Below are 58,359 nucleotides of genomic sequence, written 5' to 3' on the forward strand. Positions count from 1 at the left end.
TAGTAGACAGGAGCCTATGCCTTTATTTCAGTTTACTACTGAAAAAGCTGTTTCGCCCTCCGTTCCCAGCAGTGTAGGAAGCTTCCCAAAGCTTTGTCATTCTGATTATAGGCAGTTTCAGACCTTTTTAAAGGACACACAAGCCTCACTGGGGTCTCTCTTCCTGCCCATCACACGACTCCCCTGTTCCCTATCCAGTCATTTTTTCCTTAGCAAGACCTGTAAAGACATATTTTCCTCTGCTGCCATCCATTCCCCTTGTACCAGTTTGTACTCATCTCCCAAATAATTCTCTCTGAAGATTAGCAAGGATTAACCTTTTCCTCCTTTTTTTTGCCTTTGCTTATCTCTGGGCCTCAAAACTGCAGAGCCAGCCCTCTGCTGTAGGATGAGGCAATCCCTGCAGGCCAGCAGCAATGGACAGCTACTGCTTCTCCACTACCTGGGTCAAGTGGCACCTGCTGGAGAGAGCAAGGCATCGGGCACATCACCCCACACCAGACCTCTGTCCCCTGTTCATAACAGCAGGTGTAATGACCACCAGCAGCAGAGTTCATCCTGTGGTAGGGCTGCATCTTCCACACGTGCCAACCCAAGAGCAGTCCCACAAGGCACTTACCTAGGCTTGCTGTCTGCGTGGGGGTAGCTAATCATGCCACAGCTCTCTGTCACCCAGTCCTCTCCTCAGAGGAATTAGGAAGGCTGCCTGAGCAAGTAGAGTCCTTAATCTTCCTGCCTTTAACTTCCATAGGTAGTCCTCAAGAGCTGCTGAGCTCGCTGTGGGTGGGAGCCTGCCAGTGCTGGTGGCTATGGGGAAGGCACTTACAGTAAGAAGTGGATGCAGCAGCTCCAGCAGAAATGGCATTAAATTCCTGTCTCAGGGGGACCTCAGTGCCCAGCTTGGGCTATAATCTGAAACCATCTTCAGCATGACCAGCACACTGCTGTTGAGCTCAGCACTGCAGCCCCTCTCAGGGAGCAGCACATCGTGGTTTGTGCTGTCAGGTTGGAGCGTGGTATCACGACAGGGTCCCTGGTCTGTAGCAACAGTGGGTACCTCTAAACAGGGATCTAGAGAGCAGCAGATTGAGCACCACAGGAGTATTGGGCCATAGTCATTTGAAGGAACTGTGCAGCATTTTGCACTTTCAAAGCATTTCAGATGTTAACTGGCCAAGCCCCATGACACCTCTTTGCATTTTGGTAGTCTAGCTTTCTAAATAAAGAAATGACACAGAAAGAGGGGACTTTTTAAAGTGGCTCTGGCAGAACCTAGGATTTGAGTGTAATCCTGTTTTTCCCCAGACTGTGCTGCCTTCACAAAAAAATGAAGAGGAAAACACAGCCTGGTGCCCCTCACCTGCTTGCCATACACCATCCTATGCAGAACAATGTGTTATGCTTTATGGGTAACATGGAAGAGTTTAGTTAATTAATGAAGATAAAAAAGAGCTTTCTGTAAAGAGCTAGTTGGTAGCAGACATTCAAGTCTTCTGAACTTCTCCAGCTCTAGCACTGTCCCACAGTCAGAGCTGGCCTGCCTGGTGCTGCCAGGGGTGGTGCATCTCTCCCGGGGTGTTTGGAAGCCAGCTGCTGATCTGCATGCACTGGCCCCTTTGCTGTGTGCCCAACTGCGCTAAGGAGTTTTCAGCGTGGGAGTGAGAACAATTCTGCCTGCCCTGCAGAAAGCAGGGACAAGTGAGGGCTCTGTCTTTACTCCCTTTTTGCCTCATCACCCTGCCACAGCATAAGCTTGGAGCACCGGGCAGAAGTGGAACAAGAAGTCAGACAGAGCTTACTGCGAGTGCTGTTTCCGTCATGTATGCTCTCATGTGGCTGCACCCTCACACCAACACCAAAACGCAGCAGCAGCAGCTCGCAGGGGTGCTGTACATGGCACTTTGCTTTGGATTTGTGTCTTCAGATTGTTCCAAAATGAGTCAAGGTGAGAACAGCCCACGGGACCTTACACTTCACATTTTAGCTGTGTCTGTTACGTACACTGTGCGTCCCGACTCCTGCTGCCAAACGCCCGCCTCGTCTGCCAGAGCAGAGAGAGGTGCTGAGTATGTCTGTTTTACAAGAGATGAGGTTGGCTACATCTCTCCAAAAAACCAAGTCGTAACCCCATCAGAAGTTTGTGGTCAGATGCAAATATGGCTGGCTGTGTAGTTTTATGTGCAGAAGGTTATACTGCGTGAGCAGAGAACTCTGTTTTTCCAGCCTCAAAGCCTGACCGTGCTGGTGTGTCCCAAAAGGCTCGCTGTCAGAAGGAGTGGACTCTAGAGATCATCAGCTTAAACTGCTCTTCAGCAGACCAATACATTCTGCTCTGTGTGTGCACACACACATGTGTAGATGTGTAAGGGCCTGAACATATATAAACAATTTCACTTGAAGAAAAAAGTGTGAGCTCTCCCATCGACCCCTCTTCGTCGTGCTGGGTTTTGCTGTGCAAGAACAGAAAGGAACAGAGAGTGGATTTCTTGTGCCGTGCAGACAGTTATCAGCTTGTGCCCTGCAGCACGAGGATTGATCACTCACACCATTTATAAGGTAGCTGGTGGAACAGGTGCTAGAAACAGGACTTCAGGTGAGGAATAAGCAGCACAAGTAGATAATCTGTTAAGCCACCAGCGTGCCAGCCTGCAGCGTTAGAAAGGTGAGCATGAATTTTGTGCCCTGTTTAATGCATATGAAGCTGTCAGATTATAAACACATCTATAAATTATTGTATTTTACTCTGCTGGAGGTGGTGCTTGGAAGCTGGCAGAAGACAGGCTAGAGAATACACTGAATCTTGCAGAGATGGATTCTGTTGGTTTACAGGGCTTTGTCTAACCTGCTTTCAGCTATTGAGTTCAAGAAGGTTTTGTTGTGTATTTTTACATGATGCAGACAGGGAGACCAAGGCTGGGAAAGCTTGCCAGATTTCAGCCAGCAGAGCAATGGCAGGCACAGAAGCAGAGCCAGGTCTGACTCCCAGGTCAAAATTCACCCTCTGAAGTCCATGGCAACGCTGACCACTGAGAGGGCAGATCAGGGGAAAGGCATCAGCATCATCCCCCGTGTCTGATCCACACGTACTGAAAGCAGCAAAACCTTCCTACTGATTTCAATGCTCGGTCCAGCAGGCAAAACTCTGTCCTCATTTTGTAACCCAGCACTCATTTTCCTCACACTGTTCTGCTTGGTAAATATCTTTGTTAGTTAAAGACAGATGCTGTTAGCTTACACAGAGAATAAAACTGGTGAGATAAAGAGAGCCCATCTTCCTCCAGCATGGGCACAACAATAAAAGAGAAGATGAAGAGGGGAAAATAAGAAACAGCATCCAAAAAAAGAAAAATTGTATAAGTGGGATTAGTTTTTCTTTCATGGGGAATATAGATGAGCGTTTTCAAGACCTACTGATAGCTCTGTATGCTGTGTGCTAAAATCCCTTTAGCTGCAAAGCCAACCCTCTCGTGCCCTTGTTTTCACTAAACCAACTGCTTCTTTTTCAGAAAGGGCAAAGAAGGTGGGATACAGGTTTAGTAAATGCTGCACTGCTCATGGAAGTGTTATTTTTTGAACGGCAGCTCCTGAAGCACTTTGAGCAAGACTGGTCTGCACCCTCAGAAAAGCCTCCTGGGACTGACCTCACAAAGCAAATGGGCACACAGAGGGGGCAGGCAACTAAAGAGGGTTTTTTAGAGCAACTAACTTCCCAGGGAAGCAGCAGGGAGAGTGGGCAGTAAATGGGAGAAGAGGAGATCCATCTAGGGAAAAGCAGCTAACTTTTTTTATGGCACTTTACATCTTCCAAACAAACTCAAGTATTTAATTAGGGGATCACCCCCTGAGTGGAGACATGTGGCACGTCCACCCACTCATTTTAGTGATGGCCAGCCTGAATTAGAAGGGCTGCTTGCTGATTCTTAGTAGCTAGGAGCCAAGTGGTCCTAGGTCATACCACTCTGGGTTTTTCCTCAGAAGCTTTGGAGGTGCTGCCAAAACCCAGCAGAGACCTGATTTGCAGTGTGCAGGATTTGGTCTGTTTCAGAGTTGTCAGTACAGCACGTGCGGCTTGTCCCAGGCTGGGTAACTAAACTTGGGTGTTCTGGGTCTAGCACCGACCAATCTAAACCTCTCTTTAGACATTGTGCTCCTGTATTAGTTGAACAGAAGACAAAAAATGCACATGGGAAATACTGATCTGTGTTTGTACAAAGAGTGATTTATTTCTTACGTTGTCATCTCTAAGACAGACTGCACCTCCTGTGACATTATCATACAGCTCTGTCCGTGTTGGCTTGATTTTCCCAGTGCTCTTTTGTTTCATGCCTCATCTTGGGAAGTGCACATCAGAAGTCCAGTTAGATTTCCACATGACAGGGCTCCTTTGGGCCATTTATTACTTGCGTGGCGTGGTGAAGGGGGAGGCAAAAGAAACGACGCATGAGCATTTCAGGCACTCCTCAGATGGTCTTTTAAATCCTTTCATACATTGTGGTCTGTCTGCATCACGGCTGACTTCTTTCTCTTTTAGCTGCAGTTGATGTGCCTGCTGCCCAGCAGCAGCCCAGGGTCTCGAGTGTGTTTACTACAGGAATTCACCAAAAGATAAAGCTCCCTCTGGCATTTTAGATGACAATTTGCATGTCTCTAAGCAGATCTACATCACACCCCCATCCCTTCAAAAAGAAAGGTCCTACAGGAAATTCTGACCCCATTAATCAGACCCTAATTCAATAAAGGGAAGAGAATTTAAATCCTTCATAAATAAATAAATGCTACTTCTTGTTTCTGTGTGGCACATAATACAGTGCTACAGGGGCAGCTGAAAGCCAGTGGAAATTCTTGCTGCTGCCATGCAGCCATCCTTTCCTGAGGTCAGCTCTGACCCTTTCTCAGGCTCGATCTCAAATCCTTTCCTGACTGAGAGTCAGTTCTGCATGCAGCTGTGGCTCTGGGGCTTTCCAAAGCCACCGTCTGGGAATCTGGCATAGCAGCAGAGTGCAATTTGCTGCGTGTGACCTCTCGCTAAAACAGAAAAAAAGGGTTGCCTATCTGTTAAAGAAGTGAAAATAGAACCAAAACAGAGCAGTACGACTCTCCCAGGTTTCTTTTAGTGCTTGGTAGGAGGAGAGTAATTGGATCTCAGAGGATGGTGTGCCAGGAAGGAAATTTCTTCCCATTTGCAGCATACAATCAGCCAGGTGCAATACGAGGAAGGGAGGTTCGTCTTCCTCTGAAGTGGAAGGTATTAGCCCCTGCCAGAGGCTGTGTACCAGAGATCAGATCAGATATGGCAAATTTTATGTTCCTATGCACATTGTGAAGCTTTCACTTCTACGCAACACATTATAGCAAGTCAAACAATGAGTCATCTCACAAGGGGGAAAAGGAAAGAAAGCGTTTATCTCCCAGTGGATTTGTGATAATCTCTCCACCTGAGCATAAACTGCTCTTCACCATGCTGCCTCCTCCCTAGGTGAAGCTGGTTTAAATTTGTCTGTAAAACAGTTACTGAATTGTCACACCTCCCAGGCCTTTCTGCCTGGCCCCAATGAAGGTAGCAGGCAAAAGGTCTTTGACTTGCATGGTAACTTGATGGGCCCCTGCGAGTAAACACAATAGCCCAGGCTGTATGTGCTGTACAAGCAGGCTGGCAGAAAGAGAGTGCCTTGGAAAATCTGTGCCCAAACCTGCTATTTTACTATAAAATGGCATGCCACCTTTGTGTGGGCAGAGTTGCATTGGTGATATTTTATCCTGATGCAGGAAACCCAAGCTGAAGCAGTGCTAAAGGTGCCACAGCCTCAGCATGTACCTTCCTTTCCTTTCCTTTCCTTTGCAGTGTCCAAGCAGCGTGTGGCAGCATCATGGCACCTGCAGGAGGGCTGGGTCCCTCTCAGTGCCTTGCTCAACCCTGCCTCCACCCATAACCACTTGCACTGCTACAGGGGCTGTGTTAAGCAGCCCTTCTTCACAGACCCCAGCCACCCAAAGGGAAGCAGGGCTATAGCTCACTTGCATCTGACTACTTTTCATCATTCTTGATGGGTGGCTTTGCAAGAGAGCACCCCTTCTTCTGTGGAAGGATACCCACCGAGCATGGATGGGGCCCAGGGCTTTGCCTCCTGCCTGCTCTGCACCTCAGAAGGAGCAGCTGGAGGAAAGTCCCACTTCACAGTGGAAACCTGGAATGAAGTAATGCCCTAGACGCTTTTTTCAGCATACTGAAGCAGTTCTTGTTTCTCCACATGTCACAGATAAACCAAGGTGCCTAAACTAATGAAGTTATTTCACAGTCCAGTGCTTAAAGTAATTCTGCATCAATGTGACATTCCACTCCTGCTCCTTCCCCTGAGACCTTGCACATTATGGCGTGGGGAGAAAGGGGGTTCACTGCTGGTTGCATATATTCCCATGCCTTGTCTCAATTTGGTAACACAATCATGGTCTCTTCCTGGCACAGGTTTGCAGCCCATTTACTGGAGCAGGGATGATGTGGCGCAGTGGCTCAGGTGGGCGGAGAAGGAGTTTTCCTTGAGGCCAATTGAGAGCAACACTTTTGAGATGAACGGCAAGGCTCTGCTGCTCCTGACCAAAGAGGACTTTCGATACAGGTCTCCTCATTCAGGTGAGGATTATTTGCAGAAGCTGTGTTTGAAAAGAGAGAGGTGGCTGCAACAAAATGTGGAGGGGGTCAGAGAAGGAAACGGTCGTATCTGTTGGGGTAGAGTGGGCAACGGGAGGAGGACAGAGACACTTGTATGAGACAAGGACAAGGAGGGAATGAAATCCTGATACGCCTGAGTTACAGGCAAATTTGAATGCAAACCCAAACTCAAACCTCCAACCTGGTTCTAGTTAAAACTCCCTGCAGAACTCCCTGAAAGCAAGCTTCTCTGGCAGCACTTTGTGACTTCCAGCTCCTCCCTGTAAAGGCTTATCTTTTCACAGAGCCAGCTACAGCAGCAAGTTAATAAAGTGCTCCAAGCCTCTTTAAAAAGCCCATATTAGCATTTTGCCTCACAGTTGGCTTGGCTGACATGCAGCTAAAAGTGACTGCAAAACTCCTCCCTGGGGGACCTTTCCTCTGTTTAATAGCCCCTGTGGGCTTTGCTTTGCTTTACCATATTCTCTCACATGCTGGAGTCCAGCCCAAGACCCAGCACAGCCAGGTGTGTGAATCAGTCTGCCTCTTGCTCAAATTATGTCTTCATTTATTCACAGAGGAGATTTAGAATGGTGTCTGTTGCCTGCCTGTATTTATATCCCCTGCGGTCTGTCTGCTCCAGTTTTACAGTCAGAGTAAGCCTCTGCCCTCCCTTGTCAGGGATGTTCAGCTGAGCTTTTCTTTCGTGACCATACAAGGTATTCCTGTTAAATATAAAGGCTCCTAATTCAATCAGCATAGGTGATCAAAGAGTTTGGACCAAGCAGTGACAAAATTCCTGGGAGGAGGCTTCCAGGGCAAGGCTAACTAGGTGCAGCCAGTGCTGCTTGGATCCAGCTGATAAACACCATGGCACTAATTCTGCATCAAGCTGCTTGGTGACTCCCTTCAACATCCCCCCACAACCATCCTCCTGCAGAATCTCTCACAAGCTGTGGCTTATGTTTTGTGTATATAAAGTTTTTTAAGCATGTGCTTCAAATCCAGAACTAATTTTGTATGGAAGGAGAAGCCAACCATCAGAGTCTGCAGACAGTGTAACGTGGTAGTGAAAACTGATGCCTAAAAACATATTTTTTAATTGTGGTACACCATTTTGAATTGTTTCATTAAAATATTAGCCCTGCTTAAGGCAAAAGGAGTATTGAAACTGGGGAAGTGTGAAAGGACTGTAAGGGACACCTTTAGGTATCTTGTCTGCAGCTCCCCTTATCATCCCAGTGCCTTGCTGCCTACAAGTTATGCCCCTGCTCTTCCCCTTGTGTACTGTGGGAGCCCTTGAAATGAGTAGGATTAAAATGTTTGTAGGCTGGCAATAGAGAGTTTCCAGAGGAGAGCCTCTGGCTTGCAAATCCTCACTTTATGCAGAAAGTTAAGCTCTTATTTACCTAAATTTCGAATTAAATAACCAAACTACAGACATCCTCCCTTGCTTTTTCTCTCCTCCTTCTCTCCAGGTATTCACTACTGAAAATAAACCTTTTAGAGGGTATCTTAGTCAGCCCCTAAAAATGTATATGACTGTAGGTAAAGGGACATTACCTCAACATTTCCCAGAAATTTTTTACATGAAATTTAAGAACTATGAAACAATGTTTGCCAGGGAGGCATTAAGTTTTTCAAGACTGTAGCTACCTAAAAGCTCTATCCTTTCCTCTCACATTAAACCAGGAGAACTGCATCCACCCCCCACAGTGGTCCTGGCAATGAAGTGGGCTCACAGCCCCACAGCTATTCTCTTTAGGGCTGGCCAGGGAAGGGAGGCAGCAGAGGAGGGAGAGTGTGAAAAACACTTTTCACCTTCTTAAGCTGCAGTGCTGCATTTGAGTGGTGCAGAAGCATAACTGTGTTGTTAGGTAAAAAAAAAGACAGACAGCTTTATGGACTTTTTCACTAGTCTGTCAGGCAAAATCAAAAGAGATACAAATTTGTTCCCTTATTGCTTGGCGTGGTACGGCGCTAGTTATGATTGTGCCACTGTTGCACTCAAAGATGCAAATTATGTGGTAAAATCACTTTTTAGCCTTTCATGTACTAAACATGGAAAAGGTAACTAGGTTCTCCAGGCTTTGTTTTTAATTAGATTTTCAGGTGTTGCAATCACTTTTTAAAAATGCCCTAAAGTCACTGCTGAGACAGTAAAAGCAGCCAAGATGCTAAAAATAAAGGAAGCTGAACTCTGGAAGGCAGGATGCCTTTAACTGTTTCATGCTAAGACACTAAACTTGCTCACAAATGGGGCACTGGCAGTTTATAGAGACAAGAGACAAATGGTGCAGAGTTTACCATCCCTTAGAAACAACTACTGAAAAAACCACATGCACGTGAGAAAACTCTCTGAAAAAAATCCAAGGTTTCCTAAATGAAGCTTCATCAAGTTCCTTTGCAGGTAGTATATTATTGCCACAACCTGTTCCTTGTATGAGCAGCAACAAACAGAAGAGAGCAAGCAGGATTAATTCAAGGGGCTTCCTACCATGTGTTGTACATTTTCACTTTGATACGTACAACCAGTTACATCAGACAAAATTATAAGTACTTATGTGTTTTGTGTAGATTTGTTGGAGGAAGGACATCAGTGCAAGATGCAATACATAAAAAGACACAAAATAAGCAGTCAGTCCATTGATCTCCTAGATATTGCAATGATATGTTCCACTGAGGAAGGGTAAAACAATTCTGGTGCCAGGGAGTGGGGGGAAGCGAGGAGCAGCCTGCCTGCAGCCCAAAAAGCAACAAGCATCTGGATCAGTTCATGCAAGAACATGTCAGCTTGGTGCAGTGCTACTCATTGCAGACATTTCTTCCTTAGTCTGCATCATATCTGTAGTCTAATATTGCCTGTTGGAGGGAGCTCCACAAAGATTCTAGTAGCTAGAAATAACTAGCTTTGGGATCCAATTTGGGCTTTCCAGGAGTCCAGCCCCTGACACCAGAAGTGATGTACAGGAGTTCCTAAGGCACCGACAGCACCCAGGTGTCTCTAGAGCTGTCACCACAACTAGGTTGTTCAGGGTAGTTAAATCTCTCAGTTCTTCTCAAGTCTTCAACTCCATCCCAGAGTCACTTCTCAAAATGAGAGTTCTTCCTCCTGTGGATTTCCTAGATTTTAGGTTCTTAGTAGCACGCTGCCTCTGGCCTTGAGGCACCTGTGTTGCAAGGAGAGCCTTTACAGCATCTTCTGTCTTCTCCCCACATACAGCCTAAAGGGTGCAGTAATTAAAGAAGAGCACCATGGTTGCTTCCAGCAATTACTGTATCAATCGTGGGCTCTGCATTTAAGAATTCTGTGTCCTAAGGTGACTGTCTAAAAAGCTGGGGCTATGAAAAGGTGGGACACTCAACTAATTACTGCTTGTAAAGGTTTGGAGCTCTTGGATGAGCCGTCATGTAGCCTGAAAAAAAGCTCCATAATGGGGTAATAAAAGCCATTTCTTGTCATTCTCCCATTTTTCCACAGTCACACACAGAGGCGTGATGTGCAGTTTTTCTTTTTCTGTTTTTTTCCCTTTCAGGGAAGATTCTTGCAACACAGTGAAATGTAGGATTTTTCTGCAAGCATTTTGGGGTCTGAAAATAGCACCCAGGAGCCACGAATTCATGCATCAGATGGCTAAACGAGTCTTCTCAGCAGTATGTAGGTTTTCATTTCCTTTTTCCTGCTGTTTGTCTTTCAGGTGATGTTTTGTATGAACTCCTTCAGCATATCCTGAAGCAAAGGAAAGCTCGTATGCTCTTCACACCTTTCTTCCACCCTGGGAACTCTATCCATGCTCAGCCAGAGGTCATATTGCACCAGAACCATGATGAAGGTAACTCTGTCTCATTATTAGGGGAGCTGCCATTATAGAGGAGAGGAGGGTAAGGCTGTGAGGAATTATGTCATTCTCTTGCTCCCCAGTTACTTAAATGAAGTTACTCTCCTCACTTTGTCTCCATAGCTTTGGAACAATCACCTGGTCTAGGGAGGCAACTGTCAGTTCTCCATTTATCTTCTGTTATTTTGTCCTGTTTCCAAAGCCTGCTTAAAAGCTATCCCAGATGCAGATTTTTAAAATGCTAGAAAGTTTTACTGACTCCATTAAGTTTTCCTCACTCCCAGTTGAGTAGACAAAGGTGCTTCATGGATTTTTAGTATCCTGGAGATGCAACTAGGTGCAATTGTTAGAGCAAGGGAGAAGGCAACCTCTGAGAGGAACATCTAACACAGTCACTTCAACTGGCAATCTGTCATCCCATCATGCCAGAGTTCCCAGCACTGAGCCCATCATGTTGCTCAGGTTTTGTGCTGCTTGAGCAACTCAAGTTGAGAGAAGGTTTCTTCTGCAGGTTTTGTCTTGTTTTTACTATCAGAATTACTAGCTTAGGTTATTAGTTAGCCTTTTAGTAGGACACTGTGCCCATCATGTTGCTCAGGTTTTGAGCTGCTTGAGCAATTCAAGTTGAGAGAAGTTTTTTTTCTGCAGGTTTTCTCTTGTTTTTACTATCAGAATTACTAGGTTAGGTTATTAGTTAGCCTTTTAGTAGGCTTGCTTGTCAGAGGTGGTGAGGAAAGAATAGATATGTTTGTAGACTTACAGATTTGGACTTCTACTCATTATTGGTACAGATCAAAATGTAAGTCTGCTTCCTTCAGTGGAAAATTGAGGGTATATGTTCTTTAAAAATATATACACTAGAGTATTTCTTGGTTTTCTCCAATAACAGAAAAATACAAAGCCTGAGATTTTTAGATCCTTTCCATGAAAGCATCAGGAAGAATTCACTTTTTCAATTTTTAAAAAAAAAATCTAGGAGAAATTAGTATTATTAATTTTTTAAGTAAGCAGAAAAAATGAACAGAAGTGAGTTAGGGTATCTCCCTAGTCTCTACTAACTGAAGAAAAGGTGCATAGATTATTTCAAGGTTCAATGTGGAATTGCAAGAGGAGATTCAGGGGTACTGTCAGCCCTGTACAAGTTGCCCATGACCAGCTTGAACAAGCCAGAATCAAATGGCACCACCAGCAACTGAGACCAAGCCAAGAGCAGGACAGCAGTGGGTGGGATAAGGACACTGCAAACTATTTCCACACAGCTGAGTAAATATTTCAGATTAGAAGAGGGTGCCTGCAGGTCAGGATGAGGTTGAACTGGCAGAGTTGTGCAAGAGACAGTTGCCTAGTGTGTTAAAATAGGCATTTTCCAGAGACCATTATTAAAATCTCAGTTTTTTTTCCTGAAGCTTGGCATTCACCTACCAGTGTTCCCTTTCAAAATTTCAAACAGAAACACTAGCTGCCCTCTCAGACACCCCTGCACTAAAGGTGTGGAGCAACTTTCACTCTTGAGAGGATTTCACAGTCCTGTTCAGTCAGTCTTTCATGTGTGTCACTTAAAACATAAGTCCTTTGCCATCTTAGCCCAACTTCTGTCAGAACACAGGATGATTAAGAAATAGCTTTGTTTTTTTCCTCACAATACTCTGCCTGCTGATAGTATTGCTGGGTTTCCTTGGAGAACTCTGCTATTGCTTAAAACTTTACTTTATAATGACAAAAATTAGTTCTTGTTTTGCTGTGAGAGGAGCTTCAAAATGAGCAAAAGAATCTGCAGCTTGCCTGCTATAAGACTCAGAGCAATCACAAAATCTCTGTGCTAAGAATCTATAGGCAGGTGAATTTATTTTTTTTGATGTATTTTGACGTTCCTTCCTCCTGTTTCACAGAGTCACTTGGGAGAGACTAGCACAACTGAGTTTACCATTTTCCCTCAGCAGAATGCAACTTAGTAAAAAAGGAGAATGAATGTGAGAAGCAGAACTCAACCCTGCCTAACTCACAAGCTGTAACAAGAGGGGTCCAGTGGTATTTTGGTGCAGTTTTGAGTGTTAAACCTTGTAGGTGATGGATCTTTTTTAGAAGCCTTCCTTACTCCAGTGATGTTCTCTCAGTTTTCTTCTACTGGCTGATTTGCCCATTTCCTAACAGATGACACACTTAGGATTCTGCTTCTAAATGCTGGTAGTTAATCCAGAATTGGATGAGACCAACGTTTACATCTAGTGGCTTTTTCCTAGCTAGTCAAAGTGGGTTTGACTGAAATGGCTTGACAGAGGTTTAGGGTATCTCCATGATGCATTGGCACTGGATTGGAATGTGCCCTGTGGGCATCAGCCTCTGTCCTTGTAGAGGGATGAGCAATGGAGAGTGAATTACCTACAGCTCCAGTGGTCCTTCTGACTCAGCTCTGAGTCATTTGATGGGATGCCATACAGGAAGCTTACACTGCCATTCTCTGCACTTCTTTTATGGCTAAGCAGAGTGCCAATCTTTGGGATTGTCACACCAGCAATTGCTCACTCCCAGAGTGAGTGCAGCCCCACCCATCCCTGTATGCTTCAGTTGGGTCAGCAGTTTTCCTGGGAGAGTTTCTCTGTCACAGCTTTGCCTTCAAGACGAGAGTGTTGGTCACTCAGAATGAAGAGCCAAACTGATGAGTGAATCTATTCCTGCAGGAAATGATGTACCACATGTGCTCAACTTACAGCCATCAGATGTGCCAGGGAGTGAATGTGATGAGGATATTAGTCTGTTGAGGGTCATTCGTGGCAGTGGAGCTGCTTAGAGCTGGGTTTGAGTGGTTTGATGGTAAACTGAAACTTTGGCCATGAGGGAATTCTTCAGTTAACTATTAAAGAGAAAGATCTTGGAGGAGAGTGAACACTAGTGTGTATTCATTCATGGCTTTCCCTCTTGCTGTTTTTTAAAGGGTACCTTGGTCCCTGACCTGTCCTGGTTCAGGATCTCCACGGTTTGGGAGCAGGCAGACAGGTCTTCTGGTTGGAGCTTGTCAGAGCAAACCAACTTTTGCAGAGAGCCTGGGAAGGCACAGCAAGGCATTCCTTTCTGCCTTCAAGATAGCTGCTCCCCACAGCCAAGGCACTTCTAAATAAGTAGGACAAACAATACAATATCCTGGTCTGTATTTGCAGACCAAGAATGAGCACAGTGCCTTTAAATGTACAGTGTTGGGGTGGATGGTCTGTGGAAGATAGGACACTGCCTAAAGTTGGGGGGCTGGTTTTCTTTCTCTTGTGGCAAGGAAAAGAGACTTTAAGAAAAGACAGCCACAGAGGTAGGTACAGTTTTAAATTAATTCCTCTTTGATCTTCACATCATTTGGGCTGTCTCACATTACCTGGCCACATTGTATTTAAAGCTGTTTGGGTTTAAAGAAGAATATATATAGCTCTGGAGTTTTATGTCCTCCAGCTGTTTCATTGTGAGCACCTTAAATGGCTCTACGAATGCATTTTTCTTGTCTGGGGCCACGAGTATGTGAAGTAAGTGTTCTGCAGCCATGTAGTTTCTGCCTGAATTTTCAGGTTTTCCTGTATACTTCAGTGTCCACGTATAGATGAACAGCCCACTGAGCAGGCAAAAGGGTTGGTGCTATGTCCCTGCCTGGCACTACATTTTGTCAGGACTTGAGCTGCTCCTGTTCAGGCCTTTCCCTAGGTAAATGCTCATCCCTTTCCTGATGCCTGCCCGGGTTCCAGGGCAGAAGAAGCCCATGGCTCTTCCCCTCAACACTGCCTTGACAAGAGAGCAAGAGAATTGTTCGAGAGGATCAGAGCAAATGGAGTGAGCAAATAGGCAGCCACAAATAGGCAGCTACTTGTTTCAGTTGTTGACCTGTACCCAGCAGTTTCCTTCTCTTATCATCCAAGGATTTCAACAAAAGAGCACTTGAAATTTGATCTTTGTTTTTCAGATAAAAACCTGTTAGTCACTGCACTCTGGTGGCATTTTCCTTTTTGTCAGTAATTTCCCAAGTCAAAATTGATGGCCTGAAAGCTGAGAGTTTGCAGTGTTTATGCCAAGCATTTTGGTTTGTGAAGGGATTGTTAGTACATGAAGACACTGACCTAGATCCGTGATTTATCTCCCCTCTACTGTTAAGGATCACAGCTAAGGAAGTATGCTCATGCAAAAGCAATGGTAGAAGTCATGCTGAAGAAATGCAAGTGCTTACGTGGGACAACCCATCAGTAGATAGAACAGACTAAGTGAAACAAGGTGAAAATATCCTTATAAAGATGTTACATGCTCTTAAAATCAAGGCAGGGTAAAATTTAGGTAGTGTTTCACAAAGAGCTTCCTACCAGTGGAGTTTTTCAGATAACCCAGTCCATATTTCAGACTAAGATATCCTCTAAACTTAATCCAAGCTTCTACCCTCTTACTACTTACCAATATCTTACTACCCAATATCTTCTTGGAGACCTATTCCCTTTCTATCTCTGCCCTCTACTTTATAATGCTCATCATGGTACAATATAGGAACCACATGTAGAGACATGAATGGCAGGAGGTAAGTTTCAAAGCATGTGCACAGAAACACCATTAGGACAGCTGAATCAAATCTTGCTTTCTTCATGTGTGTTCCAGTCAGCTTCTCAAAGTGAGATTTCTCTTAACACGTTTCCCAGGGAACAACCATTACCTGGTGGCAGAGGGGGATTGTTTTCACAGTACTGGTTTCATTCCATGCAGTCATAACTATCTGCATTAATGTGGCATTTTTCTGGGCACCTGTAGGTCACACAAATAAAAGCATTTCCAAGCTGTCAGCAGCACCCAGTAAACCCAGTTAGCAGTTTGACAGTTAGATCCTACACCTTGATGACAATATAGACACCCTGCATGTTTGGGTTTTTTTCTCCACAGATAGCTTCGTCCAGAGACCTTCAAGACCATCCACAGAAACAGTCCACCACAACCCCCCAACCATTGAACTGTTGCATCGTTCTAGATCACCCATCACCAACAACCACCGTCCATCCCCAGACCCCGACCAGCGGCCGCTGAAGTCCCCCATGGACAACACTATCCGCCGCCTGTCCCCCGCTGACAGGGTGCCGGGGGTGAGGCATCAGCAGGAGAACAACCACCAGGAGCCCTATCCTCTCTCAGTGTCCCCCATAGAAAACAACCACTGCCCGCCTCCTTCTGAAGTGCTCCAGAAGCCCTCCAGCCCTCGCCAGGAGAACACCAGGGTCATCCAGCTGATGCCCAGCCCTATCATGCATCCTTTGATACTGAACCCCAGGCACTCCGATTTCAAACCACCCAGGTTGTCTGAGGATGGGCTGCACAGGGAGGTAAAGCCAATCAACCTGTCCCACCGAGAAGAGTTAGCTTACATGAACCACATCATGGTGTCTGTATCTCCTCCCGAGGACCATGCAATGCCAATTGGAAGAATAGCAGGTAAGTGACATTATCTAGGCTGCACCAAAGCTGATGCTCTTCATTCATGACTAACCTTGCTGTGTATTAAGAGCTCCTGGTTTCTTTTTGCTACTCTGTGACCTCGGGAGTTTACTGGCACCCTGTGAGTTTCACTACGTCTGTGGTTTAGACAGTTAAATATGATTAAACTAGTTTCATGGCAGGTAAGCAAAGGTGCAGAGTGACTTGCTCATGACCACAGAATGCGTAATTGGTACTGAAACATTTGTCCTAACACTCACTGCCTCTCTACCCCTAGCAATCCACTTGTTTCCCAAGGTACCTGTCTCCAAAGCCCTGTCCTGCAAAGAGGTCATTTTCCACTAGTTGCATTCATATTAGTGTCCAGTCCTATGGAAGGGAAAAAACCTTCTGTCAGTGGCCTTTGAGAGAATGCAGTGCCTGCTGTTCAGCTTGCTGCTGTGGAGATGGCAAGATTAGTGAAGTATCACCTCAGAGTCCTGCTTCACAGGCTTTCCTGTGCTTCTCACCCGAGGATTGTCCCTTCTTACTGAAACAAGGGTGCCTTTGTTCCACACAGACCACAAGCATCCTCCCACTTTTGTTATCGTAAATAACTGACATCACAGCAGCTGAATCAGGAAGCTGAGGTTACAGAAAATGGTTTTTGTTCTTGAAAGGAACTGTAAATAGGTAGGGAGAGGTGGAAGGGGAATCCAGACACTGCAGAAACACACTGAATGCCCCAGTAACTGATTTCTTTTGAGAGATGTAAATAGGCACCACACCTTCCAGGCATTTATGTCAGCAGCCAGTTGAGGTTTCAGGTGTTACACAGAGGCTGTATCTGCATGCTTAACTGCTTTCACTTTCAGTCTCCTGCCTTTGCTTAGACCCACCAGCAAGGGTGGCATGTCTTAAAAGAACTGATGGAGTGTTTCATGCTAGAAAGACCTAAAGTGTACTCAGGCCTTCAGTTCAGATGAAGGCAGTGCTCTGTGGCCAGCAGTCGGGTGATTACATAGCTGGCAGTTGCTGGCATCTTAGATTTCTCTGGATAAATCTGCCAGTCTACTTCTGTCAGTGCCCTAGGTCCTTTAATTGTAAATGCCAACAAACCTCAGTTGCTGTACAGGCACAAGCTACTGCTGTTCTGCTTGGGCTGTAGTGGTTCCAGAACTGTAGCTGCACCTTGTAAAGAGCTCACAGCCAGTTTAAAGGTGGCAAAACCCAGATTACTACCAAAAATGTAGACAGCCCATATTTCATACCTGAAGTCAGCTTCATTAATTCTATTGAATTCAATGGCAGCAGACTTAGGCCCACTAGAAAGGATATGCCTTTCTACCTGCTTCTCACCCATCTCACAGCCTTCAAATTACAGCTCTTGCCACTAAGTGATTCCCTTTAAAGAGCATTTCTTTTTTATGTCAGCATGCATCTGTTTCCCACGTGGATGTCCTTACCTTCCCTGACACTGCTATAGTTAGTATGGAGGCTTTTGACCAACCATGGCTTGCCACTTCAATTTGAGAGAGACCATGAAGGTGGTTTTAACTCTTAACTGCACATACACATCCAAACAGATGCACTGGCAGAAAGAGCTTTCCTAAATCACTGGCTTTATTTCAGTTTTATGAGTGAAGAAGACTGATGGGTTGGGTAATTAAAAGATTTACCAATAGTCCATGGCCAGAGCTAAGTAATTCCCCACTTACACTGGTGAGAAGGGAACTCTGACTTTCCTCTGGCTTAACCATTTGCATGCAGGTAGCTTTCAGGGGAGACAGGGATGAGGAGCAGCTACCAGGGAAGTCCCATGGGCTGCTGACTAAAACACTGGGCTGAGCTCCAAAACATGTTCTATTCCCAGCTCAGGTATTTTACATTGTAAAAGGAATTCTTCCCAGACTTAAGATACCTCACAGCCTCATAAACCTGTTTACTTGTAGATAGAGTCTGTTTTTTAAATGCAGCACACAATTACTTGGTGCTGAGCAAGGAGACAATGTTTTCACTTGCTGCTGTCCACAAACACTCTGTGTTCAGGAGGTGGATCAATAGAGCTCTGGACTTCCTGTCAGACAAAATAATGACCTCTACTCACTGCCTGACTAATCTATCCTACCTTTTTTATGTAATATCATTCCTCAAAATACTAATTTTACTGGTAAAGCAATTCCCTTTTACAGCAAAGAATTTCAAATTGAAGGTCTTACTCTTTTCCTCTAAGGCCGTTTTACACTTTTCTAGCAAAGCAAGAGGCATAAAGTATCTTTATGTTACTCATTAAAGTTCCATATATTATTCATCAGTGGCAAGAGTTGATTAAAAAAATTATGTTTAGCTATCTTCTTGTCTGTAAGTTTGTCAGAATTAGAGGTCATTGAGATGATCCAAAGGCAGACTTGCATCCACTGTAAATCCACGAGACAAGACTTGAGGTGACTAACTGAGGCATCAATAGTCATCTAGCTACAACAGCACTCAAAAATACTAAAAATGCCTGAGAAGGGGAGTTTGGCAGAGCAGTGTAACAGACAGCCTTCCCCACTGGAGCTGCTAATTCAAAACAGCAACAGCCTCTCTCTGTAGTCAGCTCCTAACTTGGACTCTTGCAAACAGGCAGTCGTGAGCTCTGAGTTTTTAATAGCCCAGCTTGGTTCCCCTCAGATGCTCTCAAAGGATTTCACCCTGTGTGGAAAAAAATATACTCTTTTTTCCTATTTCTTTTTTTTTAAACATTTGCAGTTTCAATCAAGAGAGGCACCTCAAAATAGTTCTTCTGCAGAATGGAAATTCCACTCCCTACACACCTCTGACTGGGAGGGTTTTGTTATCAGACGTGTTAGGACTTTGATATCTCATAAAAGGTACTCCCCAAGGTACAAGGAAAGGCAGGGTTTGAACGTTGGTAGGCGTTGGTAGGTGGTTGGTTGGTCTGGTGGAACCACAGCCACCAGAAACCCTCCCTGCAGCCATCCTGAAGTTCTGTCCCCGTGGCTTTCCTTGGGAGCTCTGCTGCTGAGTTCAACCAGGGCAGGTTTTCACCATAAAACTTTATTTAGGTGTCAAAAATACCTTTTTTTTTCTCAGATACCCATATCCACCTCAGCTTGGTAGCATGCAGGAAGATAGGAACTGACATACTAGATCTCAGCAGAAACCTGTCTGTGTTTTAGAGGAAGACAGAGGAATTCCTGCAAGAGGGTGACTGCAAGGGTGTGGAAAGCAGAGTGCTGTGGAGCAGTGGTAGGTGCAGCTGCACTGCCCCCAAGGGCTCCCTGTTCTCCTGGAGCTGGGACCCAGTAAACCCCACTGAGTCTGTCAGGTTCACTTTGTGTGTGTCTGAGGCAGACCTATTTCTCTTGCACAAGCAGCTCAGAAGGAGGAGTGTTGTTATTCCTCTGCAGAGCCCCACCCTGCCTGTTGCTTCCCATTCTGCTCTGCACTTGGCGAGGGGTAAATCTAAAGGCAGGTGAGTCTGGTGCCTTTTGTTGTCTATTGGTATGCTGTTCTTATCAGCTGGGTTACCTTAGCAACTGGGCTGTATCTGACTTTATGAGCTGCCAGATATGATTCTTCCCCTTCAGGAGGCTGAGGGAAAGCCAGGTAATGTTTGAACTGCTGAGAGGTGCGTTGTCTGCCACTGTGTTGGTTTGGCCCATAAAACTATCAACTGCTGTAGAAATGAAGACAGGCAAGATTCTTACCCTGCCAAAGTCATGAAAGAGATCTACCTCCAGCTCTGCTCCTGCCATGGCTCAGCCATGCACTCAGAGAGTGCAGGGGTGTAGCATGAACCCAGCAGAACTGTAGCAGACAAGGGTAAGCAACTCCTCAGTAAAAACAGCCTGATGGCCGAAACTGAAAATGCTGTCCCCTGTTAAGAGCACATCAGCTATGAATGACTCATATTCTACCAAAATCTACAGAGCAGTGCTCATGATGGGTGTAGGCCGTGTGCTAGCCCTGAGCATGGGGAGCCCTTCCACTCCAGAGCTCTGTAAGAATAGTAGTTTGGTTGTTTTATATGGGGAGAGAGGTTGGAGGGGGAACAGCACCAGGGATTCTCCTCCCCCATTGTCTGAAAAGTGTAATCACTTCTTATAAACTAGCATGGGAGGGGGAATGGCAGGAGGGGTTAGTTGAGTGAATCTTTCAAAATCATAGTGCTTCTAAAGAAATGCTCCTTTGCAGAGGACAAGTGCTGACAAACCCAGCTGCAGAGATTTAGCTTTTGTCACGTGCTTTCATAGAGGTAGCCTGTTTTTTCAAGACAGCACATATCATTGCTGTTACCATAGGACCCTACCTGTATATATGCCTCAAACTGCCCAGACTACCCTTAACACCATTGTGGGACATGATCCCAGCAGGGTCTGACAGCAGAGCACTGACTGGTGGGCTCTGGGGAAGCACAGACTTTGGGGCAACTGTGACAAGACAGTGTCAGCAGCTGAACAGCCTGGCAAACTACAGAAAACCAAAGTAGTGGTTCACTTTAGCATGCTAAGTTGTAAGCAGTGAGGGTTCAGTGCCTGCTTTCTGGGCAGCTGACCCTCCTTCCCATAGGGCAGCAGCTCATACAGACAGATTGGAGCCTTCAAAGAACTTGAGAACCTCAGTGTAGGCATGGCCTGTCACTCCCATTTGGATGTGGCAGTGATAATGTCACTGGCCTTGTTTAATCACTTGCAGTCATGTACAATTTACATTTGCAGTATACACCACATTTATTTCAAGCCCTTTGTGGAAAGCCAGACTACTGTAAAGAGAATCAAGCTCACAGAGTTCATATTCTTAGGAGTTCTCCCTATAACCTTGAGAGTCATCTTAAGGTGGCATGAGCAATCTCAGCATGAACATGTGCCTTCCCTGCCAGTGTCACCAGCAACACTCAAGACTCCATTGGAGTCAGCAGGATGTTAAACATGTTTTTAAGAAACCAGCCTTTTATTTAAAATATACCCCTTCTTCTCCCTCTCTATGCCCCACTTTCTTCAGGCTAAAGTTCTGTCAATAATTCAGATCTTTTTCTACAAAGCAAACTTGCATCACTTCAAAGTGGTTTAGTTAAACCAGGAAAAGACACTGGAGAGTTGACACTATACTTCACTCTCTTCAGAGACAGGCCCATTTAAGTCTGGTTTTAATCCTAATCAGTTAGAAGTGGCATACAAAAGTTTACATCCATTTATGTGACTACAAACACACACCTTTAAACTGGTGAGAATTCAGATATGAAGGTCTCAGCAATATACCGTTTTCCATCTTTGTGGAGGGAAGGGAAGGAGGAGAGTTAGAGTTTGCCTATGTCTGCCTGTGGATTCAACCCCAAGAAGGGGAGGTCACCTTTCAGTTTTCTGCACGGGGCCTATCAGAAGTGGCAAGTTTACAGCCTATGAAGTCAGCCCTTCAGGAGGGGCTTCCTGGGAATGCACCAGGAGCCACGTCCTCCAGCCATACTCACACCTCCAAAAGAGCTTTGGGTTTCACCTTGGATACCTCAGAAGACTAAACCTGAGGGTGAATCATAGAATCCTAGAATCCTTTAGGTTGGAAGGGACCTCCAAGATCATCAAGTCCAACCATTGAGCCATTAGGGCTCTAAAGTCCTCTGCTAAAACAGATCAGAATCTGTCAGGGATGGAAGGGACCACAAGGATCCCCCAGTTCCAACCCCTCTGCCATGAGCAGGGACACCTCCCACTAGATCAGGCTGCCCAGAGCCTCATCCAGCCTGGCCTTAAAGACCCCCAGGGATGGGGCCTCAACCACCTCCCTGGGCAACCCCTTCCAGGGTCTCACCACTCTCATGGGGAAGGGAGCTTGTGGCAGAAGATACTGGAGGTTCTCACCTTGTGAGGTCAAAAATTATTACTCTTGTTTGGTATTACTTTACTGTAGGAGTTTACTGCTTTTGCTCACTTCTCTAAAGTAGAATTCAGAAGATAAAGCTTTGTCCTTAATTCTTAAATTCTTCTGATTAAAGTGCTGGGCCAGTTTTCTGATGTCAGAGTGGTTGTTAGGTGTTGATAGGGTGTGCCTATGAACAGAGGTTGAATTTCTTACCCTTTCCATAGTTGTTGCCCTTCGTGAGCAGTAAAGGTGAGGAAAAGCCACAGGAGGATCAGAGGCAGGTTCCTTTAGCAAGATAAATGGGAGAGTGCTCTGTGCCACTGGCAGAGCAGGGGAAGAACAACACTTTACTAGTACTAATACTGGAAATACCTGTCTGCTTGGGGGAGATGAGGGGATAGAACAGGAGAAGAGGGCAGGGAGGGAAAAAAAAACATATTTTTTAAGACTTTAGCTTTAAGACTTTAGCTCACAAATTCATCTGTCAAGCTGTTCACATATTCTTTGTGATTTGGGTGCTCTTTTCTACAACCACGTGAGGGATAGGAACCGTTTGGATCCTCCCTTCCCCTTACTAGGTTTTTCTCACCAAAGGCAGAGCTTGGCCTCATCTTGCTGTGTTTCTTTTACAACCTCACAGCACAACTGTTTGTGGGATGGTGGGCTCAGGTTTCTGATCTTCTGCCTGATCTCCCACTCGGCATTTGGATACAAGAAAGAAGCAACACACAACTTACAACTGTTGCCTTGTGTGATCTGGCAACCTCTTTCCCCAGCCCCAGCTTGAATTTACTGAGCTGAACAAACAGTTGTCTGTCAAGAGGTTTCTCCACATAGAAACGTTGGCTTTGCTGTACCAGCCTACCACCCTGCTTCCAACAGCAGGCAGCATTCAGGGAAAGAAAACTCTTTTCCCACAATAACCTGGACATGGGTTACCACATAGGGATGAGCAGGACTGCTCCATCTCAGGATCAGTGCTCCCCCAGTCCACAGAGCCATTTAACCCCTTCACCGTGAGACTTGGTTACTTTATTCTTGTAGTTTTGTCAGCTAAAATAAGTATATCTTGATATAGGTAGATATTAAGGTCTTACAACAGAGCCAGCACAAGATAAGCAGCAGGAAGAAAGGAGGATAAAATAGAAAGGAGAGCAGGACCTTCTTCTCACAGCAGCCTATGGCCAGCTGAATTTTACCAGTTCATCATTTTAATGCTGTGAACATCACCATGTGAGCTGTCATAACCACACTTCAAGTGTGCTTATGGAAACCAGAGTCACACAATGACTTTGTAAAATAAAGGGGCCCAGGCTTGGGAGAACTCTTCAGCTGGTAGAAATCACAGAACCATTTAAGTCAAATGAGATCATACTGGAGAAATTTTAGGCTACCCTACTCAGCAAGGGGTAAGGCCTCAGCTGATGTCAGAGGGAGCATGACAGCAGTATTTTGGCATGATTTCTTCCCTCTGAAGCCATGTTAGTTCCCAAGTCAGTCATCAGCCAGACCAAATGCATTTTATATAATGAACTTCAGTGCAACATGTGGGTGGGTCTCACAAAACATTTCTGTGGTTACGAGAGGATTTTGGTAGTTGATCCATGAAGAGGGCCAGCTCTGCTTCTCTGCCATGGGCCTCCCTTGAACAACAGGGGTCTCAGATGCTGTGTGTGCTTTAGGAAATGTTGCAGTGCAGGGGAATGCTGCATTCTGAACAAAAGAGCTCTTAGCACACGCGTGCCTGGACTGTTACCAGCAGTATTTACTCAGGGAGCACTCTAATAGGGCCTCTCACTACTGCAACATCAAGACGACCAGTCTTGTGTCTGCCTTGGCCAAATGATGCTAGAAAAGCCATTCATGATGTCTGGACATGTGTCAAAATACTAAGACCCTAAAGTCCACAATGTTTAATTTAGAGATAATCCTGAGATGCTGTTTCAGTTCCAAGGGATAGAAGTACAGGCACCACATAGCCATGAGGAAGTATTTATATGCCAGTTTCCCTTTAGGTGTATGTTCTGAAGGCTGTGTCTATAGACTTAGAAGGACATTTGAAATGCAGAATCTGTAACACATGCTTTCCACTCACACAGTGTGTATTTGGTTGTCACAAGGGATTCCTCATGCTAATATTACCAGCTCCCCTTTTTTTTGTAATCTTACCAAAGAAGTTCTGTAAAGGTAAAGCCAGAGCTTTTCAGCTAGAGAAGACAAAATTGAGTTTTAATTGAGTTTTACCATGCCAAGGAGGAGTAGCTGAATCTTGGGTGCTTCTGCCACCTAAAAGGAGGGGTTAAAACTAGAGAGGAGGCAAGTTTGCTGCCATCAGAGGGATTTAAAGCCAGCAATTGCTGTTTATGGGAGAAATTTCTTCCTTCCCCTCCAGCCCCAACCGCTCTGTTTCCACTCCCCCGCCCTCTCCAGGGCTGTGCAGCCTCATTTGTCCAGTGCCCTGTGTCAGCCCTGGCAGCCAGGCAGCAGCCAGGAGACCTGGTGGTGAGGCTTTACTCCAGCTCTGCCAGCCTTGGGACTGTGTGAGACAGGGCTGTTATTAGCAGGAGTCCAAAGCTGCTGCCTCTTGCACATGTAAGGCAGTGCTTACAGAGCACAATTTGAGAGCAAACTGAGTACCCTGCACCTTATCACTACCTTGTGCATAACTGTGGAAATCCCTCTAGAAGCATTAACTGCAGGAAGAAAGTTGTAGCCATGCCTCTCCATTTGAAAGTACAGTTTGCCCTAATTCCCAGCTAATTACATAGTTCAGTCTGGCCCAGTGGTACAGCTAAGAAAATGGTAGGACATGGAAGTCCCAGCTTTCAGGAGCCCTTCTTCATTGTTGGACCTGTTCACCACCTTCCCACTTCCAGCAGGCTGTCTGATGGCATGTGGCCTTAAAACCTGTCAGTCACAGCTAAATCCCTCTCCCTTCAGACTGTACAAAGTTCAACCCCCTGAGTGCACTCTAAAAAAAAGGCCCCTCTGTGTGTTAGGGAGAAACGATGTTTCCTTGTGCTGCACAGACATAGTTACTTTCTAAGTAAGTTTATTTTAGCCAAAAGACAGGAAATTGCCCAGTTTAAGTGCCAGCTCAACTGCCCTCTGGAATCTCCCACACTTGTAAACTTGCTTGGCCCCAGCAGCATCCATGTGCCTTCTGGTCCTTGCTTACCAGCCTGTGGAGAGTCCCCCCATGTGACTGCTCCTTTGGAGGCTTTGTCCTCCAAGTCAAGGATGTGATTTAGTCTTCATAGAATCATTCACACCATCCAGGCTTGCCTTAAACAAATGATTTACACTTAGAAAACAACCATCCATGATTGTGGATTTGTGTCCTCTCCGTTTCTCCATCCTTCCTGAAAATACATGTAATAGTTTGGACCGTCCTGGAGGATGCAGATTTCTCTCTTATCTCTGTTGTCTTCACCAGCCTTTGTGGAGGTGCCTCTCTTCCCAGTGGAGGAGCTCCTTTTAATAGTACTTTATATCATTGGCTCTTCTTGGGTTTTCACCAATTCCATAGGTCCACTCCAAATGGGCTCTACTGTACTCCAAATTCATTTCACTCACTAAGAATTACCAGGTAGTCTTTGAGCTAGAGTGTCTATTGTCCTATTAAAGATGATCTCTGGTGGCCTAATAATGGTAGATGACTGAGTTGCTGCTCCTCTGTCAGTCAGGGTGACCCCTCCAGGACCTCCTATTTTTTTACCATGCAATGTGGAGAAAGACACCAAGGATGTAAATCATTTGTGGTTAAAAAACAAACCAAACAAGAAAAACCCTGAGTGCCTGTGCTCAAATTCCTGATGTCTCCCATGTGAAGCTTGAAAGAAGGCACACTGATTTAGGTGCTCTGCAAACAGAGCTCATACATTTGGTGGAATTGTGCTGGTCCATGGTAACTACCAGTGTGCACACTCGTAGCTCTCAGCAGAGGTGAGAAGAAATGCAGTGAGCCTAAATCTTTTCTGCTGGTGTTTAATGTTTTTTATTCCCTATTTGCAGTTGCTTGAGACACAGTTTGCCACTGCTGCATTCATTCATTCCAGCTCATTAAATTATTCCTACTCAGTCATAGATCCACATTTGCTGGTGTTCAAAAACTATTGTTTTTGAAGATGAGTTTTTTAGTGATCATAGAAGCCAAGGAGAATTTTCAAGGATTTTCAGTGTTCTTGTCGAAGCAGAGGTCTAAGATACATGGGTGGTTGGGGTTTTTTTTTGCAAATTTCATCAGCCTACTAAATACCTTTGCAAGTCTGAACAGCTCAGTCAGCTCAAAACATGGGATGGGGCCCTTGATCACTTAGACCTTTTCTTGTGAAGATCTCAAGATGCAGATCCGAGTTCTTATTTGAGGAGTATTTATATTCAAGCTTAGCCTGAATCCATTCTAAAAATTAAGTGAACAACAAAAACAAACCTGCACTTGAATCCTACCACTTCTCAGAGCCTGAAGCTCTGTTCCTAGCCCAGTAATTCTCCATCCAGACATCTTGGGCTGAACTTTTTGTTGCTCTCTTATTTTTGTGGAGGAGGGGGAACACAACACGTGTCTGTGTGTGAGGTGATGATAGCCAATGGAAAATAACCAAAGCCATTAGGTTCAACTAGAGTCCACTTGCTGGCTGCACTAGGGTGAACGTGCAGTCCTGGCAGAGTGCATTGCACAGTGTATGTGTAATCCCAGTCAGCTCTCAGGGAGCCAGCACCTCCTTGAAACTCTTCCAGGGGCCACCGTGGAGAGGATGTTAGGGGTCTGCCAGCCCCACCAGTAAGAGCTGTATTGGAAATTTTCTAGAGCATGGTTACAGCAGTAGGCTGCTAATTAAAACCAACGTTGCATATTGCAAATAGTGAGATGAAAGTAAAGTTTAGAGTCAGTCACATCTCTGCAGAACTGTAAATATTAACTATAAGCTACTATAATTGGAGAGTGTCTGTCCTGGGCTGCACAGTCAAGAATATGACAGAGGCTGACATTGGCTTGCCTTGGGGGAAGTGCCATGCCTCCAGCTGACCCCAGGAGGGACACCCCTTCCAGGACCAGCAAGAGTGGCACAAGGAAAACCAACTGATGGACATTGTGCTGACAGATCCCTGCAGTGCTCTCCAGATAAGGCCATCCCCTGAGCAGCCACCTCAGCAAACTCCCAGCACAGTCCAGAACGGCTGGTTCAGCAACAGACCCACCATGGCCGTGGTGAAGGAGTCACTGCTGACCTGGAGGAGTCCTTCACCTTTACAGTGATTTAATATAGGATTGGACAGAAAGAAAGGATGGAGATCTTTGGGAAAAGCTGGTCTAAACCAGTGAATCCAGCATGAACCATTGGCCTAGGCTCTAGAGGTTTTGTTGTTGAAGTTATCACAGATTGCACAAGATGGTTAAAAAAAAAGGTAGTTTTTGGAACACGGTGTTGTTACCAACTCTGATCAGCTGGCAAAATAGGCCCATGAACTCAGAGCTACAGGAATCAAAGGAAAAGGAAAATGGGAAAAAAAACTATTAAAATTGTTATTTTGTTCATTTTTTTAATTAAGATTCTTGCAATTAAAAAACCTTTTCTAGACAGCTTTTCATTAAAAGAGTTCTGGAGAGGACTGCACATGTGTCAAGAACTTACATGGGCCCTTACTACCCTATCATCTGAGCACCTCCCACACTATTGAAAGGCACAAACCAGTAGAGCAATAGAATCTCCCTTTCCTGGTTCCTTATAAATGAAATCTGGAAAAGAAAGTTCTATCTAATACGTGCCTGTCTAAGAGACTGAGTGTGTGTGTGAGAGGGAAAAACTGTTGATGGAAAGGTGGTGGAAGAACTGGGTTTTGTGAAGCTGTGAGAGGCAAGCTGACAGAAACAGTGAGGTAGGTGCTGGGCTGTGTATGTGAACTGGACTGGGGCACAAGGCAAGGAGAGCTCATCTGCAGCTCTGTGCCAGGATGGTCAAATGGGAATGGAGGTTTTTTCTGTGAAAAATGTTAGTGAAAATAAGGTTTTACCAAATAAAAAAGTCTGACTTCCTCTTTCCTTTCACATTCCCCCTCATGGCTGAGGTGACCATTGCAGTAGGTTTCAGCTTAAACAGAAATCTACAATTTTTGCCAGATGTCATCTCTTCAAAACACTCTTCTTTGTTCTCCCTAAGACTAAAGACACTGGCAAACTAAGCTCTGGTTTTAGAGGCAGTACAGGTTTCAGAGATATTCCTTACACTTCAAAAGTGGGAAATACCACCAATAGTCTTACTATGTTTAACCACATTAGGTGTGCTCATTAAAAGTGTTATTCATTTCCCTTTTCAAAAAGCATTTTATATTCTCATCCTGAACATGTCATGGTCCGAACTGTAGCAGGTACAAACCCCAGACAGACAGACAGGAATAGAAAGACAGGCTGAGAAGAATCCATTGTAGCAGCTAGAAGCTGGATGGGTTTGGTGGCCTGGCCTTTAGCCACTCTAACAAGCCACCTCTCAGAGATTTTTGCTTAGAAAGGTTTTGCTTTCTAAGTCCAATGCAACTTTACAGCCATCTTTGGGATCTGGGCAGCTGAGCTGTAAAACCCCTGTTGTTTCTGAGAGCAGCAGCACCCCCAGCTCTGCAGTTCCCTTCCCATACTTGATGGTTGCCAGTTATTATGCCGTGCTGCACACACACACACATTGCAAGCAGGAAGCAGGAGCAGCTCAGCTCTTGGCTTCCTCAGTCTCAAGAGACTGCCATGAAACTGAAAAACACTAAACTAAAACCTAAGTATCTGTTAGACCTTTAATTAGCGACCTAAGGAGTGTTTGCCAAGAGGAAATTTGAATTCAATTATCCAAATAGAAAGTATTTAACCTCTCAGTAGCACTCAAGTAATTATAATACTTGGGGGTTTTATTCAGGAACCTTAAAAAGCAAATTCCAAAAATGGCAGAAGGTGTTGATTTTATATCGCACGGAGTATACAAAGGAAAGCTGTGATATTGCCCATGCTTTAGCCCCTCATGCTGCACAGGCTGGGGCAGCCTCCAGCAGGGAGAGCAGGTTGCAGGATTCTTGATTTCCCCACTGAGCCAGCCAGCAGCAGCAGCAGCAGGGCCAGCAGTGGTGGGTTTATGTGCATCAGTACAACAATAAGCACACAGCTGAGATCAGCAGGTCACCTCACGCAGCCTTTAATGTGATGAAGATGCTCAGGCAGTGTCAGAAGGACGAGGGCACCAGAGAGGAGCCTGTGTATTCCAGTGGATTTTGCAAACCTTTGTTGATACCAGCCAAGCCATTTGCATTTCAGATTCATAGAATCATAGAATCATAGAATCATAGGGGTTGGAAGGGACCTCGAAAGATCATCTAGTCCAACCCCCCTGCCAGAGCAGGCCCACCTAGAGTACATCACACAGGAAGGCGTCCAGGCGGGTTTTGAATGACTCCAGTGCAGGAGACTCCACAACCTCTCTGGGCAGCCTGTTCCAGTGCTCTGGCACCCTCACAGGGAAAAAATTTTTCCTGATATTCATCTTGAACCTCCTATGCTCCAATTTGCACCCATTACCCCTTGTCCTATCACAGGTCATCACTGAAAAAAGCTTAATTCCATCTTCCTGACCCTCACCCTTTACATATTTGTAAACATTGATGGGGTCACCCCTCAGTCTCCTTTTCTCCAGGCTAAAGAGACCCAGCTCCCTCAGCCTTTCCTCATAAGGGAGATGCTCCACTCCCCTAATCATCTTTGTAGCCCTACGCTGGACTCTCTCCAGCAGCTCCCTGTCCTTCCTGAACTGAGGGGCCCAGAACTGGACACAATACTCCAGATGTGGTCTCACCAATGCAGAATAGAGGGGGAGGAGAACCTCTCTTGACCGACTGAGATTGCAGCAGCTGTTTCAGCCCTGCTCCCAACTGTCCTTCCACCACGCATCCACCCCAAAGTTTCCAGAGCTAATCCCAAGGCAAAAAAAGTCAGTGTTTTCTGTTCCTCTCTTCACAGACTGTAGGTTGCTTTGGGATTATGTTTATCAGCTGCTTTCTGACAGCCGGTACGAAAATTTCATCCGATGGGAAGATAAGGAATCCAAAATATTTCGGATAGTGGATCCCAACGGGCTGGCCCGGCTGTGGGGAAACCACAAGGTAAGGAAGCAATGCACCTCTCCTGCTGGAACAGCACAGGGTTCACTTACAAACAGGGGGAAAGGAAGAAAGCATATGTGTATAAACTGCTGCTGGAAAGTTGTAATCTTTCATTCTGCACAGGTTAGAAATACAAAGCATCCAGCCCCAAGCACTAAAACCTACCCTTCTTATAGGGAACCTGTTGGTTTGGTTGAAAGGCAGTTAGTTATAAATGCATTTAATTATAAAATTACAAGGAGTGCAAGAATTAACAGTCCTTCTCTCTGAAGGCATCTCATTTCTTCCAAAACCTGAAGCTAAGGATATTCTGGTTAGATGTGGTCTCCAAAGAGCTGTGTACATCCAGCAGGAGCTTTCTGTCTGTGTTCCTGTCTGCAGCAGCATTCAGTCTCACGTGCTGGCCTGTGACAGACACCAAATGCTGCAGGATTGTGTGTTTCCTGCTAAGAGGGTAGTTCTGCTTTGGTCTCTGCAGAGCAGTTAGTTGATTTGTGCAGCTTGGGGCTGAGTATGTATAGATATATCTGTATATTTGTATAGATATATCTGTATATTTGTATGAATATATGAGTAGTCAGCATGGGTTTACAAAAGGGAAGTCCTGCTTGACCGCCGTGATCTCCATCTATCAATAAATGATTAGCTCGGTGGATGCAAGGGAGAAGAGTGGATATAGCTTAGCCTGACTTCAGAAAGGCTTTTCAGACTGCCTCCCATATCCTCATAGTCAAACTAAAAGTACAACCTAGACAAGAACATAGTGAGGTGGATTGAAAACTGGCTGAACTGCTGGGCTGGAAAGATTGTGATCGACAGCACAGGATCCAGTCACTAGTGATGCTGCCCCAGAGACTGATTCTGGGACCAGTACTGTTGAGCTTGTTCATTAGTGGCCTGGATGATGGGACAGAGCTCAGCAAACTCTCAGACAGTATGAAACTCTGAGAAGTGCCTGATGCACCACAGAACTGTGCTGCCATCCAGAGGGACCTGGACGTGGTGGAGAAATGGGCTATCAGGAATTTAACGTGAAGGGGCCATGTAAGGTCCCCCACCTGGGGCAGAATGGTCTGGGGAGGTGTGGGGCTTCACATTGCCCCTTACTGCATTTCATGAGACCCCAGGAGTGAGACTGCTTTACTAGGAAGATGGCCAGACTCTGGAGCAGGTTGCCCAGAGGAGACTGTGGAGTCTCCATTCTTGGAGATGTTCAAAACTCAACTGGGCACAGTCATTTTTAGTGTTGAACTGCCACGGGCACTCTTCATGTGCCCTGCTCTAGCAGAGCCCTTGTGGTCAGGACAAGCAGAGGAGCTCTGCTCTTGGGGAACATTTTAGACAAACAGACCAGTCTCATTTCATAGATAACACTACAGCCTTCTGCCTGATCTTGGACCGACAGGGTGGTGCCCAGCCAAGCTCTTCACATGGGAGGCTCACAGAGCAAGAGCATGCTTCTGTTAGTGCAGCATGTTTTGCCCATGGCAAGGCAGCTGCTCTGTACTCGTGCAGATGTGGCTTTGCCAGTAGGCTTGTCTCTCTGCTGGGAGTTTCTTTGCCAGCATAGTAACCAGGGGTCCTTGCACCCGAAAAATGCTCTTGTAGATGTAACCTAAGGGACTGGCCCTGGTATCCCCAGTCACTACTGTGGGGGCTGCCCACGTACAGCTCTGCCAGTGCCCATCACTGCTGCCTTGTGACACTCAGCTTCAAGCAGGTTGTGGTCTCTGGGGTCACCAGCTCCCCGAGTGCAGGGGGGGCTCTGTCACAGAGGCAGATCCACAACCTCCTAGGCTTCTTCATTCACACCTGTAAAGCCAGAGGAGGAGCAGCTCTCTGTCCCCAGTGCTCTGTGAGCACTAAGGAGTCACTGGAGGGGGATCCCAGGGGAGCAGAGCTCTCAGCAGGGACTGCTGACAGACTCGCTCCATTAGCCACTCTTCTTTTGCTTTGACAAAAAGTGGTTTCCTTAAGAACAGGCCTGTCACATCCCACTTGGCATGAGCATCTCCCTCCATCTAATGTCTCTTCTTGTGGTTGATGAGGCCTTTTGTTATCTGCGATCCAAGAAACTGTAGAAAAACCTCACTCTGAATTCCTGTTGCACTTTCTTGCTTAAATTGCCCTGAATGAAAAGAGACCCAGAATAATTTGATGGTGAGGGCTGGAGGGGCTGGAGGGGCCTGCAAAGAGCAGAAGAATGGAACATGTGATTTCTTGAACTGACTTGGTTAGTTTAGTTAGCCATGATAGTTCTGCAACTCCTTTTGAGGCTTGGGGAGGCTTTAATGAATCATCTCACTACATTTTTCCTTTTCCTTTTTTAAAAAACAGAACAGAACAAATATGACTTATGAGAAGATGTCCAGAGCCCTACGCCACTACTACAAACTAAATATTATCCGGAAGGAGCCAGGACAAAGGCTTTTGTTCAGGTGAGTTTTTCCTTTCTTTGCCATTCCTTTCTACAGACAGTGTTTCTGAAGGTGGAGGATGGAAGTGTGTGTAGAATACGTTGTTGCCATGTCTGTAACACAGGTGACAATGAACACACAACTGTAAAAGGTGTCTAGACCAGCTTTCAAGGCAACTGCACCAATTTACAAAAATATGGAGCTGTTCCAGTGATCAGTGGAGTCAACAGAAGTCTTTTCACTCCCTTCAAGCAGCCTGCACCACTGTTTAAGACCTTAGCTAAATGATTCATGGAAACCCACTCAAACTGGCTCTTCACACACAGCTGCTGGTGACTGCTAAGCAGGGTTCAGGCCTTTCCTGAAGTGCCTCAGCATCACAGAGGTGCTGCTGACCATGTCTGCAGCCGTGCTGCCTTCCAGGAGGAGAGGGACCTGCAAGAGCTGTTCATAAACCTAAAGCATCAGGTTGGATCACACAACCAAAATATAGGAAATAGTGTCTGGAACAGCAGGGAGGTACTTGCATGAACTGGAGTGGAGCTGGCAGAGAGCAAAGCTCCAGTTCTCATCAGGCAAGACCAGCAGATCCTAGTGCATCTGTCTGACCCTCAGAGCACTGACTTCAGACCAAAGACTGCCTTGATGTCAGGGGTCTGGATCTAGTAATGTGCTTAGAAATGATACCAGTGGGAAGGTAGTCTTGGAGTTTGTTTTCTTAAATAGCCACCAGAACTGCATTAGCACTTAAACTATATACAGCTGAAAAGGTTTCTATGGAATGTCTTGTTGATGTCAGCTCTTAGAAGGAGACTTAGATGGGAGGAGAGTGGAGGGAAGAAGGAATCACAAAGTCAGCTGCATGGCTAAATTTTTTTGTGGAAAGTTAAAACAAGGTTGCTCCATCAGCAGCAGTACCAAGGGAACCTGGATTGCTGTGGCCTTGTGTGAAGACTGCACTGCCCTGGAGGGATTCTGTGATGCTGAACAGTGAATGTGCTTTTCTTGGAGCCTTTGTAGGGGAACAAACATAACGAGTCCATCTCTTCTGAACCAGGCTGCCTATTTCCTCAAAACTAGAAATTTAAGACCTTTGGAGACTTCCATTCTTCTGTTGGACTTGCCCAAAATTGACCAACAGATTCAAAGGTCACCAGGAAGCATAAAACATGAGCATATAAACCTCATTTCCTTTGGAAACTGGGAGGAAAAAAAAACCCAAACCCAACAACAAAGCATTTTTTGCACAGTTCCCCATAAAAACTTATTGATGTTGTTTTCTTAGACCTTTTTATGTCTGAAGAGAAAAAGAACAGCTGCAAAAAATCAAGCCACTAATGTGCCTTTCTTGGCTATTTCTTACAAGCACAGAAATAATAAGAAATGTGTCTTTCTAAGTAATGTTCAGGCAGTTGTCATCTGCAGATACCTGTACAGAGCTTTAAGTGAAATGGAGTCAGAGAGGGATTTCTGATAGGTTGCCTGAGTGTCTTCTGCAGCAAAAGAGGTCACAGATACAGTTTCTTCATTAGCTTGTCGTTCTGTAGTAGTAACTAATTTTAAAATTTAATCAAATGCTATTACAAATACCCCTGCTTCCTTGACATGACTTGCAACACAGGCCAGAGAGGATGCACAAAGCACTGAGGTGCAGTTCACACCGGCCCACTGCCCACAGGCTTTAGGAAGCAGAGCAGACAGGAGGTGGGGAGGGCCGTGGGACCCCTCGCTGTCCCCATTTCACCCTGGTGCAAGATCAACAAGAGCAGCACAGGGTTTAGGCCAGGGCACAGTCTGGCCTGCAGGCTTTGGTGTGTTTTCTGCCTGGCCAGGGGCTGATTCACCACTTGTGCACGCTGGTTTCTCAGCACCGTAACACCGTTGATATCATTGACATCAGCAGCGTTCTTCCAGCATACAAATGGGAGTGACACAGCAGTGACTCACAGCCTGCCTTCTTTTTTTTTTTTTCTTCCCCTAAATGCATATGTGCACATGATTTCCAAAATTAGAAGGGATGGCTAAAGGTTAGTTCCAGGCTGTGCTATGCATTTGCTGAGAGACGTTGGATTTTTCGGATGGAAATCCCTCAGCTGTACAAGCACGGAGGCAGAAGAGGAGGCAGCTCTTGCCCAGGAGCTCCAGCAGTGATTTTTCTGGGTCAGCAATAGGAACGAGGCTCCTGCCAGTTGGTTTTGTTTTTGTTGGGGCAAGGATACTGAGCCTATCAACCCGAAATAAAATTAGCTTCTCTGATGAACACATTTTGTCCTGCTGCACGTTAGCCAGCACGGCGTTAATGAAAGACTGCGAAATTTTGTAACACTTCCAGCATAAACATCTTTCATCCTAATTTCTCCAGAAGTACTTACGAGTTAGGAAAGTGGTTTGTGTTTAAACTAGGATTTCATCCTTCCTGTCCCACTCTCTCCTCCTACGCCATTAAATTCAGAAAGAAAAAGCAGAGCTTTTCCATGCTACCTCTCTGCAGTAGTACACGAAAGCACCCTGGCAAAGATCAAGGATCTGCAGGCTGGTGGATGTCCTTTCCCATTTCCTGCTGCTGCCGTGCCCCCCCAGAGGCACTTTCTGTTTCTAGCCCCCTTCAGACTCACTGCATGGAGACAGGAGTGCTGGGAGCCCGTGGCACTCACTGACAGAGGATGCTGCTTCATCACAGCCACGCAGGGAGAGGCTGTCACTGCTCACAGCTTCCCAGCCCAAAAGCCTTTTCTTTCAGGGCCTTTTCCACTTCCCACAACTTGTTCTGACTCGGTCCTTGGCTTTTTCCACCGTTCATTGGTGGTTCCTGTTCCTCTTCACTCACCTACACGCATGCCTGCACAAATCAGTGGCCCTCAGCTCCTCCACGCCTTGCAAGTGCCTTTGCTTGGAAATGTGGTGGCCACAGAGGTCTGTAATGTCACCAGACACCAGAAATGAAGGGGTGTGTGGCACACTGTCATCTCTTGTGGCAACAGCAAACCATGTGAGGGGGAGGAAGTAAATACCATTCTTTGGAAAAGACCATGGGGTTTGGTTTAAATTTGGACTTTCAAGGAGCGGGGGTAAATGCCTGTGATTTTTTTTGGTTTCCTTTCAAGGTAGCCTGGGGAGAAGCTGGGAAATACTAAGGCACTGGGAGGATGCAGCAAAGATGATTTAGTGAACTGTAGAGCTCAGAGGCCTCGAGGCCTTGCTGAAGGTCCAGGCTGAGAGCAGTGGGCAATGGGCCTGTTTCTCTGTTTTGCAGGTTCATGAAGACCCCAGATGAGATAATGAGTGGCCGAACGGACCGCCTTGAGCACCTTGAATCCCAGGAACTGGATGAACAAATATACCAAGAAGACGAGTGCTGAGGGGAACTGGTGCACCACCTCTGTGGGGCCGTGGAGGAAGATCTGCCCGGATGGCTGGCACAGTTTGGGAGGGGAGGCAACAACACAGAAGCAGTACTTGGGGTCGCCGCTTCGCTCGAAGACCACGCAGGACCTGAAGCACCTTAACAAAACAAACTAACAGGCTGAAGTGGTGCTGGCAGAAAAGTGAAGGGGAGAAAGCCTGGACTTATGCACTACTTCACTGTTCCTACAAAGTCTCCCTTGAGTTCTTTCTTTCTTTTTGGTTTGTTTCAGTTTGGGGGGGGGGGAGGGGGTGTTGTTTTTTTTCCCTAATAAACATGCAGTTTGACTTTCCTTATCTCACATAGGACAAGACAGCAGATTATGCTTTTTTTTTTTTTGAAGGCTTTCCTATGGAAACAGAGAGCTCTTATTTTCTGTGCAAGTCTCATGACGTAACACTGCATAAAACAATAGCATCACAGGAGGGATTTGCTCAAGGGTTCCAGTTTGCTCGGATCCATTTACATGTGCTGCCACTGGGAAACGTGTTGGAGCCACCAACAGAATTTACCACACATACCTGTCCAAGGAAGAGGAGTCACCCTTCACGTGTAGGCTCGGGATATCCTCCCAGCAGAGCTGGGGCTCACGAGTGGCCATCCACTGCTGGAATATGGACCAAAACCAATCACCTAAGTGCTCCAGGGAAGAGAGAAATAAACGTGACAAACCTCTGCGAGAGACTGATGTTGACCTTTTCCCTCCCTCTAGCAAAGAAGGGAGAGAATGGAGCAGGGAGGGAGGGAGAGCAGGGACAGACACGTATATATATATATGTATGTGTATATAGAGAAGCATTTCATATATATATGTATATATATGTAACCCCCACAGTGTATCCACAATGCAGAATCTCAGCTCAGAGCTTTCTATAAAAAAGCCAAGGTTGAAGCATCTGTACTTAGAAAAGGGAGGGGTGTTTCTTATACCTGCTAGCAGTTCTGGGGTGAAGGGTGAAGGACTGTTCCTTACATCACAGGGAGAAAGCAAAGGGACCCATCACATGCTTTGTATTACTGAGGAACCTCTCCAGGATCATTTTGTGCTGCCGGAGAGGCAGATGATTCACCAATCTGAAAACTGATGGTAGAGAACTAGAGACCAAATAGCTATACTTACATGTTGTAATTGATTTTGGCTTTGTTTTGGGATTTGGTTTTTTTTTTAATGCCTCCCACTACACTCCCCCACCCCACAGCTCTGCCATCAAGGGAGCGTGTCTCAGCTCGCCCGTTTTTAAACAAAGACAAGAAAAAAAACAAACCTTACAGCCTTGTTGCTTTCTTGGGTTTTGATTTTGTTCTATTTGCAGGGTGCCTCATTTTTTACACCCCTGATTTGGTTTGTGACACCGAGGGTGCTTTGCATGAGGCAAAGAGCTGTGCCCAGCTCGGTCACTGGCAGCTCAGCAGCCCTGGGTGTCCAACACAAGAGAAACGACTGGTCTGTGTCATTTCACACTGCTTGGGCCTCCATGACAAGAGCGTGTGGTGTCCAGGTGTCCAGTGATCCATGGGAGGAAGATCTAGCAGCAGAAGTGATGCTTGTTAAGGGAGATGTACAGAGAAACTCTGCAGGAATCACGTGGTGTCTGGAAGGAAGCACATCAACACCAGTTCATTTAAAGCAGAGAGCCTCTCTTATGGGAACATGCATACTAGAAATGGGAAAAATCAATGGGCTAATCTAATCCCTTTTCAACCAAAAAACAAGGTACATTCCCATGATAGAGCTTTTATCAGCTATTAAACCAACACAACATTTACTCTTGCCACATATTTAACAAGAGGGTTCACCTCTCCAGGAAAAAAAGGCACTCAGCAATGAACAGTGTCCCTGTGTTTAAACAGAGATAGTCCAATCTCACAAAAAGACTGAATATTGAGTCACAGGCTGCAGAAGGAGCTGCTTTGGTGAGGCTGTAGATAGATAGGCATCATAAAAGAGGAGAGATTTTTCAGAGCCAGAATCTGATGAGGAACAAGGGGGCGTACAGCTCTCCCCAAGCTTCTCCCAGCCACGTTTTGTGTTCAGTCCTAGTCAGTGTGTAACACGCCCCAGCACACCACACACTCCACTCCCTCTGCAGAAGGAGCCGCTTTGGTGAGGGTGTAGATAGGCATCATAAAAGAGGAGAGATTTTTCAGAGCCAGAATCTGATGAGGAACAAGGGGGCGTACAGCTCTCCCCAAGCTTCTCCCAGCCACGTTTTGTGTTCAGTCCTAGTCAGTGTGTAACAAGTCCCAGCACACCACACACTCCACTCCCTCTGCCTCAAATGAAAGATGCAGGCGTGGGGGTCAGGTGAGCAGACAACATATCACCTCTCTGCTGTGACTCCCAAGTCCTTGGAGCTCAGGAGGTGTGAGACACTGAGGGACTTCGGTGTCACAGATCTGAAACCAAAGGTCCCTTGAAACCAGGGGTCAAGGAGTTATTGTGCTCTGTCACCCTTCTCAAGGGCACCCAAGCTGTGGCCGTGTCTCAGGAGCTGGGGTGAAGAGGGTGTGGTGGAGAGGTCAATATGAATGACAGATGAAGTGTGATCAGAAGTATCAGTGTAAAGAAAGGCTCCTGCCAATGTCTTGTGTTTCTTAGGGCACGTGGTGGTAGAAAGAAACCAAATCTGTGCAGAGGATAATTCCTACCCTTCACTGCTCTGGCTCTGGAACTGCTTAGTTGCATTATTTTCTTTTGCCTGCTGTAGCTACTGTTACTGGATGGTGAGGAAAAAAGGCACTAGGGACCTTCTGTATAAAGTGCTCTGATGAGCCACAGGTTTTTGTCATGGCCAAGGCACCCACTGCAAAATACAGAGAAGGAGAGAATGCAGCAGTAAAAGCCCCTGTGCTCACTCTATGCTAGCAAAGTTCACCCTCAGCACTGGGCAAAAAACACAGTGAATCCTGAAATCACCTGAATTGTCATAGGGAAATCTTCTAGGAGAAATTTTGTGCAGGAAATTTCACCTTTACCAAAAATGCAGTCACTTCCACCTGCAGAGTCCAAGTCCGAGGGAAAAAGTATATTTGGTGGCCGATAGAAACCCTTCCAGTTCACACATAAAGATGTCTTTAAGACAACTTCTTCATCACAAGCAGAGAAAAGAAGCTGTCCAAGGCTGATGCCAGTTGGAATGAAATAGCCTTTGTCCTTGGAGCAGGGTGATGCCCAGAGGCCCCTGCTGGCTGCTGCTGTCCCCTGCCTCCTGCCAGCTCTGCGTGGTGCAGGGTGGGTGGCACAGGTGACTGCAGCTGCCAGAGCTGCAGGGGCCTGGGACCTGTTGTGGGAGCTGCAGGATCTGAACTGCTCTTGGGCTCTTGGAAGCAAGTTCACCCAAACCAGGCTAGAGCAGCTGCAGTAGAGAGATTCCCATCTACCTCACATCCAAATGGAAGAGACGTGGAGTCAACAGGATGAATGCAGGGAGCTGGAGGAACGTGTGGCTGCACATCTGGGCTAGCAAAGGTAACAATGACTTTCCACCAACCCTGACACCCGCCTTCCCTCCCCAGGCTCTGGTTTCCCTGTGTAGAACTTTCTGCCTTTGCCACCAAAGCAAGTGGGAAGAGACAGAAAGAGTCTCATCCTCAGAGACAGGGAAGAGCCATTTGGAGGTGGGCCTGGGTGGCTCTGAGCAGAGGGGTTGGACGAGACCTCCAGAGGCCCCTGCCAACCTCCACACCCATTGTGCAGGTCAGTGGGACCTTCACTGCCATCACCTTACTACCAGTCTGAACAAGCCACAGGCCAGTCAGGGAGGACACGCTGCAGTTCCACAGCAGAGCAGCTTCTTCATTGAAGTTTTGAACTTTCTGACTGCCTCTCCATCCAGACAACACTACTGGGGCCCCTTCTGTGAACACTAAGTGGCTGCCGCCCTCCCCGGCTTTCGGACTGCACACATGCATTCTCCAGAGCTCTCTGTCAGACTGCAACCCTGTGCAAATCCAGAATGCATCAGTTTGAGGTCTTTTTTTTTTTTTTTTTTTAAATAAAATCCTAGTCTGTTTTTATTGATGATGGCTTTTTGGTTTTTTAAGGTGTGGGGCTAAGGGACTGAATCAAATGAATGTAACAAAACAAAAACAAACAAAAAGCCTATTCTCAGGGCCAGTGAGTTGCAAATAATTTTTAAAATGCCTGTAATTACATCATCTCAATAAAAAAAAATTTAATATAAAAGTGGGAATGCCAAATTTTGTTGGTGCAATCATTGCTACAAGGTCCTTTCTTTTTAAACACTATGGTACCCAAGTATCTGCACTGCACTGCAGCTGTCAGTTGGTAAAAGAGTCCTGCAGGCTTCCCATGCCCAAACACACCAACAGTGCCTGATCTCCCCTGGGAGCTGCTGCTCAGAAGAGCTGAGGCTGTCCCTTGGAGTATTCCCTTTGCTGCCTGCCCTGAGAGGTGAGCAGAGCACTCCAGCAGTGCCTGGGCAGCTGCACCTTGTTGTCCTTCTCCTGGAGAGGACAGAGAAGCCAAAACCAAAAATGAGGTGGTGCAATGGCTGGAGCCTCTTTTTTATTCAGGTCCAGGAGTTTGGGAGCAGGAAGTTCTCCTGTAGCAGTCATCTTTGCAAAGCAGTCCAGAAAGCCTGCTGCTGATACACTGCCCTTCCAGCAGTGGGGGGCTGATTTTCCTGCCTCCATCCCTGCCCGGGCAAGGCGTGGGGACGCTGGTGCCACCAGGGGCTGGGCGCTGAGGGGACAGCAGGGTGAGGTGGCACAACCTGCTCACCCCATCCGTCACTCCCTCCCACGGCCCTGACCAGGGCAGCGTGAGGCCCCTGCAGGGCTTCTTCACGTGCTGCTCCAGCCAGGTGCCACCAAACACCAATGCAGATGGGTGAGTGGCACACAGGCCACGTCCAGTGCTCTCTGGTGGGAACAGTTTGTGGCAGGTTAGAGCGCTTGGATCCCAGCTGTGGCTCAGGATGTCCCCATGATAATCTGGCTGATCTGTGGGGTATCCACTCAGCTGGTCCTTGCTCAGTGTTTGCTCTTGGGTTTCTTTCACTGTTGTTTTTAAACCACAAGGCAAAGGAGGAAGCACTAAACAAACCCTTCTCTGAACCAAGACACAAGCAAGAAGGAAACAAAGCGTGTTGCTCCATAATTCAGTCCCTTCAGGCCATTTCCCTTCATACTAGAAAAGTAAATAGCTGTATCCCACACCCTCTCACAGCTTTCTGTGCACTCTGAACAACAGCAAACATTGCAGGTTGGAGGTGTACAGAGGAAGTTCTTGGTGGTTTTGACTATTGCTCCAGTGAGTCTCAGCACGAGCCTTGAGCTCAGCGAGACATCAGAGCCCATCCTTTGGAGGCTGAAGGACAGAAGCAGCCCAGCAGTGCACGCGTGACCAACACAACAGCCACTCTCATTTGCAGAGTTAATGAAGCTGCAGAGGAAAGCTCCCAGCCCCAAACCACCACAGGGCTGGTGGATCATACACTTGCAGACCAGGCATGACAGTGCACGCTTCCTCTGTGGCACTCCCCTGTGTGACCAGGAGAGGTTTTGCAAGGGTGCCAGAGGGCTCAGGTGACTGTCCATGCACCCCCAGACTCAGAGGCTGCTGGTGAGGTCCTGACAGCAGTGTCTTTCTTGATGTAGCAACATTTTAAAGCAATGCTCAGCAGAAGGGTGCTGACTTCTCCCAGAGGAGAGGCCACCTGTGAGACATGAGGAAACATGCACATGGTTTTTCCCATCCAAGACTTACAGTGATTCAGCTGGCTTCAGTTCAAACCCCATGCAGCTTCTGAGTGATGTAGAAAGAGCCACTTATGAGAGGTGTGAGGGCATGAGGAGAGAGAGAGGATGTCCTACCACGGGATGAAGCCAAAACCCAAGTGTGCTTCAGTGATCACCTGAGAGAAAGGACTGGTGTGCTGGTGTAAATATTCTAGTAGCACAGGACCAGGTGGATCTACTACCTGTCAACTCTCTCTGTACTAGATTTGCATGCACCCAGGGACTGACACTGGATTCAGACAGCATCAGCCCTTCTCACCTCATGCAAAGCCCAACAGAACTGCAAATTATGCCAAATTCTGCCCACCTGACAGGAGAAAGATGCTCTGAGTCATGAGATGCTTCAGAAAAACAGCTGGACACACACTGCCATCCTGGAGGAGAAGGAGGAGGCTGGAGAGGGAGGGAGGAAGGGCAGGGAAGGGACGCAGCCCAGTTCAAGCTCTCCCTTCACTGGCCAGTCTCCTGAGAGCCCAAAAGAGACTCCAGCAATGCTGCAGGATGAGCTTCCCAGCACTTACTGCCAAAAGAGGCAAGGACGTGAGGTGCCAAGAAGTCAATGCCAGGGCAGCTGCAGCTCCAGCACAGCATGTGAGCCAGGACTGTACCCACTGGTGAATAAAGGAAGTAATCACATCAGTTTCTTCATTCCAGGTGTTCCCACCTGTTTTCCCTAACCAGCTCAAAAATTCTATGTCATTTTGCAGCCACGGCAGGAAAAGAGGGGCAAGAGCCTGTCTTCCCACCTTCATCCCTCCAGTCCACTCCTTCCTGCCCTTGCTGCCTTAAGAAAAGGGGAGCAGGGTGTGGGTGCTCAGCACGGGGAGATGTTGGTGTGCCATGTACCTGCCTTGCTCCTGAGCACCCAAAACCTGCCCCCTGCTCAGCCCGAGCTGGGTCCAGTGGTGTCAGTCAGCAGTGAATGAAGTGTCACCCTCTTCCCTCCACCTCTGGCAGTGATGCTGTAGCAGCCCCCAGGGGCTCAAAAGGACAGCACTAGCAGTGCTTCATGGCTGTCTTCCAGGGCTGACCATCACAAGCTGGGCAGCCCCTTGGCTTATGGACTGGCTCTGCGCTCACCGCCTGCCCCTGGAGGGCTTGGCCACTGCTGGGTAAGAGGTGGGTGTGTGTATGGTCCACGCTGAAGGACAACGATTTCTCCTTGTGATTCTTGTTAGACAGAAGCAGGCTCAACATACAAATGGGGGGAAAAGTCTGGCAATTGCTCTGGAGAACTGGAGCACCCACATTACTCCAGGGCTGTCCGTTGGGCTGCAAAAGCGAGTGTGTGCATCTGGCCTCAGCAGAGCATCAGCCTGTGCCAGCCCAGGAACCAGGCTGGGACACCAACCCAACACCAGGCACATACTGGAGCAGCACCCACGTTACTCCAGTGGGTCTGCAAAAAGCGAGTGTGTGCAGACCAGCAGAGCATCAGCCTGTGCCAGCCCAGGAACCAGGCTGGGACACCAACCCAACACCAGGCACATCCTCCCTCTGTGACCACACCGAGCTGGCTCCCACAAACTAGGACAAACATTTAAGGGGACAAAAAAAAAGGCAAGCACAGCCCCCTCCTGGAAGACAATAGAGGTCGTTATGAGCGATAGGATCGGTTGTAAAACCTGCAGGGACACATCAATCTTCCTGCCCCCTGCAAACAGCTCTGCATAAAGTTTCTCAGCATCTCAAAGTGCCCCAGAACAGCCACAACAGGAAGAGTGATAACTGTTCAGGAGCTAGAATTGATCTCCTGCCACCTGATAAACACTGCTAGCCTGGGGTTGTTGACTTGAAGCCAATCTCTGCTAAATGGACAAAGTTTTCAAGTCAACCCTTCCTGGTGTTTGACAAGGTAAAAGGAAGGAACTGGAGTGAAGACAGGTGGAACAAAGCTGGTATTGTTTCCTGTGGCTCTGTAAAGGTGTGAGCACAGGACCCATCAGGAGAAAGTGAGGAAAAGAGGCAGAGATGGCATGAGAGCCAGGCAAGTAAAGAGTCACTTGGGATGATCACAAAGATGAAAGCTGGGAGTGTTCACCACATGCCTTCACTTTCCTTCTCAAAGGCAGGGCCAAGGTCAGTAACTTTCACTTGGCTTAATGCAGGCTTGCAGGATATGAACCAGTCTCAATTCAAAGACCTGCAGAATGAGGACTCCACCTCCTCTAGACCAAACATGAATCATCCCTTGCATTAAAACCTGGCCCTTCCCTTCTCTGTAACTGTATCTTGATTCCACTTCCAACCAGTAGCTCTCAGGACACTTTTCTTCACTAAATCCTGTAAACTGCAGTGTCCCCACCCATACACGAAGTTCTTTGCTGACTGCTCTCAGTGCAGCTAGCTCACACTCTTCTTCCTTTTCCCAGCTAAACAAGCAGAATGCAAAAGGGAGGAACCGAAGCTCTGCTGCACAGCAGCCTCCTGGAGGGGCTGCTCCTGTAGGATGCAGCTATGCCTGTTTCCTGGGGCCACTCCTGCAGGAAAGGCTCCAGAGAGCACATCAGCCTCCTGGGAAAAGGCTGCTGTGAAACAGAAAGGGGAAAGGGAGAAACCCCCAGCGAGGTGCCATTTCCATCCCATGAGAGCACCCAACGGCCAGGCTTCTTCCAACCCTCCAGCTAGGGTGGGAGGCCTTCTCCTTGCCTGGAAACAACCCTGGGGAGATTGCCTGCAAATACAGCAGCAAATACAGCAGCAAACGAGACTCCTTGTGACCTTACTTACTTCCAAAATGTTCATAGTGTTGGTGAATGCTCTTGGGAACACACTGTCTCACAAATGAAGGTTTCGTGCTCTTCATATGCCTCCCCAGCTCACATCCCAGTTCACTCCTAAAAATGCAGTGGAATCAGCAAGTAAGAATAATTAGGAGACAGACAACCAAGTTCCACATGGCCAGGACCTCACCCAGCATTCAATCCACACAGCCCAGCCCACTGCTGAAATTTCCTCAGCATTACACAGAACAGGAGGAAAAGGGGCCAGACAGATGTGCCACGGCAGCACTAACCATCTCCTGCATGAAGCAACACCTTTGATCTGCTGAAGCCAGTGAAAATTAGGGCTGTATAAAATCTGTGCCACACAGAGGTGTGAGTGGTGTCCACCAAAAATATCCTACCCAAGAAAAATTGAGGGTTTACTACAAAAACAAAACTTATCCCCCACCACAACTTCCTCAACCACACCAACTCCCATGCTGGAGTGACAAACACAACAATTTGGATTGATGGCACTTTGCAGAGACCTGGATTCAGTGCTGACATCCATCAGCTCCCAACACAGATGGACTGACAGCACAAAATCCACCTCAGACTCAGTCACCAAGGGCTTAGGCACCCAGGGCTGTCAAGACGTGTTTTCCAATGAGAGGAGTTTCATTATAAATGTTTTCACACCAAAAGATACATCTAGTAAACAAAAAAAAAAAAAAGAAATACTTCATAACATTAAGCCAAGTCCATCTCAAGCCATAAGAACACACAGTCCAATTCCCAAAAGGACTGATTACCCCCCAGTTTTCACTGCAGTGTTTGGAAACTGTTCTGCTGCTTTAGGCGCCCACATCCGTTGGTTCCTGATTTGTGGGCATTACCAAGGGTACCTTGCCTCCCTCAGATCTACAGCTTGGCAGAGTTTTCCTTGCCTAATGCCCAGGAAAATTCTGCATGCTCATCCTTTCTGCACGCTGCAAGCCTCTCCCCTGCCCTGCACCCTGTCTGTGCAGCAGCAGCAGGAGGGAGGGAGAGACTCCCAGTCCCTGCTGGAAAGCAAACACGAGCGCACGGCTATGGGTGTGAGAGCCCGACTGCAAAAGGGTAAATATTTATCTGAGAGAATTTTAGCAAGAAGGAAATATTTTTCATTTGCTTGTAAGTCTTTTGGGAAATTATTCATTTTTCCAATGCAAACGTTTTCTTTAAATTCAAAACAACTGTTTTCCCCCCAGCTTTTGTTTACAAAAGAAGGAAGAGTTTCAGCTCTGCCCTTTTTCATCCGCCCTCCACAAAATGTCAACCAAGGCTCATGTCTGGGGTTGAGAAGTCATTTTTTGGAAAGAAAAAAAAAAAAGAAAAAAAGGGGAAAAAAGTGTCCTAAGGTTTTGTTGAGCAGCTGTAGCTGCTGCAGCAGAGAGGAGCCCAGAGCCACCCTGCTCCCTCCACCTGCTGGGGCTGGGCGCAAGGTTATTGGTAATGAGCTCGTTAGAGCCAAAGGCTGACTGCCAGAAAGCAAAGGGGAAAAACAATTGATTCACCTCTTCAAGAGTCGTTTAAGCAGCCCTAGTCAGAAAATGAGCATCCTCTGGCTCTAGTTCACTCCTACTTTTTCCACCTTAATACTTTCTATGGAAGACAGAGGCCTCTTGTGGGTCCCAGCCACACGGGCTCTGCATGCTATGAGTGAGCAGTTTCCAGTCCACAAAATAACTGTCCTGTCATATTTTACTCTTTTATCTCCCACCCCACAGCAGTGTTGCCAGCCTCCCTAGGAAGCCACAAAACAAATTCATGGGCCTTGTGCTATGACTGAGGGCTGGTAGCCTGGTCTGTTGCTAAGCTCAGCCTTCCCAAGGAATTCGTTCCTCAGAGGTGACATCTGCCCCCATCCTCCACTAGGACTCAAACCAAGAGGTGTTACCTCCAGCTGTTCAGATTATCTCAGCTGCTGTGGTAATAACACGACCAAGCAGGCAAACTGGTTGTCATTTAAATCTTCTGAATGCTGAAGCAAAACAAACTTGACTATAAATCACGTGCCACGGACACAGGAACTGTCCCTGAGCTCGTAGGCCACTATTTGCATCTGCAAAAACTAACAGTGTTGTAATGTGCAACCAAATGGAGAACATACCACGATAACTCCATCTGAATACAGGCATGGGTGTGCCTGTGTGGGAAAGAAGAGGTGTCAGCCCACCAGCAAGCTGGGGCTGTGACAACCCAGCAGGAGACAACACGCTGCTTCCAGGAGCAGCTGCAGAGACCAGGGGCGCACGCAGCTGTGGCCGAGGCCAACAAGGGGGAGAAAAAGGACCAAAATGTGGTGGAGAACCAGCTTCCCAGCTGTAACCATCCCTGTGACCCGTCCTCTGAGGCAGCCAACACAACCTGGCTTACCCTAATTGACAGCAAGGAGCCTCTCTTCCACATCCTCAGCCACAAATGTTAGCCTGGTAAACCCAGGTCCTCCCCCAGGTTCCCACCACCCTCGCAGTGCCAGAACCAGCCCTTTGGCAACCACCATGCACACGGATGACAATGGGTGAAAATAACCTGGGCAGAAAGAAGGAGCTGGTTTCTAACTGCTTCAGCTCCATGATCTGTCTCAGCACCCAACAGTGCAAAGAGCAATGCAAGAGGGACAGTGGGGACACGCGTCCCAGAGCGGGGAGAGGAGAGGACTGTGGTCAGCAACTGGGGAACTGCAGCCCAGCTACAGCCCCACTTGATCCAGCTCTCTGTAGCCATCTGCTTCTCAGAGAGCTCCATGCTGCCATCTTCCTTCTTTTCTGTCATCTCACCACCTGTCCCTGCCCAACGCAGCTCCACAGCAATTCACCTCCAACAGGCTGGAAAACCTAATTCCTGGGGCATGCCATGGCCTTTGTATGCTGCAGAACAGCAAAGCCAGAGGCCATCCTGCTCTCTGAGCAGGTGCAGGCAGCGGGTTGATGGGCTTCAGATGAACTCCCATGTCACAGCCTCTCCAAGGCTTTCAGCTGCAGCCCTCACCACTTATTTTCTCCATTTCAGTCCTGCCCTCCTCCTGTTAGTCTTTGCAACCACTTGAGAGTGGCCAACAATCTTAGCCCAGACAACACTTGCCCTCCACTGGTGGTCTCCTGTGGCAAGACCACCCCATGTGTAGGCTTTAGAGAGAAGCCTCATCCTTTTCAAGATAAAAATCTGCCAGAAAGGGAGTTCACTTCAGTACAAGTTACATCTGATTATCCAAAACACATCACAGTCTCCCGGCTGCTTCCTTGGCACGGCGTCGTGCACTTCCAGCACCCTCCAAAACCAGCCCTTTCGTCTTGGATAAGGACTTGGCCACAGAAGTAACCACCTCCACAGAAGATTGCTGTAATTCCCAGGCTCTGAAATCCCCGGGATGTTCACTTGCCAGCTCCCACCACTATTTTGATCTTCGCAGCCTCAGCGCAGATGAGCCGGGGGAAGACGACGGCTGTCGCAAGCGAAGGGTGTAGCTCTGCTCACAGAGGCAGCAGGTACTTTCCTAAGGTCCCCGACTGCTGCTGAGCCATTCCCCCTCCTCTTGAGCCCTTCTGCTCCTTTGCTGTCTGGTGAAGTCCAAGAAAAACACCGAGGGGATTTTGGGAGGCGTTCAGTTTTGTTGCTTCGCATCATGTGAGGAGCTCCCGTTGCCACAACTTCATGTGGCAGCTGCCTCCAGAAATCCCCTAAGTGTGACCACTTGCTCGTGCAGGCAGCAGGCAGGCAGCAGAGAGGCCCCTGGCCTGGGCACTTCTCCTGGTGTGCACCCCAACACCTCCTGGACCGGGCTTATTCAAGCACACAAGGAATCGCCTCTCCAAGCCAACAATGCGACCAAAGAGTCCTGGCTGCTGGTTCCTCTGCTCTGTTTCTTCCCCTAAATGTACCACATTCCTTCATTTAATTTAACCCTCCAGGCTGCTCAGGGTTTTTTGCACCTTTGCACAGATATTACCCTAGGTGTGAAGACCTTTACTTGCTTTTCTAGCTGACAACCTCGGCCTTCTCCTGTGAGCCCTACAGAGAAGCGCAAGCCTTGCCAAAGACAAATTGTTTTCATTCTCTTCCCTCCCCCCTACAAGGAGGTGAGAAGGATATTGCAAGAGGTGGTGTACTCCCCACCCACATTTTTTTCTCACTGCCAAACACATTGCATCAGGAACAATTAGAAATTTTTACTTTGTGTGGGCCCTTAGCCTATATATAAAATGCAGAAACATTCTTCATAAAAACCAAACAAACCCAAACCACCTCCTGCATGATCTTTGGACTAACTTTCAGGGAACCGCTTCAGCTGATAAGGTGAGAAACCCTACCAGTGGTATAGCTACACCTACAGATGCAGAGCTGACCTCCCAACCTTAGGAAGGGAGACAAGGGTGCTCAGGGGCTGTTTATTCCATCAAGGAGACAAAGGTACAAAGGAGAAAGAGCTTTTTGAAAGCTGCAGCTGCACGCACGCACCGCAGAGAAAGACTGTGGAAAATAACAGCCTAGGTCTGCAACAACTTCTGCCCCTACCAACTCTGAGCACCTTCCCGGGAAGCCGGGCCCTAGAACTCAGTGTGACAAACTGGCACAGCAAGAATGAGACCAGACTGACATCAGTCATGCAGCAGCCCCGAGAGAGGACCCGCAGCACCCATCGCCACCGCTGCGGGCAGGGGCACAGACTGTGGGGCTGTCAGTGTGAGAGCCCAGCCAAGATCAGTGCCTGGTGCTCACCAGCCAGACTGAAAGCAGTCGGTGACAGCTCGTGCCCAGACACTCAGGCAGGTGCAGGCAGTGCCCTGTGGAAGCAACGAGCTGGGCCAGAAGACATGGTCCCTCTGTGGCCTGAGCTGGGGGTGCACAGGGCAGAGAAAGGAAAGGGCGTGCGCCGTCCTCCGTAGGCAGCTACAGCAAATAGTTCAAACAGGAGCTTCACTTTGCTTGGTGGAGCCACTCTTCAGGGCTGGTTGTGCTCAGGCCTGTCCTGCACGCCTGTATAAGGCATGTGCTAGCTCCCACTGCCACCCTGTCCCCACGCCACAGGACCCCACGTGGCGCCATAGGCTGGGTGTGGACTGCCAGGGACTGCAAGGGGAGAGGGGTGCATTGGCTAGGTCCAGCTGGAGGTGAGCCCAGAGAGGCAACATTTAGCTCCAGCTCTGTGCCTGAGACCCCCAGGAGATTTGCTTCTGGTGTCCTGACCCTTTGGTTTTGTTTGGGATCAAATATATGTGAGATCTTTGACCCAGAGCTTTGGTGGGGTGAGGTATTGCTGAGCGGGGCAGAAGCCCTTGCTTGCTGCTCATGCACCTTCACCTCCAGCCCCTGGCTGAGGGTTGAACCCAGCAGCCTTCACCTCCACGCTGCTGTGCCTGCACCAGACCACCCCCACTTCACCAAAGGGCCTCTGGGGTCTCAGCTTCTTCAGCTCCAACGTGCCCCTCGCCCAGCACTGCCGGCAGCAGCGGTGGCAGCCCCAGTGAGCAGCAGACACCCGTCCCTCTATCACAGCAGGTTATCACTTTCTCTCCTCTGAGATTTGTATAAACGCTCCCCCACCTTGCTGCCAGCAACCCTAACCACATCACAAACAAGGAGGAATCTACAGAAGTATTCAAAACATCTGGATGTTGTGCCACCATGGCAATTAAATCCACACTCACTTTCTCACACAGCGCCTGGAGGGAAACCGACTGCGCGGCGGGGCAGAGGAGGACATGCTGTGGTAACCACGGCTTCCGTGGAGCCCAGAGCCAGCCTGCAACACCTGAAACCATCCTCAGCAGCAGGCCTTGCCCTGGGAGACAGGTCCACCCTCTCTGGGGTCTCTTTGCAGGACAAGCCCTGCCAGAACAGGCCTGTTTGGAGCGGAGATGGAGCAGTGGCTGAGCAGGGCTGGGGAAAGGGAACGTCCTCCTGGACACTGACATTTAAAGCATGAAAGGTTCTTGCTTTAAGAGAGGGCTGGGGCATGCCAGACTCCTCTCTCCCGCCTGGCTGAGCCCCCTGCTCCAGAGCTGTGGCCGCTGCCTGGAGGAGGCACAGGGAGACATCCCACCCTGGCTGAGCGAGGCCATTGGTGCAGCTGAGGTGCTCACAAGCACCTTTCTCCTTGCAGCCTGCCAGAACAGGTCTGTCAGCTCCTTCTTTCCTTGTGCACACCACAGAGTGAGGCTCTCCCAGACGTCCTGCCTGGGGCCAGGGGCTATCTGCATGCCAACGGCACCCCTCTGGAAAGGTTCTCATGGATCACATTTCCACCAGGAAAAGGGGAGCTGCCCACAGTGTGACCCCACTGCAGCAGTGCCTCAACCTTGGTGGCATCTTAGAGGGTGCAAGGCGTTTCCACCAGGCCTTGGGCAGCCCAGGGGTGCCAGCTGGGTCCCTGCTGCCTGCGCTGCCTGCGAGTGTGGCGTGGCTGAGCCTGGGGGAGCAGCTGGGCTGTTTGACACCCAGGCTTCCCAACCACACGCTCCCGCCTTGAACCTGCTCCAAAAAATCCACTTGCAAATGCCCCATCCCCACCACCAACAGCCACTTCTATCTTCTGCCTCAGAAACTCAACAGAAGCAGCAGAAAGGGCATTCAGTGAATGGCGTTTCGATGCCCAGTCTCCCCTATCACCAGCACCAAACTGCCAGTGGGGGAGTCGAGAAGAATAATGCCACCCTGGAGCCAGGGCAGGGATTCTGCTGCAGGGCTCCCCAGCACACTCGCTGCCTGTTATCCATGAACAAAATGCCAGCCAGCATCCCAGAGGGGCTGGGTTACCTCCCAGGCTCTCACCCTCAGGCTCCCGCTGCTTCCAGTGCCTTCAGACATACGCTCTCCATTATCTTTGCAGCAGAAGCTTCTAGTTTGTTTGCAGCCCACAAATACCTTTTTGTTCCAGCTGATTCCATGCCTTGGTGGGAATATGCTCTTTGCAGCATGGGTAAGCTTGGCTTGACATGGATGTGTGGTGCCTAATAAAACAGGGCCCTGCTAACTCGCTGGCATTCCTAGAAGTTCATTCAACAGAAATAAAGAACAATTTGGCAACTTGGCTACCAGGCTATGGGCTGCCAGCCAGTTTACAAATCAGTAACCAACTCCATGGGACTAAAATCCTCTGCCTGGGTTCAGCTGGATAAACTATTTTTGCAAATATTGTATTTTCTGGGAAAATAGCATTTAAGATGGATTGATGAAAACTGCAAATTCAAGCGAAGCAAATAGTTCCAGATGAAAAAAAAAAAAAAGCAGGAAAAAATTTATAGCGTTGAAAAAGTTTAGTCTGGCAAAATAAAAAGTTATTTGTTCCAGAAATGTCACATGGAAACTTTTTTACTGTTTAATTTCAGGGGGGGAATTCTCATTTAAAGACAGATCTGAATTTCTAAAGGGAAAATATTAAATAACAAGAGTAAGAAGGAGGCTATACCATTCTGTATCACAGACAGCATTTCAAGATAATAAGTAATATTTGGGCTTCTTTTTTCATTTTCTAGGGGCAAAAAAATCCTGATCTTCTTTGCCTTGAATCAGCCCTTCTCCCAAAAACATTCACTGTAGCTACAGAGCAAAAATATGATCACCTCTCCACTGGGCTCTGCAAAAACTAAGACCAGTTCATAGCATGTTTTCAACCTAAGTACTTCTGGTTTGGGCAACCAGGAGCAGAGAGAAATGACTTGGTATGTTCCAGGACACAGGGCAAGAAGAGTCAGAAGTAAACTCTAGGAATGTTCTAGAGTCACACCATTACCAACATGAGAAAATTAAATGCGGAGAGATTTTTGAGCTGCATTTACATAATAAGCAGGCTGCAAATTTGGGGCGCCTGTGTTTTTGGCTGCCTGACTTCAGATACCCTCAGCCTGATTTGCATGAGTATTATGCACCCAGAACTCCTACTGAGATCAAAAAACCATCTTGGTGCCTCTGCAAAAACAGGTTGCTGGTATCCAAAATCAGAGGCAGGCAAACTCAGCGCATTTTTGCCTAACACTGGATCCGTGCCCCTTGTCTGAGGTGGCCACCGAGTCAAAGGCAGAGTTCAGCCTCAGCAGTTCCTGCCAGAATCCAACCCAATTTCTACTACAGAAATCCAGCAAAACCCTTCTTACAGTTCTGAAGGCTGTCTGTTGCCCTCTGCTTTTTTTTTAATCACCTTGACTTGAGGCTTTTCTTCAAGAGTGAAGAAGAACTAAAACTGCTCCACACTTGCAGTGAGCCACCTTTATGTGCACCCACACACAGCAGGAAGGTAGGCACAAAACCATGAGGTTTCACTGACGAGCAGATAGCCACTGAAGCTGAACAAGTTGCCCATTTTGCCCGTGGGCTTTCACTGTGCAGCAAGGTGGGTGCTGACCCTGCTCAGCAGCCCCAGGGCTACCACGGTCTGGGTGCTCGCCACCCCTTCACCAGAAAGCTGCAGTAAATGGAGGTAAACGTCGATCCTGTGGCATCCATCAGTCTGTGGCCAAGAGAAAGAAGAAAGATGTAGCAACACTTCCTGCTTTTCTGGGAGCAAAGTGGGCTGTGGGTGGGGATGCCTGTGTTTGGCTCAGAGAAGGAGCGGGCACTGCCAGAGCTTGGCCAGGGCCATGTCAGTGCCCAGGTGGTCAGCCTGACAATGCCTGGGCCCCATCCAGCTGCGGCAGGACTGCTGGGTGGCTGCTTTCCTGTGCTGTTTGGTGCTCAGCACCCTGGCCCCCGAGCAGCCTGTGTCTGGGTTCAGCACTAGCGCAACCACAGGAGCTCCCTCCTCGTCAGGCGGGGGAGGGCGAGGGGCTGAGCGCTTTGCAGAGGGTGGGGTCCAGGAAGGAGCTGAGCACAGCTCATCTGGCCTTTTGGTTCAGCACTAGCGTAACCACAGGAGCTCCCTCCTCATCAGGCGGGGGGAGGGCGAGGGGCTGAGTGCTTTGCAGAGGGTGGGGTCCAGGAACGAGCTGAGCACAGCTCATCTGGCCTTTTTGCCCACTCTGATCTTCTCCCAACAGCAGCTGACAGGCAGGGGAACCTGCTGCAGCCCAGAGGCAGCGCTGGGGTCCCGGCAGCGCCGGGGGCACGGAGCTGGGCTGGGCACAGAGCCGGGCTGGGCACGGAGCCGGGCTGGGCACGGGTGCCAGTGGTGCTGCTCAGGGACCACCTCTGGAGATGCTCAGCAGCTTTGCACCCTCTGCCTCTGTCCCAGGCAGTGTGAAAGCCACACTTCCTTGTAGAAGAGGAGCGACAGACAAAGCCAGGACAAGCTGTTGAGAAATCAAACCATTTATACCAAGCAGCTTAACCCAGGTGGCCAGAGGTGCTCTGACAAGCTGTTCTGGGCAAGAATTGTATTTGCTCTGAGTTCTTTCCCTTAATGTCAGTGTTTCAAATCAGCTTTGACATAACCTCAGTGACAGAGGCTTTGAAGTCTGAACTAAATGTGCTACAGAGATCATTATTCATAACCACTCAGACGGAGAGGGAATATTTTCCTTTTGAAAGGTCCTGCCAAACCCGTCCTGTGCTTTGTTTGCCTTCAGAGGCACTGTGGTCATTCTTTGGGAGGAAGGAGAATGGAGGAAAGAAAGGGTGATAACAGTCTGGCAGAGAACAGGCTTCAAAAATCACTGATAAAAAAAATCACTAATTAAGAAAATACAGGGACCATCCTGGCTGGAAACTGCTGCTTCACAACGACTCCATCTGAAGGACCTTTGTGTGGAACCTTCATCAGGGAGAGGTTTTGGGCCCAGCTCTGTCACACCTTGATCTGCATCTAATTTACTGAGAGTTAAGCTGCTGTACTCTGCAGGCCAGTGGTTCTGTTTGCAGGTGCAACTCAAACAGAGAGTCTTTACATGTTTGGAGAGCACAAATCCAAGCCAGTCCCCAGGGAGAGCAGTAATCATCTAGGATTTTACAGCACAGGGACTGGCAGGGTTGGGGCTGCACACATCCATCTCCAGAACAGCTTTGAAGATACATAATTTTTACATGGGAGTTACGAGAACGAGTTTTGGCTAAAGTTCTGTGTACTACTCACTTCAAAAGCCCCAGGGCCAAACCTGCTCCTGCTAAAGTCCCTGGAAAGGCTCTAAGGCAGCAAGCCAAGCCCCTTGCCCTCTGTGGTTACTTTTAGTGCCTTTCCTCTGATCATTTGTCCTCCATTTATTGCCTTTTTTTTTTTTTTTCCTCTCTCTCCTTTCTGAACATTTCTATTGCTGGATTCAATGAAACCTTTGTCTGGCACAGTGTCAATCCCCTTCCCTTCCCTTCCCTTCCCTTCCCTTCCCGTCTCTTTATGGTTTTCTTCTCAAGTTTTTGGTATCACCCTCTCTCCCAGACTCCTGTTTGGTATCACTTCCAATGCATCTTTCCTTCATGGTGGCTTCTGCCTGCTTGCCCACTTACAAACACTTCACTGGTAAACATCCTACTGCCTCCTGATGCTCTCTTTTCCTTCAGTGTTTCCTCTGTATTTATCTTTTGTCCACTTCTACCTTTTAAATTCACATCTGCCTCGGGATTCCTGCATCTTTCCCACCACCTCACCTCATCTCCTGTTTTTCCTTTCCTACCCACACCAACCCAGCATCCTCATCCTCATCTCCCGTCAGTTTCTCTCTTCTCTGACCCCTTCACATCAGCACCTGCCTCTCTTTCTCTGCTACACACATTATTCCCCAATGCTTTCTCTCTCAGAGAAGGAGCTGGACATAAGAGAAGAAGGGGAAAGAGCCTCAGGGGGATATTTTTATTACCTGAGTTAGATAAATAAGTTCCTTATGCAGTCGGTGGAGAAGTGTAGGACAACTTAGGAGGTTTATTAGATGTTGTCTTCCTTTATTGACTCTGTAGGGAGCCTAACTCGCTCCACCTAATTTAGGAGCCTGAAATTAATGAAGCCACATGATTATCCTCTGCACAATCTCACTTTTGTTTAGGCCATGTGAAGGAGAGTGGGAAGGACAAGGTATCAATACCACAAGGAAGTTATTTGCCAGTGCCCAGGCAGCCTCAGCTCCTGGCACACCTAGCAGGCGTCGGTGGGGCATGGGGAGTGGCAGCTTTTCAGAGATCCCAAGGGGAGGAAAATGGTTTTGCAGATGTCTGTCTCCCAGCCAGAATGAGGCTTTGGGCTGTGAGAGCCCAAAGATCACCTTTGAAAAAGGGCCACAGGGGATAGATCTGTTAGACAAGAAGGGCAGTGTCAGCTGACTCTTGAGGGACCTGAAAAGCAAAAGTAGAGCAGAGTGGTCCAGCAGAAAGATGCAGAGAGATGAGCAATGTGGTGTGACCACCAAAAAAGGAGTTTTTAGCACCATGCTGTTGAGGAGGCGTGAGAGGCTCAGTGTTGCAGGCACCCCAGCTGCTGCAATAGCAGTGAAGGAAGGGTGGAGATACCAAGGGCCCACATTTAGGTTTTCCTTGTGCTGGCTGACAGACAGAAATGTTGAATTTGAGCCCATGCAAGCAGACAGAACAGAAAACAGCCTGGCTGTGAGTGCAGCAAGACAGATGAATCAAAGCTGAACAGCTCACTACTGCAGCTCCCCACGCTGGGGACCTCCCCAGAGCACCTGCACACCCAGGTATACCCCCAATACTTCCTCTGCTTTATTTCTTCTCTCTCCACCAGGTCCTGGGCTACAGCTGCTCTTGTAACACTTGGTATGTGTTCACCAAGGCCAGGGCTGAACGGAGTTAAGACACTGCATCTGCTTCAGGGTCTTAAATATTGCTCCAAACAGGATACTGGTTGGGAACCTATTCTCTAGGTCCCCATAATTTTCACATTGTTTGCCTTGACCACCCCACTGAAAACACCCACGCATCTGAGTGAGTGAAAAGGAATATTACTCTGGAACAACACAAAGGCTGGAGAGAGAGGGGTAGGAAGCTCAAAGGCTGTGCACCCTTTCACAGCTGATGTCTTTATTCTTGCTGCAATTTCTTTAGATGGCTTCCAAGACTATTAGATAATATTGTCTTGCCAAAGCCAAATAATCTCTTTGGAACTGACCAAACTCACCCGTATCCTTTACTGAGGACCACTTGCAGCTCTTTTCATTTCACCTGTGTAGAAGTGGAAGCATTAGGATTTTTCCTTTTTCTTTTCATGGAGAATACTGAAGTCCCCAACTCCAGCTTTTCCCTGAGATCTGACAATGCACAGAGGGAGAAGGGGTGGGGGAGAGCCCTCTCAATACTCCACGAGTAAAGAAACGTGAGAATTTTCCAAACCAATTAAAAACCAAGAGGTGCAAGAGGCAAACATCATGGAAACTATGGACATTTCAAAAGATAATCAGCCTTTGCGCTGAGAAAACAAATACAACCCAATATTCTTAAAGGTTTCCTAGGGTGTTTTTCCTCCCTCCCTGCTCCTTTCCCTCCCCCTCACCTTGCTTTGTTGAGATTACGAAAGTAGGAAGCATTTGCAAGAGGACAATGCATCCAAAGTGACTCCAGAATAAAACAAGAAAAGCCTTTCAGCACAAGGACTTCTGGAGGTGGGGGCAGAACAAAAGCACAAACACGGTGTGAGAGATTGGAGGAGAAGCTGCTTTGAATGTGCCAAGAGAAGGAGCCCTCACCCTTTCCGAGGCTCTCTCCATGTAGCTGCAAAGCTCTCTCTAACTTCCAGCCCTGTGAATTTCCACTGCAGCCTTGCTGTTTCTAAGGGGTGCACAAAGCCCTTATCTCCCAAGCACAGCTTTAGATGATAGAGAGGGCAGCTGTCGAGAGGGACTGTCAAGGCTAATGAGCAGGGGGTTAAACCAGTGCTGCAGCAATGGGACACTGCTGGAGGAGCTGCGTGGCAGCCAGGCTGGGTTTTCAGCACACCCAGACCTCCATTTAGATCTGCTTTTCCCCCTCTCCCTGGCTAGCTCCTGTTGGTCCAAAGCTACAGCTTGACCACCTGATCTCCAAATATCTGGGCGACAATGGAAGCCCCTGGAGCCCACAGGAACACAGTGCTTGCCATGCCCCCGTGGCCACCAGCCCTGGGGGACAGGGGAGCACTTGCCCGGGTGTGTGATTTTGGAAACACTGTGGCTGTGAACTTCTTTTGGGGTGTGTACATCTTTGTCTTCTCGTATGGATTCCAGCACTCTATAAGCATTCCAGTTAGGCAACCACAGCAATTCCCATTAGGGCAGCCAAGTTTGATGGCAAATACAAGTGGCTCAGGTAACCCATGTGGGAACACAGAAAAGGCTCCACAGAGGACACCAAGCCTCTTCCCAGTGAAGTAAAGAAAGAGCACCCCAGTGAGATGACACCTATAAATCCAACATGACAACCTCCTGCCCCACGCTTTGGCATTATCCAGCCAGAAAGAGAGAATTTCCATCAAAACTACTGCTTTTCCTGAGACAAAAAAAAAGCCTCCCGTTCTTCTGTGCTCTAAGGTTACTTCCTCACAGCACAAACTAGGAAAGGTAAAGTTGGTAGGGTGGGAAAAGAAGGACCTGGAAATACATTAGTCTATCAGCACGAGAGATGGAAGGCAGCTGAAGACTGTTGAATGTGGAAATCACAAACATCCTGGTACATATTTTTCTGTTCATATCATACATTCAGATAAATTGAAAGTGATGTTTTGTATCATGCTTCCCTCGCCTATCCCATGCAGTCATTTCCTCTAATAAACTTCCCAGTGCTCTGTGTGGTCAAGTGTTGGATGTCCCCAAGGGATGACGTTTCCAGCACTTCCTTACTCAGCACTGCACATCTCTCCACCAAGGAGATTCTCGACATCCAGTTAAATGTTCCTTTTCTCAGTGCACTCCCATTACTCCTGATTATTTCCCTGCATACAGCCTTAAGTAAATCTGCTTAGTACTTCTTCTTTCTACCACTGGTGACAGCTGCTGCGTTCCCTCTTTTTCATCTTTTCACTACTTTATGGAGAAAAATTATGGGATAGCATATTCACAAACAACCTCCCCTCCTTTTTTTAGGTTGCTGTTCTTGAATCCCCTCCAACATGCCTCTGTCTGCCTGGAAGTGCAGTACCCAGGACTCAGGGCAATATTCCACATGCTCTGCCTTCCCACATGTAAGAGGGCACCTTCCCACACATTGCCCACTTCTGCAGCTTGAGAAATACCATTGCCAATCAGCTAGCAGCTATCACTCCTAGATCTCCCCAACGTGATTT

General features: G+C 47.5%; 1 protein-coding gene across 1 annotated transcript; it reads left to right on the forward strand.

The window, feature by feature from the left end:
• Window positions 1-6,463: 6,463 nt before the first annotated feature.
• On the forward strand, window positions 6,464-36,028 carry ETV6 (ets variant 6; the record flags this gene model as incomplete). The annotated part of the gene is made up of 6 exons (XM_008942494.1): window positions 6,464-6,628; window positions 10,345-10,479; window positions 15,379-15,921; window positions 29,759-29,901; window positions 32,239-32,339; window positions 35,572-36,028. Coding segments are annotated over 6 exons (1,193 nt in total), but the record flags the coding sequence as incomplete, so codon positions are not given.
• Window positions 36,029-58,359: the final 22,331 nt, after the last annotated feature.

Source organism: Merops nubicus, unplaced genomic scaffold (assembly GCF_000691845.1).
Source record: "Merops nubicus isolate BGI_N331 unplaced genomic scaffold, ASM69184v1 scaffold1546, whole genome shotgun sequence".
NCBI classification, from domain to species: Eukaryota; Metazoa; Chordata; class Aves; order Coraciiformes; family Meropidae; genus Merops; species Merops nubicus.